The following is a 72,089-nucleotide window of genomic DNA, read 5'->3' on the forward strand; positions in this document are numbered from 1 at the left end:
TAATGTATAATAATTGTTCTCTGTGTATATCTGAGGTGACAGCGCTATATAATTTCATGTAAACAGAGATAACTCATCTATATATGTTATTTTCATATTATTATTTTTCATTTGTTCATACTGTATTTTTGTAAATTTTATTGCCAACTTTGTAAAAGCATTTTATTCTTTATCATTTTAGCGACCATGACAAAGGCCGAGGTTCGGCCGAAACGTCTTTACCAAGTCGCTTTCCACCTCAACTTTACCATCTTTTGTTGCAATAAAACTTAAATTTGTTTGCATCTGGATCTTTTGCGTACCTCTGTGTGTGCTGGGGTTATATATTTCCAATATTGTGGGATTCTCGTCCCTACCTTACTAGCACCACGCCAATTGATTGAGGAGTGCATCCCAATATCTATTTTTGAAATGCAGCTACAGCAGGGATGAGGTTCATGCAGGAATGAAATGGATTATATACCTGTATGAAGAGATACACTGCACTACGCATGTAGTGCAGTGTATTAGAATAGCGATCATGGCCTCCTGCCCTCAAGTCCCCTAGTGGGACAAAGTAATAAAGTTAAAAAAAAAGTTAAAAAAAGATGTGTAAAAATAAGAAAATAAAAGTTTTAAAAGTAAAAATCCCCCTTTTTACCTTATCAGTCATTTATTATTAATAAAAATATATAAACAAACAAATAAACTATACATAATTGGTATCGCCGCGTCCGTAACGGCCTGAACTACAAAATCATTTTGTTATTTATCCCGCACGGTGAACGCCGTAAAAGAAAATAATAAACCGTACCACAATCACAATTGTTTGGTCACTTCACCTCCCAAAAAATGGAATAAAAAGAGATCAAAAAGTCGCATGTACCTAAAAATGGTACTGATGGAAACTACAGTTCGTTACGCAAAAAATAAGTCCTCGCACGGCTTTATTGATTCAAAAATAAAAGCGTTCTGGCTCTTAGAATAAATTACAACAAAAAGTGAATGATTGTTTACAAAACGTATTTTATTGTGCAAACGCCATAAGACATAAAAAAAAACTATAAACATCTGGTATCGCCGTAATCGTATCGCCCCGCAGAATAAAGTGAATATGTCATTTATAGCGCACGGTGAACGCTGTAAGAAATATAGAATAAAAAAACAATAGTAGAATTGTTGTTTTTTAGTCACCACGCCACCTAAAAATAGAATAAAAACTGATCAAAAAGCCGCATGCACCCCAAGAAAACTACAATGGATTCCTCAAGGGGTCTAGTTTCCAAATTGGGGTCACTTTTTGGGGGTTTCCAATGTTTTGGCACAACAACACCTCTTCAAACCAGACATGGTGCCTAATAAAAAAGAGGCCTCAAAATCCACTAGTCGCTCCTTTGCTTCGGAGGCCGGTGCTTCAGTCCATTACCGCCCGAGGGCCACATGTGGGATATTTCTCTAAACTGCAGAATCTGGGCAATACGTATTACGTTGCGTTCTTTGATAAATACTTTTGTGTTGTAAAAAAAATGGTATAAAGAGGATTTTCTGACAAAAAAAAAATGTAAACTTCACCTCTACTTTGCTCGAAATTTCTGTGAAACACCTAAAGGGTTCATAAACTTTCTAAATGCTGTTGTGAATACTTTGAGGGGTCTAGTTTCTAATATATGGGCCCCTCAAAGCAACTTCAGAACTGAACTGTAACCTAAAAAAAGAAATAAATTAGGCAATACTTCGCTTCTTACATTATACTGATAAGGAGCCGTGCCCACCCCGAGATGACCCCAGTTTTGAACGTTTGTATAAACGGAGACCCCTATTAGACCGTTCCAGTGCCCGGTTTTCCCAAGCATACACCCCCGAGAAGTGTATTTCTATTGATGAGTCCCTAGTACATTTTAAAGGGAGGGTTCAATTCCGCGAGTACCTGCCGGGTAAGAGGGCAAGGTATGGCGTGAAGATGTCTAAGCTGTGCAAGAGTGCATCAGGGTATACCTACAGGTTTAGGATATATGAAGGAAAGGCCACCCCCAAACCAGACTGCACCCGGGAATACAATAGGTACATGGGAGGGATGGACGTGTCAGATCAAATCCTGAAGCCCTACAGCGCCATGCGGTGTGGTATAAGAAGCTGGCCGGGCACATCATACAGATGGCTTTGTACAATACGTACATGCTACGTCGATGTGCAGGCCAGACGGGAACTTTCCTGGAATTTCAAGAGGTGATTATCAAGAACCTAATCTTTAGGGACCAAGAAGGGGGGGCACCCAGTACTTCTGGAAGCGAGGCCACACGCATCGTACCAGGGCGGCAACACTTTCCAGGAGAAGTTCCCCAAACTGGCAAGAAGGGAAAAAGTCAAAAGAGGTGCAAAGTCTGCTATAAGGGATGACACAATATATCAATGTGACACGTGTCACGAATAACCAGAGCTCTGCATGAAAGAGTGTTTTAAAATTTCTCATACATCCCTTGGTTTATAATTTACCCCAATTTTACTTACCCTGATGCACTCCGCACAGCTTATCCCCCCTCGTCTTTCCCCTCTGAGCCCTGCTGCGTGCCCAGGCAGCTGATCACAGCCACATGTAGGGTATTGCCGTACCCAGGAGAACCCACATTACAGTTTATGGGGTGTAGGTCTCCGGTCAAAATGCTCACTACACCTCTAGATGAATGCCTTAAGGGTGTAGTTTTTAAAACGGGGTCACTTCTTGCGGGTTTCAACTGTACTGGTACCTCAGGTGCTTCTGCATACATGACTTCGCACAAGTAAATCCCCAGTAGGCCAAATGGTGGTCCTTTCCTTCTGAGCCCTCCCATGGGCCCAAACGGCAGTTTATCACCACAAATGGGGTATTGCCGCACTCAGAACAAATTGCGCAACAGAATGGGGTATTTTGTTTCTTGTGAAAATAAGAAATTTTCACCCAAAACTACATATTATTTGAAAAAAATTATTTTGTTTTCATTCCCAGCCCAATTCAAATAAGTTCTGTGAAGAAACTATGGGGTAAAAATGGTCACAACACCCATAAACGAATTCCTTGAGGGGTGTAGTTTCCAAAATGGGGTCATTTGTGGTTGGTTTCTATTGCTTTGATACCTCTGGGGCTCTGCAAATGTGACCTGGCACCCGAAAACCAATTCAGCAAAATCTGGACTCCAAAGAACAAATAGCGCTCCTTTGCTTTTGAGCCCTCCCACGGGCCCAAACAGCAGTTTATCACCACAAATTGGATATTGCCGCACTCAGGACAAATTGGGCAACAAAATGGAGTATTTTATTTCCTGTGAAAATAAGAATTTTTGAGCTAAAATTACATATTATTGGAAAAAATATATTTTTTTTTCATTCCCAGCCCAATTCAAATAAGTTCTGTGAAGAAACTATGGGGTCTAAATGGTCACATTACAGATAAATGAATTCCTTGAGGGGTGTAGTTTACAAAATGGGGTCACTTCTGGTGGGTTTCCATTGCTTTGATACCTCTGGGGCTCTGCAAATGTGACATGGCACCCGAAAACCAAACCAGCAAAATCTGCACTCCAAAGAACACACAGCGCTCCTTCCCTTCTGAGGCCTCCCATGAGCCCAAACGGCAGTTTATCACCACAAATGGGGTATTGCCACACTAAGGACAGATTGGGCAACAAAATGGGGTATTTTGTTCCCTGTGAAAATAAGAAATTTTGATCACAAATGACATTTTATTGGAAAAAATTACATTTTTTTCATTTCACAGCCCAATTCAAATACGTGCTGTGAAAAAACTGTGCGGTCAAAATGGTAACAACAACCATAAATGAATTCCTTGAGGGGTGTAGTTTCCAAAATGGGGTCACTATTGGGCTATTCCTACTGTTTTGGCACCTCAACACCTCTTCAAACCTGGCATGCTGCCTAAAATATATTCTAATAAAAAAAAAAAGAGGCCTCAAAATGCACTAGGTGCTTCCTTGCTTCTAGGGCATGTGTTTTATTCCACGAGCGCACTAGAGCCACATGTGGGACATTTCTAAAAACGGCAGAATCTGGACAATACATATTTAGTAGTTTTTATCTGGTAAAACCTTCTTTGTTACAGAAAAACAAAATGAATAAAATTGAAATTCAGCAAGAAAAATGAAATTTGCAAATTTCACCTCCACTTTGCTTTAATTCCTGTGAAATGCCTGAAGGGTTAAAAAACGTTCTAAATGCTTTTTTGAATACTTTGAGGGGTCTAGTTTTTAAAATGGGGTGTTTTATTGGGGTTTCTAATACATAGGCCCCTCAAAGCCACTTCAGAACTCAAGAGGTACCTTAAAAACAAGGCTTTTGAAATTTTCTTAAAAATATGAGAAATTGCTGTTTATGTTCTAAGCCTTGTAACGTCCAAGAAAAATAAAAGAATGTTCAAAAAACGATGCCAATCCAAAGTAGACATATGGGAAATGTGAACTAGTAACTATTTTGGGTGGTATAACCGTCTGTTTTACAAGCAGATGCATTAAAATTCTGAAAAATGCTATTTTTTCAAAAATTTCTCTAAATTTTGCAATTTTCACCAATAAACACAGAAGATATCGACTAAATTTTACCACGAACCTGAAGCCCAATGTGTCACGAGAAAACAGTCTCAGTATCGCTTGTAGGTTTAAGCATTCCGACGTTATTACCACATAAAGTGAAATATGTCAGATTTGAAAAATGGGCTCTGAGCCTGAAGGCCAAAACTAGGCTGCGTCCTTAAGGGGTTAAAAAATGGCTCAAAATCATGAGCTGTTTTCGGGGCTGTTTTCCCTTGAAAACAGCTCCGTATTTACAGCCGTTTTTTGTTAAGCATGTGAACATAGCCTAATTGTTGTGCTCAGTATTTACCAGGAGTTTCCATGTAAGATGTAGTAACCTTTACTTCAAAAATACCCTAAAGTCAGTCTATTCAGTCACCAGGCTATTTACGAGTGTCAGGACTGGTAGCTGGAATAAGGTCAGCATTATAGTTAATAGTTTGGGTATGTGCACACGAGAACGGTCTTTTACGTCTGAAAAGACAGACTGTTTTCAGGAGAAAACAGCTGCGTCGTTTCAGACGTAAAAGCTCCTCCTCGCATTTTGCGAGGCGTCTTTTACGCCCGTAATCTTGAGCTGCTCTTCATTGACTTCAATGAAGAACGGCTCAAATTATGTTGCAAAGAAGTGTCCTGCACTTCTTTGCCGAGGCAGTCAATTTACGCATCGTCGTTTGACAGCTGTCAAACAACGACGTGTAAATGACAGGTCGTCGGCACAGTACGTCGGCAAACCCATTCAAATGAATGGGCAGATGTTTGCCGATGTATTGTAGCCCTATTTTCAGACGTAAAACGAGGCATAATACGCCTCGTTTACGTCTGAAAATAGGTCGTGTGAACCCAGCCTTACATTTAAAGTGTATCAGAAATTGTTCCAGTGAGTCCTGGAACCCTGACCCATTAAATTGAGACACCAGGGGTCACTACTATTACCATTATAACATCACAAAAAATATCTAGTATGGCCTACAAGTCATGGAGGAATAGTCACTACCCCTATAAAATATGACTTTTAATGATTACTCTTTAATAAATAATAAGACAAAATTGTAAGTGTTATAACTGTTAAAAGGTGAATGAAAAACACTGCTTCTACTGTGTGATTATCAATACATTCGCAATTATTCAAGTAATAGTCTCTACGATGCAGCGTGTGCCCCCAATGCATTGGCATCCTCAGGGGAATCAGGACACCAGAACAATAAAGTCTTCTGGTATATACATTCAAGTGTTATGTGACGGCATACATATTTTTGGACAGTATTAAAAAGAGTAGTAGCTTTTCAGTAGAAAGGAATCCCACAAAGAAACACAGTAAACCGCATGATAAATGTTATTTTTTTTACAATGGGAGTCTATGAGCGACGTATACGATTGTATACCATACACTTGTATACATCTGGGCTATATACATTCAGCATATACATTGGTAGATTATCCTGGTGTATGAGTCAAACCTATAATAGCGTTAAATACAATATAACTGACTCTTTTGACTTGTCAATCTGATACCATAAAAGATAGATCAATGCGGTTCTGGGACCCTCACTGCCCTTGTTGGTTATACAGTTCTTTCCATTGAAAATGAATGTGGAAGTTATAGAAACCTACAATCGAGGGAAGGATAACCTTTAGAGCAAGTTCACACAGGACAGACACGCTGCGTAAAGGTACAAAGCACATCTGCCCTGTTGCCTGCAAGGCATACCGGCTGAAAAACGGCACCATTTGAGGTGCAGATGTTCATCTGGTATGTCCGGTGCGGAAATCCTGCAATGAAAAAAAAAAATGGCTACACAAACCATGGCGACGTGTCTCTCTGACATCCTGACATCCTTGCGGCCTGACGTTCTGCAGTCTGTGATTGGCCTGTGAATGACTGCAGCTGTCACATGGGATGAAACGTCATCTCAGGAGGCCGGCCTGGACGAAGAAGTTTTTCCGCATGAATCCGTTGCGGAAAATCTGTAGTACTTGTCAATGCTTCAATAATTAAATGCTTAAATGTAATGATGACTGTAGATTGTTTGCCATATGATGGTTCATTAAATAAATGGCTGTTACAAAGAATGCACACTCAGACCACAAGAAATACATTTCCCACATATAAATTAGCTTGGAGTAGGAATCTCCCTGGTATATTCATAGGGAGGAAAGCGTGTTCTCTGTGGCTTAATTAACATATTTTATTAAATTGCTCTTGCAAGAAAATGTTTTATGGAGCTGGAAGAAGTAATTACTTCTCATATCATTCCTTAAGGAAATATCCATACAACCCAGATTGCTGTCAGTAGTTTAGCATTGAAAGTATAAGTGGTTTAAGAGAACTCATTGGTCTTGTCTACACATAGCGGAATTGCTGCAGAAAATTTCTGTAGCAATTCTGCAGAAACTAGTAGTAATTCCGCTGCGGAAAAACTGCACCATTTCCAGCATTTTTTACTGCAGAAAATTGTGCAGATTTTGCTGCGTTTTTCTCAATGCTGGGAGATGGCGATATCTCCTCTGAAAAACACAGCAATTCAGTCCGCTTTCCGCAGCAGGAATTCACATGCTGCGATCCGAAAAATACGCACCGCAGGTGAATTTCTGCAAGGAATTTTTACGCAGCATGTGGACGACATTTGTTAACTCTCACCCACTTTGCTGCTACCATGTTCTGCTGCCTATTTTCCGTCAGCAATTCCGGACGGAAAATACGCATCAATTCCGCTACGTGTGGACCAACCCTTAATGTGACTTGTACACTATGTTAGTTGTATAAAATCAAATATATGTGCAAAACGAAATAATAAATTACAATAAAAATCAAGATCACACTGAACTTCATATCTGAGACAAGAATGTCATGAAAATTGATGTAACGTGCCGTATCAAACATTGGAGACATTCTGGGGATTGCTATTGACTTTGAACACATTTTTGAATCGTGTCTTTACAAAGTGTCGTAACATGAATGTGACTTGTCAATTCAAGCTGTGTAACATACTTATAAAGCCTCGAGTACTCAAGAATATTACAGATATTCATGCACAATTTGTACTAGGCTGTGGCACAGCTTCTCTCAGTCCCTACTATAGGGCATACTTTCGTACAGAGGGTTTTTTTCCTTTGGATTTTGTGTAAATCCAATAGAAAAAAAAACGTGGCATGCTCCAATGGATGGAGTATTATTGAGCAATGCTTCTAGGGGAGAAAACCTACATAACATTGCACCATACGAAGAACCATGCGGTGGTACGTAGAGCACCTACTGTTCTAGTCTTATAAACACGGAGCACACATAACTCTGTCATACTGAATTTGCAGTGTACATTTGGCATATCTGCAAAAAAATGCTCATACGTTGGACATATCCATAGAGCCCTATAGGCCTGATGGATGCCAAAAGAATGCCATCTGGTAAGCTGGTATACTTCAGTATACCGTGTTTTTTCGGCTTATAGGAAAGCAGAGCCTACTGCACCTTCCTATATGGCCAAGCACCACAAAATAGGTATACTGCACAATATATGTTTATTTTGTTTTATTTTTTTAAACTGTGGTCTATGGGCGACTTGCATCCATTGGATATATATACTGTATGTGTATTCCATGACGTATATGTCAAACGGATGCCCTAAGCGCAATGTGAATAGAGCATTAGATCTGGCCTACAGCATGTGTATGTTGGAGAGAAGTGTACAAGTGACATTACTGGTGAGTTGTGAGACATTTGAAGAATGTAATTGATTATTGATTTTTTTTTTTGTGTGTGTGTTTTGGCACTGGTATTGATTTGGTCAAAAGTCCATGACCGCAACTTAATTCTAAAATGTTTCAAGAGTCATGATATCATGACACGAGGCCCTATATGTCAAACTCAATTCAAAGTTCATATTTCGTATATGAACTTAGTACACATTTATTGTACCAAGGTACATAAAAGTCTCATAAAATAATTATATTTGTATGTTATGTCCATCTTAGTTCTGATGCAATTTTCCTCAAAATAAACATTTCTTTACTTCAAGGGTACATTCACATGCGGGAGTAATGCTGTGGCAGAGAGCTCTACCATTCCCATGCTGCAACGAATTTGAGCAGAACAAATTGAGAGTTTGTTTGGTCTTTTCACAAGGAGCTATGATCAGTAATGTATGGGGATGAACGATCGTTACTACAGTTGCTCGTCCCATACATTTCTATCATGCCGACAATGATAATATTTATTTATATTAATATAGAGAAAAAAGGAGCCAAACACTACTGTTGAAAAAGTAAAAAATATCAATTAGCAAAGCGCCCCGACGCGCGTTTCTCATATATCTTTTTATTGACCCCTTGAAAAAGCTAGAACTGCGAAACGCGCGCTGTGCTAACTTTCTTTAGCCATATGACAATATCCATAGGTAAGGCATGCTCCATACTGTGATATCAATATTTCTCCACCTCTTGTTTGTTCTGGGGATTTTTTTTCGACACATTGTGTCTACATGGCTATTTATGCCTGGCCATTATGCTAGGTTCCATCTCCCCAGTCTGTGACTTTACCCTCCATATACTATTTGGTTGAAATAGGCTTGAGAATGTATATTGCATACAGTAATTTATTTAGATAGTCACCTAGCAGGTATTCATAACATGCATTTATAACATCAGTATTTTGGACTGTTTAAATCACAGTATTTGCCTGTCTTACTAATGCAAATAACAGGGATTGTGTCTCCCTATATCATGAACATGTGGTGTTTACACTAGTCTATTCATGGCCGCTGTACAGATCTAATTTTGGTTCCTCTGTGGTTTTATACATGTCCTCTTTTTGAAATTGATTTAATAAAAATTGATATTTTTGACTTTTTCAATAGTAGTGTTTGGCTCCTTTTATCTCTATGTTAATATATGTAATTATGGAGTTTCTATTCTGGTAATAACTTCTTTTGAGATAGTTTGGAGGTGGTAATACATTATAATGGTACCATCTAGCCATTTACATGTCCTGTGAGATCTGTTGTATTAATAATAATATTTATTGCTGCATAAACTATACAATCAGCCGATGAACGAGCATTTACTCATTTATCGGCTGATCGTTGCCCTGTTTGCTCATATGAACGCTCGTTTGCCCGATCATTGGCCCGTGTAAAAGGGCCTTTAGATTCCAATACCTTAATGCATCTGCTGTTTACATCATCAATGGTGACTATCTAATCTTCACTATACCCTTAACCCCTTAACGACCGCCCACCGTCTTTTGACGTCAGGCGGTGCAGGTACTCAGTCTACAGCGACGCCTTTTGGCGTCGCTGTAGTAGAGTGGGTTTAACGGCAGCCTGGTCAAGTCTGCACTAAAAACCGGCTGTATGTAACAGGTCCGGTTCTTAGTGCAGCCATCAGGACCTGCCGATTTCGTCGTAAGAGCACGTGACCACTGTGACAGCCAATCACAGCGGTCACATGCTGTTACTGCGTACAGAGCCGGCCGGAGTGTCTAAATGACAGCTCCTGCTCTAAGAACGAGCTGTTGCTAGCAGCTCTGTTCTTAGAGCAGTGATCAGGAGCCAATAGTATTGGTTCCTGATCTTTTGTGATCACTATGAGATCCAATTATAGTGATCACTACTGTAAAATAAAAGTAAAAACATGTATCTGTTTCTCCTCACTGTTCTAGCTGTGGAGAGAAACAGATACAAGTGTGTCAGTGTCCCCACACAAAATCACTTGTCCCTTACACAGTTTATTAAAAAAAAACACATTTTTTTCAGTATTTTATAGTATATAGTATATACATATATATATAAATATATTTACTGTATATACTAAGAATCGTACTATAAACTACTTTCTTTTTAGGGTACGCTGTTAGGCGGCGTGTACGCTGTTAGGCCTCATGCACACGACCGTAGCCGTGTGCACGGCTGTGATTTTCGGGTCGGCCGGCTGCGGACTGTCAGCCGCAGGCCGCCCGCAAATCGCGGGACATGCACATGGCCGCCACCATTGTTTTCAATGAGCCCGGACCGCAGAACAGGGCCGTAATAAGACATGCCCGTTCCCGCTCCCGGGCCGTGCAAGGACCGCAAAAACTACAGTCGTGTGCATGGCCCCATAGCAAAGAATGGGGCCGCAATTCCCCCGTGGATTTTCGGGGGAATTGCGGCCGCAAAAACACGTTCGTGTGCATGGGGCCTTAGACGGCGTAGGCTGCTGTTCTCGGCTTGGGTTTACGGTTTGTGTTAGGCGTAGGGTTTAGGTTTAGGTTTGAAAAAAAAAAAAACGTAAAAAAAAAACAATAAAAAAAAAAAAAAGTTTAATTCTTTTAGTGTTCTTAGTTGATTAGGCTTCATGCACACGACCGTGCTCGTAATTACGACTCGTAATTACGAGCACGGCCGGCCGCGGGCAGCCGGCCGCTTTTGCGAGCCGTGCTGTCATTATAAAGTATAGCAGCACGGCCCGTAAAATAGAAAAATAGAACATGTTCTATTTTTTTAACGGCACGGGCACCTTCCCGTGAGAAAACGGGAAGGTACCCGTGGGTAACAGAAGTCTATGAGCCCGTTATTGCGGGTCGTAATTACGACCCGCAATAACGGGTGTTTTTACGATCGTGTGCATGAGACCTTAGTTGATAAAAAAAAAATTGAAACCGCTAGTTCCATTTATTATTTGCGGTTTAGACTGTATTATCATTATGGCTGCCAGAAGATACAGCGTTGAGGAAGCCTATCAGATGCTATGCTCATATACGGATTCTGCATCTGAAGTTGAGCTTTTAGGGTATGTGCACACGTAGTGACCAAAAACGTCTGAAAATACGGAGCTGTTTTCAAGGGAAAACAGACCCTGATTTTCAGACGTTTTTTGAGCAACTCACGGTTATCGCTGCGTTTTCGCTGCATTTTTTACGTCCGTTTTTGGAGCTGTTTTCAATGGAGTCTATGAGAAAACGGCTCCAAAAACGTCCAAAGAAATGTCCTGCACTTCTTTTGACGAGGCTGTATTTTTCAGATTGTATCAAATGAATGGGCAGATGTTTGCCGACGTATTTTAGCCCTATTTTCAGACGTAAGACGAGGCATAATACGCCTCGTTTACGTCTGAAAATAGGTCGTGTGAACCCAGCCTTACTTGAAAGCGACAGCGAAAGTGTCGCTTCAAGGGATTCTATGGATATGAGACCCAGCACCAGTGATATGGGAGACGGCGCAGTTGCCACAACGTCCGTTCAAAGTGCAGCCCCTGAAATTGCACAACCCCACCAAACCGATTTAGTGTGGGAACCCACGAGTTTATTTTCTCCCACCATAAATGACTTTATTGCTACTCCTGGCATAAGTCCCAATGTCAGTAATTTTTCACCACTAAATTATTTTAATATTTTTATTACGGACCAAGTTTTGGAACATTTTGTGCAGGAAACAAATTTGTATGCCAGGCAGTACATTGCCAATAAGCCTTCGTCACCTAATGCCAGGTTGTGGAATCCCACAAATTTCAAAGGGCGTCTCTCATTCCGTCAATTCATACCCTCAAAAAGTGCAAAATACGGGGTAAAGATCTACAAGTTATGTGAAAGCACTACTGGCTACACATGTGCATTTAAGATCTACAAGGGTAAAGACAGTGAATTTAATCCACCAGGGTGCCCTCCAAATATTGGTACCACTGGTAAGATTGTGTGGGATTTAATTGGCCCTTTCCTACACAAGGGGTATCATGTATACACGGACAGTTTTTATACCAGTGTGCCATTGTTTAGCGCCCTTCATTGTGCCAAAACCGGAGCCTGTGGCACAATACGCAGGAATCGCAAAGGTTTCCCACGTCAACTTGTGGATAAAAAACTACGAAAGGGGGAGTCATGCACTTTTCAAATTGAGAAGATGCTGGCTTTAAAATATTGTGACCGCAAGGACGTCTACATGATCAGCACTGTCCATTCAAGTGCAACAGCAACTATTAGAGAAAGTGGGGCCTCTGCAGATAGACAAAAGCCTGTGTGTGTCATCGGCTATAACAAATTCAGGTTGCGATGCAGAACGCATTTGTCCTGTACAAAAAATCAGCGGGCAGGGCGACATTCTTTGAATTTCAGGAGAAAGTGATTGAAGATCTCCTATTTCAATCTGCAGACCAGAGAGTAGTCCATGAGTCAAAGGATGTACACCGACTTGTTGAAAAACATTTTTTACACCCCATCCCTTCAACATCTAACCAAAAATACCCCAAAAACGGTGTCGGGTCTGCAGCAAACGAGGACAGCGAAGTGAGTCACGATATTATTGTTCCGCTTGTCCTTCCAACCCCGGTCTATGCATAAGTCCCTGTTTTGTCCTTATCAATACACTATGGGCTTTGTTACAGTTTTGTTCGGGTTTTTGGTGGACCTCTTACACCGACAATACTTCTAGAAATAGCGACATTAATTTGGGGAGTAGTGGTCCTTTACTGTATCTATACATACGGTGTGGGACACTGCCCCTTTATATATTCTACAGGTGATTGGTTGTTTTGTGCACATGGCGGTTCCTACCTTGCCGGGAAGGGGCTTGTTATGGTGTACCGCGTCACTTGGCACATTCGTCCCTTATATAGGGATTGATGGAGCTAAAGAGACGTTGAATGACCAGTCACTTTGAATAATAAAGTCATTACAGCCCTACAAATTTTCTTTCATCCTGTGAACATGCTCTAGTTTTCCACATAGCTGGATACATTCTTCCTCCTTTTTTTTGGATATATTGCCTTTTTCCGCCAACAGTGTAATACATTTTCCCACTCTAACTTACTATATATCAGAGCGGGTTGATATACATAATGTCTATGGACTGACATGATTGCAGGACAGCTGCTTTGTTAGCACGACATAGTCATAGGGTGTAGAAACTGTTAGGGACATCTATTTCTCAATCTAGAAAAGTAGAATCCTCCCATTTTCAAAGCAAAATGTGTGTCCTGAAAGCCTCCGGGTGCTCCCTTCCTTTTGGGTCCTGCCGTGTGTCCAGGAAACACATTAGGGCCACAATGGGGATATTTTTGAACACAGGAGAAACAGGGTGATACTTTTTCTGGTGCATTTCCTTATTCTCATGTCCTCTGTACAAGAAATCTGACCTTAAAATGACACATTTGTGAAAAAAAGTGAAATAAAATTTTCTTTCCACCTGCTTTGCATTAATTCCTGCGAAAACTGTGGGGTCAAAATACTTAGTACACACCTAGATGAATACCTTAAGCGGTCTAGTTTTCAAAATGGGGTCATTTATGGGGAGTTTCTATCTTTTTGGCAGCTCAGTGCCTCTATAAATGTGTAATGGGACCTGAAACATTTTCAAGCAAAATGTGTCCTGAAAGTCTTCGGGTGCTACCTCCCTTTCAGGCCCTGCCGTGTGTCCAGGCAATGCATTAGGGTCACAATGGGGGCATTTTTGAAAACAGGAGAAACAGGGTGATAGATTTTGAGGGGTGTTTCTTCATTCTCATGGTCGCTTTACAAAGAAATTGGTCTTCAAAGTGATACTTTTATATAAAAAGTGTTTTTTTTTTTTATTTCACCTGCTATGCATTCAATTTAGCAAAAAACTGTGGGGTCAAAATACTCACTACAGCCCTAGATAAATACCTTAAGGTGTCTAGTTTTCTAAATGGGGTCGTTTATGGGGAGTTTCGATCGTTCTGGTAGTTCAAAACCTCTCCAAATGTACAGTGGGGCCTAAAACATTTTCAAGCAAAAATGAGACCTTAATGCCTCCGGTTGCTCCCTTCCTTTCGGGCCCTGCCGTGTGTCCAGGCAACGCATTAGGGTCACAATGTGGGCATTTTTGAAAACAGGAGAAACAGGGTGATAAATTTTGGGGTGCATTTCTTCATTCTCATTGTCGCTTTACAAAGAAATCGATCTTCAAAGTGATACTTTTATGAAAAAAGTGAAATTATATTTTTTTACGCCTGCTTTGCATGAATTCTTACAAAAAAACTGTGGGGTCAAAATACTTACAACACCCCTTAATAAATACCTTAAGGGGTGTAGTTTTCAAAATGGTGTCACTTGTGGGGGTTTCCACCATTCTGACACCTATGCGCCTCTGAAAACCTGGCTTGGTGCAGGAAAACAAAATGTACTTCAAAAGTTATAAAATCATTACTAAACTTGTAAGTCTTCTAAATTGCTCAAAAAAAATTTTTTTTTTCAAAAGTGCTGCCAAAATAGAGTAAAGCGATGGAAATATATATTTAATAAAAAAAATTGTACAGTATGTATGTACATATGTGACATATTGCAGTTAAAAATAGGGAAAAATGATAATTTTTACAAAATTTCTTCAATTTTTCTATTTTTTCATTAATTTCCGCAAATCATATCAGTCTACTTTTACCACTAAAATAAAGTACAACATGTGACGAAAAAACAATGTCAGAATTACTTGGATATTCAAAACTTTCGCACAGTTATTCTCTGATAAAGTCAGACATACCAGATTTAACAAATCTGGCTTGGTCATTAAGGTCTTTTCAGGCCCGGTCATTAAGGGGTTAAAGATTAGATTGTCGTCAGTCACCATATCGGTCCATTTTCAAAATTTGTATTGTATATGGCCGGCTTTAGCGATCAGAAATTTTTTTCATGTCATGTAATCACATTGAATTTTTACATTCAATTTTGTTTTAAACTGACACAGTAAATGCTATAAATTGTATAAAATATAATTAGAGACATTTGACAAAATAGTATATGTATGTCTATCTTATTAGTCATCTGGGTTTCCCAGTTACCTGTTATCAGATATGCCTCAATCTAGACAATTACTCAGTTGTGGATTCTGCCTTCAGGCTACATTCAGACAACCGTAGATAACCTCGGGCTAACCTCGGACGTGAAAAACTGCAGTTTTTCACGTCCGAAGTGCACCCGTGCAGGGAGCGTTGTCATGGATCCCCCATAGACTAGAATAGAGGGATGCGTGACACGCAGTAAAATAGGACATGTCCTATTTTTTCTCACGGCCCCTTCACACGATCCGTTGAAACAACGGTCGTGTGAACGGCTCCATTAAAGTACATGAATCTGTGTTTTAATGGCCGTCACACTGACTACATATAGGCTCGTCTGAATGAGCGCTTAATTTGTCAATGATGGCCGTTAGTACAAGACTTTCAGAAATATGTAAAAAAATGTCCTGATGAGCCCCTGCAATGTTTACGCATATAATGATCAATTAATGACTGCAGACAGATGATTTGTCCTAAGTCAACTGTTTAGGTCAACATTTATCTCATGCCTATGGCCAGTTTTAGTGGTCTCTTCTTGACCCTTGTGATCCCATCAGCTTTACTGGGAGTGGCACTGTTTTGCTTTGATGTATCTTTACTCAAGTTTAAGAAATGAATACTACATACCCGGCACTTCAGTATTCAATTACATTCCCTCCATCTGCTCACAGTATAGGTAATTGCGTTTCCTTTGAGATATTGATATGGGCCATAAGATTTATCATTTAAGTTTCTCAGAATTAGGATATATAAAGTTTATAAAATTATTGTTTCACCTATGTTTTGGAGGAAAAATATGCAAGAACATTTCATATAATAATAGTCATATTACATTGAGTAAGATTTAACGTTTAAACTGGCCATACACGCAAAGATAATGATACGATAATGACAACAACTATTCTTGGAAGATGTTTGGGGGTACAGATAATCGTCAACAATTGTCATGAGACCGCATAATGTGCTGCGGATAAATGTTGTGATGATGACCACAGACACATTCAGACTACTATCAGAGAGAAGAACTTTCTACTATTTTGAGATACATACGCTTTAAAAAATCAGAAATTTTTGATGTGTCCGTACACATACCAACTTTTCTTTTCCTTTCACGACAATGACAAACATTTACCACCGTGAGTGGATCAATTTGGTAATACGTTTCTGTGTTATTATCTTTGTGTATATGGCCAGTTACAGTGTAAGACCTTATTCAGACGAACGTGTATTACGTCCGTGCTACGCGCGTGGAAATCATGCGCGTCGCACGGACTTATGTAAGTCAATGGGGCCGTTCTGACAGGTCGTGATTTTCATGCAGCATATGTCCGCTGAGTAAAACTCACGACATGTCCTATACTTGCCCGTGTTTCGCGCAGCACGCACCCATTGAAGTCAATGGGTGCGTGCAAATCGAGCACGGCACACGGAAGCACTTCCGGGTGACGAGCGTGATGCACACTACAGTTGGTAAAGAAGTGAAGGGAAACTTAAAAGTCCCTCCTTCTTTACTGTGTCGTAACATCAACACAGAGTGTCATATTGATGCCGGGTGCGCGAAAATCACGCAGACACGCACCATATACAGATGCCACACTGAACTTTTGCGTGCGCAAAACGCAGCGTTTTTTGCGCGCGCAAAAACGGACACGTCCATGTGAATAAGGCCTTAAGCAAGGATAAATCTAAAGCAATGCTTCTCTAAAGGCCTTTTTACATGGGCCAAAGATCGGGGGATCCGAATGCTCGTTCCCGATCATCAGCCCCTGTACAAGGGTCCAGCGTTCAGCAGACAAAAGAGCAAATCTCATCTTTTATGCAGCCGTAAAATTTATTGCTGTCAGCAGCACATATCCCCGTGTAAACAGGTGATGCGCTGCCGATAATGATGCAAACAGTATGGGGACGAACTATCTTGTTCGTCCCAATACAATGCAATGATCGCCCCATGTAAATAGAGCTAAACGAGTGCCGATCGACGTGCTATATCGTTGCTTGTCTACAAACATATGCCTGCTGGTGTAAAAGGATCCTTAGTGCTGGTCTACACGTGGCGCAAATTCTGCGGATATTCCGCAACGTATTTTGTTGCGGAAAACCTGCGGCATAATACAGTAGCAGAGGAGTGGATGAGATTTCAAGAAAACTCATCCACACACTGCATACATGATATGCGGAGATTCCGCACACACATTGACCTGCGGTGCGGTTTTTTAAGCCACAACATTTCAATTGTGGTTGCGGAATCGCTGGTAGTTTGCTGCGGGTTTTCCCCATTGTAAACACTTGACTGTTTATTAGATTGAAGCATATCAGGTGGTGTGTATTTAATTAATGAGGGAGGGTGTGGCCTAAGGAGATCAAGACCCTATATCAAGATGTGTAGAATTATTAGGCAGCTTGTTTTCTTCTGGCAAAATGGGCCAAAAGGGAGATTTGACTGAATCTGAAAAGTAAAAAATTGTTAAGTCTTTGTGAGGGATGCAGCACTCTTGAAATTGCTAAGATATTGGGGCGTGATTACAGAACCATCAAACATTTTGTTGCAAATAGTCAACAGGGTCGCAAGAAACGTGTTGAGAAAAAAAACACACGTTACCGTAAGAAACAAACATGAAGCGACCAGGAACTCATTATCCTCCAGTCATATCCTGTCATCATCATCCTGTCATATTCCAGAACTGCAACCTCCCTGGAGTGCCCAGAAGTTCAAGGTGTTCAGTGCTCAGAGACATGGCCAAGGTAAGGAAGCCTGAAACCCGACCACCACTGAACAAGACACATAAGTTGAAAAGTCAAGACTGGGCCGAGAACTATCTGAAGACAGATTTTTCAAAGGTTTTATGGACTGATGAGATGAGCGTTGACTCTTGACGGACCAGATCACAGAGCTCCACTTCCACTCAGATGCCAGCAAGATGGAGGTAGGGTACTGCTATGGGCTGGTATTATGAAAGATGAGCTAGTTGGACCTTTTCGTGTTGAAGATGGACTAAAAATCAACTCCCAAACCTACTGCCAGTTTTTAGAAGACACTTTCATCAAGCAGTGGTACAGGAAAAAGTCTGCATCTTTTAATAAAACAATGGTTTTTATGCAGGACAATGCTCCATCGCATGCATTGAACTACTGCACTGCATGACTAGCCAGTAAAGGCCTTAAAGATGAAAGAATGACGTGGCCCCCTTCCTCTCCGGACATAACCCTATTGAGAACTTGTGGGCCCTTCTTACACGGCAGATTTACAATGAAGGAAAACAGTACACCTCTCTGAACAGTGTCTGGGAGCTGTGGTTGCTGCTGCACAAAAAGTTGATCGTCAACAGATTAAGAAACTGACAGACTCCATGGATGGAAGGCTTATGACTGTTATTGAAAAGAATGGGGGCTATATTGGTCACGGATTTTAATTTTGGAAATTTCAGAAATGTTTATTTGTACATTTTGAGTTATTTGTTTATTATTCTCACTTTAACAGATGAAAATAAAGTGAGATGGGAAAATTTTCATTTTTCATTTACTTACATAATAATTCTGCACACTTAGGCTCTGTTCACATCTGCGTTGGGGTCCCATTCTGACGTTCCGTCAAAGGTTTCCATCAGAACGGGACCCTGAGCATACATAAAGTGATTTCCATCACTATTGATTTCAATGGTGACGGAGCCGGTGCCCGTAGCTTCCGTTTGTCTCTTTTGTGCACCGGATCCGTTGTTTTGCCATAAGGAATAGCGTAGTCAACTACGCTATTGCTTACGGCAAAACTACGGGTCTGGTGCACAAAAGGGGCAAACGGAAACCACAAACACTGGCGCCGTCACCATTGACATCAATAGTGTCGGAGACGGAAACCTCTGGTTTTCGTCGGTGTCAGTTTGTGTCTGCTCAGGGTCCTGTTCTGACGGAAACCTCCGACGGAACGTCAGAATGGGACCCCAACGCAGATGTGAACAGAGCCTAATAGTTGCCCAATAATTCTGCAGACATAGATATTCTCCTAAGGAAACCAAAACCTCACTTTTACTTTCTTAAATATTTAGGTTTGAGGTTTATTAACATTTTGGATTGACCGATAGCACTGTAGTTGCTCAATAATAAAATGAATCCTCAAACATACAACTTGCCTAATAATTGTGCACACAGTGTATATGTAATTGACTGTTTTTTCCACCCAGTTCCGTTTTATGTAGTGTGCAAAAATAATATAATATGTCTAAAAGCTTTAAAAAATAATAGTTTGTTTAATCAGTTGCATAAATTGATTTTAGAAGACTTTACTTCAAAATGTGACTTCAGATTTTCTGACACTAAAAAACTTTAGCCACAGGGTGAATCTGGAACTGCACTTTAATGACTGGTTTCTGATGCATGGCTTTGCCAAGAACTGCTGTTTCCTTGGACTTGTTTTCGCAATTTGTGCTTTAAATAGTCTTCACAACATTTGCATTAATGTTTAAAAGGGGAATAAAATCACTAGAATAGCATTAAAGGAAAAAATGTAGCAAAGAGAACCCCACACATCAAAAAAACTAAAAAATATAATTCAATAAAACACATTGGAGGACATTTATTATAATTCAGCCCTGACAAATTAAAGCAAGGTGCAACGGATTTATCATTTTAGAGCTTCACAGCTTTTCTGCTTCCTGACCAAAAGATACGATGGGTCAGGTCACCAGCCTGTAAAAATCATATGATAAATATGAAAATAAATTTAAATAAAATAAACTGAAATAAACTGAAATAAAGCTTGTGGATCAGGAGGGGCCCCTGCTAGATATACTAGTCCTTCTGAATGAATTAGAATGTCATCAAAAAGTTAATTTATTTCAGTAATTCAATTCAGAAAGTGAAACTCATATAATATATAGAAAACTTTTCAATTTTAACATGAAAAACTTAAACCAGCAGGGGTGTAACTAGGAAAGACAGGGCCCCATAGCAAACTCTTGACCGGGGCCCCCCCGGGTGCCACAAGCAGCTCCCCTTATAAATAGTGCCCCCTGTAGAATGTGTCATACAGCCCCCCTGTTGACAGTGCTATATAGCCCCGCCTATAGACAGCGTAACACCCCATTTGTAGATAGCGCCCCCACCTCCCCCTTGTAGATAGTGCCATACAGCCCCCTGTAGATATCACCATAAAGTCTCCACTGTATATAGCGCTGTACAGCTCCCACTGTATATAGTGCCACACAGCCCCACTCCCTTGTATACAGTGCTCACAGCCCCCCCCTTAGTAGAAAGTGCAGCACACAGACCCCTGTAGATTGCGCAACAATCAGCCCCCTGTAGATAGAGCCACAGCCCTCCCCCTTGTAAATAGTGGCATACAGTTCCCACATGTGTATAGTGCCACACAGCTCCCCCTCGTGTATAGTGCCACGCAACTCCCCCTTGTGTATAGTGCAACACAGCCCCCCTTTGTGTATAGTGCCACACAGCCCCCTCCCCCCCTTGTATATAGTGCCTCAGTACATAAATAAAGCGCTAGAACCAAGCCCATACATATATACAGCACCAGAACCAACCTCAGTACATAAATACAGCACTAGAACCAACCTCTGTACATATATACAGCACCAGAACAAAGCTCAGTACATATATACATCACTAGAACAGAGCCCATACATATATACAGCACCAGAACCAACCTCAGTACATAAATACAGCACTACAACCAAGCTCAGTACATATATACAGCACCAGAACAAAACTCATTACATATATACACAGCACCAAAACCAATCTCATACGTATATACAGCATCAGAACCAAGATCAGTACATATATACAACACCAGAACAAATACAGCTCAATTTAGTGCAACCCCTGCCGTATAGGTTTGTACGGCGTAAACAGCATGGCCTGAACAATGGTAAGGATATGCTGGGAGTTGCTGTTTCACAAAAAAATATCATATCATAATCATCTCGCTGCAGATAACACAGTGACTACAATACTGATTAGAGGCAGAATAAACATTTACATTAAGTGACTCACCGGTGACGTCTCAGATTCTAGTTCTTTTCTTCTCCCTCCGGTCCAGACATCTATGATGGATTTCAACCGGCCATGACCCATTTCTGTAGTTTTCCGCTCAGATGTCTTCAGCTTCTCACTTTTAAAACATTTCTGCACCTATAAACAAAGTTACAATTCTCAACACCTCTAAATATAATAAAGCACCATACACTGCAACTCTAACTATAATAGCGCCATACACTGTGTCCCTGATTATAATAGTGCCATACACTGTGTCACACACACACACCGTGCCCCCTGTAGATAGTGCCCCCATAGCCCCCTGTAGATAGTGACCCCCATAGAGCCTCTGTAGATAGTGACCTACATAGAAGCCCCTGTAAATAGTGCCCACATATGGATTCCAGAGCTGCAAGGCAATAGTGCTAACCACTGAGCCACCGTGCTGCCCTACATATAGCTTCCCCTATAGATAGTGCTCCATGTATAGCCCACCTCTGTAGATAGTGTCTCACATATAGCTCCCCCTGTATATAGTGTCCCACATATAGCCCACCCCTGTAGACTGTGCACTACATATAGCCACCCTGTTGCTAGTGTCCCACCGGTAACCCACTCCTGTATATAGTGTCCTACATATAGCCCACCCCTATAGAAAGTACCCTAAAAAATAGCTCCCCTATAGATAGTGCTCTACATATAGCCCACCCCTGTATAGTGTCTCACATATAGTGCCCCACATATAGATCCTCCAGTAGATAGTGCCCCACATCCCCACATATAGACCCCCCTGTATATAGTGGCCCACATATAGAGCCCCCTGTATATAGTGGCCCACATCCCCACATATAGACCGCCCCTGTAGATTGTGCCCTACATCCCCCATACAGACCTCCCCTGTAGCTAGTGCCCCACATATAGACCCCCCTGTATATAGTGGCCCACATATAGACCCCCCTGTATATAATGGCCCACAAAGACGACCCCCCTGTAGATAGACCCCCCACTATAGATAATGCCACTCACATTTTTATGAGAAAAAAAGATATAAACTTGACATACTCACATGATCCCGTTCCCACGCTATTTATTGGTGATGCAGACATGCTCTCTTCTGAGCATGTCTGCTGGAGCTGAACGAGCGTCGTCCAATGACGCTGATTGGCGGGGCAGAATGACTTGCCCCGTCAATCAGCACCATCCAAGCATGGAAGCGGCGCGATGATGTCGCTAGCCAATCAGCGTCATTGTAAGGCACTGGATGGTCGGAACATGCCCGGCCATTCATTGCTAATGCATGTATTTGGCTGCCGCTAGCACCGGTGCCCCCTCCGGTGCTAGCGACACCTATAGGCATGAGAGGGCCTGTGTCGCCCAGCCCATACTTTGAGGCTCGGCGGCGCGGGCCCCATAGTAGCGGTGCTACCGCTGTAGCAGCCATAACGGCTGCTAGCGGTGCCACCGGGCATATGGGGGGCGTGTCGGCTGGCGGCACAGGCCCCCTCAATGCCACGGGCCCCGTAGCAGCCACTACTTCTGCTACCGCTGTAGTTACGCCACTGCTAACCAGGTAGGTGAAAGCTAGATAAGGGTATCAATAGTGAGCAATATTCACATAAAGTTTAAGTATTGTAGCAAAGCCACATAATCCTAGCTCAAAATATATAAACTATCCCTACCTGGACTAGTAGCAATGTGTGCATTCACACTGAATTATGATCTGATACCTATCATAGTGTGCATTCACACTCAATAGTGACAAAGCAACACCTAAGACAGTGTGCATTCGCACAGAATTGAGAACCAGCACATAGTAGTGTGCATTCGCACTCATATATAACAGCACAGCACCTATAGCAATTGTTAAGGATCTTCCAGGCACAGCTTCTGTATCCACGCCCATAGGTAATCAGTCTGCACCTGCTTCTATGTCTGTGAGACTGACTCCATCTTCCACCACTCAGGATGGCAGGCTTAGGAGTGGGAGAGCCTATCACAGCCTGGCCAGACGGAGCTAGCTCCCGCCCTCCGTCTATTTATACCTGCCTTTCCTGTTCCTCCTTGCTTGTGATTCTTCTCTGTTGGTTTCCTGGCCCTGCTGCAGCTTCTTGAACTACTTGTCCCTGCTTCGTATTGACCCTGGCTTACTGACTACTCTTCTGCTCTGCGTTTGGTACCTCGTACACTCCTGGTTTGACTCGGCTCGTTCACTACTCTTGTTGCTCACGGTGTTGCCGTGGGCAACTGCCCCATTTCCCTTTGTTCTGTGTTTCCTTATCTGTTGTCTGTCGTGCACTTACTGAGTGTAGGGACCGTCGCCCAGTTGTACCCCGTCGCCTAGGGCGGGTCGTTGCAAGTAGGCAGGGACTGAGTGGCGGGTAGATTAGGGCTCACTTGTCTGTTTCCCTATCCCTGTCATTACAGCAATAGTGTGCTTTCACACTTGACAGAGATTTAGCACCTAAAACAAGAGTGTGCATTCACACTAGGACTAGATTAAACACCTAACGCGTTTCTGCATCCTTTGTTTCTATAGGACGTTTCTTCATAGGTGTATAGTGAAACAGGGCAGATTAGCACATCATTTCTCATGCACAGTTTTCAAGCCGCCCTGTGCCTGATAGAACTTTACTCTAACAGCACAGCCCTGGTATCTGATCACATAACGTGCGACGGGACACCGGCAATTTAAGAACTAAGCCCTGCCCATCCAGAATGTGGTCGATTAAATCATGCCCCCAAAAGTGCCACGTCATCAGACACCCCGCCCTCTCAGGAGCTCATCCAGATCTATCCTCCCTGGGCATATTCAATGACACCTAGCGTCACGTTACCATGGGATCTTTCTATTTTCAGTAACTTGAACGCAAAATCTCTAACCTTATGTCTTCATTAATCATATAACATATAGATTTATTACACACAGACTGATCTATTTCCAGCATTTTTTTCTTCTAATGTTGATGATTATGGCTAACAGTTAATGAAGACACAAAATTTGGTGTCTCAAAAAATTTGAATATTATATAAGCCCAAGTTCAAAAATGATTTTTAATACCTAAATGTAGGCCTACTGAAAAGTATGTACAGTATATGCTCTCAGTACTTGGTCGGGCTCCTTTTGCATGAATTACTGCATCAATGCGGCGTGGCATGGAGGCGATCAGCCTGTGGCACTGCTGAGGTGTTATGGAAGCCCAGGTTGCTTTGATAGCGGCCTTCAGCTCGTCTGCATTGTTGGGTCTGGTGTCTCCCATCTTCCTCTTGACAATACCCCATAGATTCTCTATGGGGTTTAGGTGAGGTGAGTTTGCTGGCCAATCAAGCGCAGTGAAACTGTGGTTATTAAACCAGGTATTGATACTTCTGGCAGTGTGGGCAGGTGCCAAGTCCTACTGGAAAATGAAATCAGCATCTCCATAAAGCTTGTCAGCAGAGGGAAGCATGAAGTGCTGTAAAATTACCTGGCAGACGGCTGCGTTGACTCTGGACTTGAATGCCGGAAATAGATCACTCTGTGTGTAATGGATATAATGGATCTATATAATATATGAGTTTACATCTTTGAATTGAATTACTGAAATAAATTAACTTTTTGATGATATTCTAATTCATTGAGAAGGACTTTGTATATCCACTGCCATTTATCTCCAGGTGAAACAAAAGATCAGATATGTTGAAATCAAGCATGTCCAAATCTTCTGTAACCCAACAGCACATATCAGGGCACTATCAGGCTGTCCCATATACATTAGATTTCCACCACAATCAACACATTCAACTGACTTATAAATGTTTACGGCCAGTCTAAAGCTAGCTATATATAATATAAAATTAGTTGGAAACTACCAAGGATCGACTGACTATTTAATATGTATGGGGTGCCCCAACTGTCCCTCAAAGGCAGATGTCAGGGAAAAGAGTGATTGCACACATTGAATTTCAACATGCCTGATCTGTTGTTCCCTTGGGAAATAAGTAAATGCTAGATGTGTCTGGCAGCAACTTATTGCACTCTCCCCATTGGAATAAACATGCAGACTCTCCGGGGCTTAACATGCATGTTTATGGTAAAGTTGGCAGAAATAGCTCTTGGCTTTACAAGCGTCCGGCTGACAGCTATTTGCATGTGTATGGCCGGTTTATGTTTTTCTTTTATATTTTTCCTCTTAGTAGTATACACTCCTGGCTGTGGCTGTCACCTGAAAATTATCACTTAATTAACGTCTGATTTACTGTTATATGGCCATTAACGTTTGTGTGAAAATCTTCATTATTATCTTTCTCTCAAACAACCCGAAGTGCGTCTTTGAAACTTTTACTTCCCTTCTTGGTCACTGATTCCAACTAAAATGACATTGCATCCTATTTTAAGGATAAGAATAATAACTTTCTTCAAGTTATTTGCCAACAGTGATATTTCACAGCCCCGTATATTCCTTTTTCGCCTTCTCCATGTTTGACCCAGAATATCAAAAACATAACCAAAATTGAACAGTACTCCAAAATTGTTGTATGCAAGTAAGGGCTAGTTCACACGGTGGATCTCAATGGGAGGTTTGGGCAGAATCTGCCCGAAGAACGAGCAGGATGCTTCTTTTTCCCGCTAGCTGAAATAATCAGCTAGCGGGAAAAAGAAGCGTTCGACACCTATTAAAATAAATGGGAGGTGGAATTTTGCGGCAGATTCCGCTGCAAAATTCCTCCTTGTGAACATACCCTTAAGCTTCACTCTTTATTTAGGCTTCACAAAAATCGAAAGCTTTTGGCTTAACTGTAGCATAGAAAGATTTTGGACCGTATAAAGTCTGTCATCAAGAGGACTTCACTCTAATGTGATTCAGAAGTCCCCAAGCTTGATAAAGTTTGACGCCACAGCGGCTGATGAATGAGTATTCTGTTACCCCGATTATAAGGATCTTAAGTGTAAAATTTGGGTATGTTAAAAGGTAAATTACATGCAGTTTAGCTTTGATATTCTGTCCTGAGTACTTTCCGAGAGCATTCATAGCTTCCAACCAAACTTGTTCAATGAAGCAGGACAGTCCCTTCTGTTCACAGCCAGCTGCCACCTATTATGCTACCAGGTATTCACACTTCTGTCAAAAGGACTCTCCTCTCTCAGAATTACGTTAGCTTTATCCACTCACTGATAGTGTGGCATCAACAATTTTCAAGGAACAAGGCAGCACATTCAGAAATAGGAATTTTATTTACCCACAAATGTGACGTTTCAGTCCAGCAGGACCTTTCTCAAGCATATGAACATTCTCTATAAATGTGGCAGTCACACCAGGCCGGCGTCAGCATCCAGTGAACCCAGGCAAGTGTCAGGTCCTACTGCCCTTGGGGGAGCCCACTTGGCTGCCGGGTGCTGTCATTGCTCCTCCAGGAGCAGAACCCCAGCCAGACCATTGCTGACGCTCTGGACAGGGGTTCTGCTCCTGGAGAAGTCCCTGATATCACTATCCATATATGGACAGTTACGTCAAGGGCTCCTCAAGCAGCAGAATCCCAGGTCAGAGTGTTGCCGACGCTCTTGCCAGGGATTCCGCTTCTGGAGGGAGACCCTGACATCCCTGTCCATATATGGACAGTGACGTTAGGGGCTCCTCCAAGACCGGAATTCCCTGGCCAGAGCGTTGCCGACGCTCTTGCCGAGGGTTTCACTCCTAGAGGAAGCCCCTGATGTTCCTGCCCATATATGGACAGTGACGTCACCGTTTCTCCAATGCCCTGGCTGGGTATTCCGCTCCTGGAGAAGCCCCTGATGTCACTATCCATATATGGACATTGACGTCAGGGGCTCCTCCCCAGGAGAGGAATCCCCGACCAGAGCGTCGGCAACGCTCTGGCTGGGGATTCCACTCCTAGAGGGAGCCCCAATGGAGCTAGCTACAGGGAGGGGGTATGTGTATGGCACTATTTACAGGGGGGGTGTGGCACTATCTACAGGGGGTGTGTGGCACTATCAACAGGGGTAGGTGTGACATTATATACAGGGGTGTGTGTGTGGCATTATCTACAGGGGTGTGTTTGTGGTGCTATCGACAAAGGTGTGTGTGTGTGTGTGTGTGTGTGGTGCTATCTACAGGGATGTGTGTGGCGCTATCTACAGGGGGGTGTGTGTAGCACTATCTACAATGTGGTGTGTGTCACTATCTACAGGGGTTGTGTGTGGCACTATCTACAGGGGGTGTGGCATTATCTACAGGTGGCTGTGTGACACTATCTACAGGGGCTGTGTGGTCCTATCTACAGGGGTTGTGTGTGGCACTTTCTATAGGAGGGGTGTGTGGCAATATCTACAGGGGGTGTGTGGCACTATCTACAGAGGGCACTGTGGCATTATCTACATAGGGCACTGTATATATGGGGGCAGAAACTGAGGGCCTAACTTCTATCTGGAACATAAAGGGGGCCTAACTTTTATGTGTGCACAAACTGGGGCCTAACTTCTATATTGGGCATAAACAGAACCTAACTTCTATATGGTGGCACAAACTGAGGGCCTAACTTCTATATGGGGGTATAAGCAGGGCCTAATCTCTATATGGGACAAAAACGGCTATTTTCTGCCGATTTACTGCCGCCATGAGTAACCCGCGTCAAGGGTCCTCATCATATTGCAAGTCCCTACACTATTATTACAAATCACCGAAAATAGAACTATAGCTAAAGGCCATATTTACTCATACAAGGGCATGTACAAACACCAGTTCCCAACAGGATGCAGTCAAGTCACACTGCTACATACAGTGAGATCGCACAGGTGCATACTTATGAACATCCACTCTTACGCCTACTATTCATGAGGGGGCAGGCTGCTTAGTATTGTCATTGCACACACAGATACATACTTCCCAACCGTCCCGGGTTCAGCGGGACAGTCCCGAATTCTGGGCGGTGTCCCGCTGTCCCGGACGGCCGGGGGTGTGTCCCGCTGTCAACTGTATCTGCGTCCTCAGGACATAAATACAGTTGAACTCAATTCTGAAGCAGGGAACCATCAGCTCCCTGCTACAGAATTTGTTCAGAGCTGTATGGGGCAGCTATGGAGGCATTATGCTGTATGGGGCAGCTTTGGGGACATTAAGCTGTATGGGGGAGCTATGGGGCATTATACAGTATGGGGAAGCTATTATGGCATTATACTGTATGGGGGCATCTGTGTGGGCATTATACTGTATGGGGCATTATACTGTATGGGGCAGCTATGGGGGCATCATACTGTATGGGGGCATCTGTGTAGGCATTATACTGTATGGGGCAACTATGGGGGCATTATCCTGCATGGGGCAGCTATGGGGCATTATGCTGTATGGGGGAATTAGTTTGTGCATAATCTGTATGGGCATTATACTGCATGCGAGAATCTGTGTGGGCATTATACTGTTTCCCCATACAGTATAATGCCCACACAGATTACACCTACTACTGCATCTGTGTGGGCATTACACTATATGGGGGCATCTGTGTTGGCTTTAGACTGTATGGGAGCATCTTTGGGGCAGTATACTCTATGGTGGCAGCTATGAGGGCATTATACTGTATGGTGGCAGCTATGGGGGCATTATAATGTATAGTGGTAGCTATGGGGGATTATACTGCGTGGGGGCAGCTATTTGGTATTATACTGTGTGGGAGGCACTATTGGAGCATGATACTGTGTGGGCTGAACCGGGTGTTTATGGGCGGGGATTGGGTGGGGTTATAGGCATGGCTTAGTATAAAAAAGAACACTGTGCACGCTGCGCGCGCCACATCGGTTGTCCCTCTTTGTGTTACTTGAAAGTTGGGAGGTTTGCAGATATAGCTTCTATAAGTTTGTCAATCACACGTTTACATGTAGTGCACCATGCTGGCTTACAGCCTATTAGTTACGCCCATACTATTATATCAGGCTGGCTGCCCTGCCCTAAGTGCAACACACTAAGTGGTGCACCACACACTATTCTCCCCCAACATTACAAGACCTGGCTGCATCCTGAAAAGATATCCATGATAATTGATAAATATCCATTATAAACATGAGGTGACCGTTCTCGATATTGGTACTGCTGTATGTGTGTGTACCTTGCATTACTGGGTTGGGAGATTAATGCACATGTAATGTTCGTGGCTGCGGGCCATCAGCTCCAACCTCCTCCTGACAGCCGCAGCCATGAGTCGGCAAACGCTGGCCCCAGCCTCCTCCTCAGGAGACGCCAGCACTCGCGTCCACTCACCTCAGCCGGATCCCGTAGGGATCTTAAAGGGGCAGCGCACGCCCCGGACTTCTAAAGACTTGTACCCGTAAGTACCCTGGACTATAAGAGGGGTCCAGCCCCCTGCTTCTATGCCTGAGCGTTGTTGATATTTCCTAAGTTTGTCTATGTGATGGCCTCCTAGTGTGTTCCTGTTTCCTGTTCCTGTTCCTTGCTTTCCATACCATCCTGGTCGAGCATTGTGCTGTGCCAAAGTCGTGTCGTGCTGTATCCCACATCTGACCTGCTTCACCTCGCCTGATGTCTACCTGCTGCCTAGTCCCAGCCGAGCCTGCCTTACTGCTGTCCGAGCTGCCACAGGTACCTATACGAACTATAGACATTGTCCTGCACCCAGTGGGTCCACAGACCCATCGTGACAGCACATAGTTGGGAGATCAGCGCACACAGCTTTTAACAATGTAAAGCATCATTTCACAGACTCACACACATATACACTAATAATAATAATAATAATAATAATAATAATAACAACAATCTATATAGCGCCAACATATTCGAGGCACTTTACAATTCAGAGGGAACATGTACAGACATTATCAGACATTACATATTGACATAACTAACTAACAATTCTAACAAGAGGAGTGGGGACCTTGCTCGCAAGAGCTTAAAATCTATGCGGACATAGGGGGTGACACAAAATCTAAGGGTATGTTCACACGCTTAACAAAATACGGCTGAAAATATGGAACTGTTTTCAAGGGAAAACAGCTCCTGATTTTCAGCCGTTTTTTTTAAGCAACTAGTGTTTTTTGTGGCGGTTTTTACAGCTGTTTTTGTAGCTGTTTTTGTATTGAGTCAATGAAAAATGGCTCCAAAAATGGCTCAAGACTGACATGAACTTCTTTTTACGTGGTGCTTTTTACGCGGCCGTTTTTAAAAATGGATGCTTAAAATACGTCCATGGGAACGGAACGCCGCTTTTCCCATTGAAATGGGCAGATGTTTGTAGACGCTCACCCCCGCATAGTTAGCCATTTTTCGGGACGTTTTTTGGCCAGAAAAATGGCTAAAAATAGGCCATGTGAACATACCCTAAACACACACACACACACACACACACACACACACACACACACACACACACACACTATATACAGTATGTAGGCCCTTTTACTATAGCATGCCAGCACTTTCATTACTGATTTAGGCCCATGCACACGACCGTAAAATCACCCGTTATTGCGGGTCGTAATTACGACCCGCAATAACGGGCTCATAGACTTGTGTTAGCCACGGGTACCTTCTCGTTTTCTCACGTTAAAAAAATAGAACATCTTCTATTTTTCTATTTTACGGGCCGTGCTGCTATACTTTATAATGACAGCATGGCTCGCAAAAGCGGCCGGCTGCCCGCGGCCGGCCGTGCCCGCCCGTGCTCGTAATTACGAGTCGTAATTACGAGCACGGTCGTGTGCATGAAGCCTTAGGCCCCATGCACACAACAGTATTTTTCATCAGTAATTACTTCAGTAATTACGGACCCATTCATTTCTATTGGCCACGGACACCTTTCAGTATTTTTACTGATGGGTATCCGTGCTGAAAAAAATTATAGAACTTGTCCTATTCTTGGCAGTAATTACGGCAAGGACTCTCCCATAGAAGTCTATGGGAGCTTCCGTAAATACGGACGGTATACGGATGTGCATCCGTATACTGTCCGTATTTAGGGAAGCATTGCTATGCAACATGCTGATGACAGAATTTGCATCCTCCCTCTCTTTTCACAGACCCGTATATACGGATGCAATACGGACCGCATTTCGGACACCCTTCCATATATACTGATGAAATACGGATGCTTACTGATCCGTATTTACTGACAGTATTTCGGGATAGATGAAAATACTGTCGTGTGCATGAGGCCTAATGGACAAACATACAGTAAGGCCCCATGCACACGACCGTGCCCACAATCACGGCCCGCGATTGCGGGCACGGCCGGCCGCTGACTGACAGCCGCATTTTCGGGCCGTGCTCCCATACAAAGTATGGGAGCACGGCCCGCAAAATGCGAAAGAACGGACATGTTCCATAATTCCCGGAACATTTCCACGGCACTGACACCCTTCCGTAGTGCTACGGAAAGGTGTCAGTGTTCAATGAAAGTGAATGGCTCCGTTTTTGCGGACCGCAATTGCGGTCCGCAAAAACGGAGGTTTTTTGCTGTCGTGTGCATGGGGCCTAATATATAGGACTGGCCAACTACAATTATTGCCAACTTACAAGACATTTGTCTTTATGCAAAAATACGAAGAAAAATGTATAAACTTGTTATATGCATAATTCATGCACAAACTGTACAAATAGAGACGTTTATATTAATAATAAAAAAAAAGCAACAGATGTGATAGAATAAAAGGAAGGGTGCGTTACGTGCCCATGAAGCAGGTGTTATATTAACTGTAGCATAGGGTGCATGGCAGTGTTTCAAGTGCATTGGTGGAATAACCACGAGTAAAAGCCTCATTCCCTTCCGCTGAATATCCAGCTGTGTGAATGTGTAAGCCGTTGGAACAGCTGAAGCTGGAGAGACACTGACACCTTGTCACCAGTTCTAATGCTTGTGGCAAGACTCTTTCTGAGGCAAGAACTGTCTTTCCTCTCAGTCATACAGCTGTTGTCAATGTCTATCAAAAGCTGCAGGTCCAGGAGCAGCTACTAAATACATTCCCTTGTAGATGTTACTCAACAACTTTCAAAAGTGGGTGAATATTTGTGATCTTGGTTCTTCATGCGTAAATCGGTAAATCATGTCATCTTTTTACTAAACACTGCAAGAGCTTGAATTGAAATGGCTTGTTACAACTATCAAACTCAACAGGAATATCTAAAAGTATACAAAGAAGAAAAATAATAAAGAATAATTTATAAATGGCTGACATTGCACTGTGGGCATGTACTGTAACTATTGCAGCAGCCACAATAGTATTATCTGCACAAAAGGTCACTCTTAAAGGGGTCTTCCCACAATTAACATTTATCACCCATCCACAGGATAGGTGATAATTGTATGATAGCTGTGGGCCCCACCACTGGGACCCCCCACTGATCTCTAGAACCCAACCCTCATTTTTCCTCACTACACAATAGCAGTGAGGAGGATTTTGAATGATGCGGCGGTCACGCATATGTGCTGCTGTTCCATTCAAAGTTTATGGGATTGACAAAAACAGCTGAGCACTGTACTCGGCTGTTTAAGTTGACCCCATAGACATTGAATGGAGCTGCAGTGCACATGCGTGACCGCCGCATCATTCAAATTCCTTCTCGCTGCGATCCTTCAATGAGGAGGAACGCGTCGTTGGGGTCTCAGTGGTGGGATTCCCAGCAATCATACATTCATCACCTATCCTGTGGATAAGTGATACATCATAATTGTGGAAAAACTTTTTTTAAATCTTATTTAGATGGCTGTATTCAGGCACTGTACAAGCTCAGAGTTGTACAGAGCCATATTATAGCACCATTAGGCTACAATCACACGAACGTGGCCAACGTCGGACGTGGAAAAATACAGTTTATCACGTCCGAGGTGCACCTGTGCTGCACCCGTGCGGGACGCGGTATCACACATCCTCCATAGACTAGAGTCTATGGAGGGATGCGTGAAGTGCAAAAAAATAGGACATGTCCTATTTTTATCACAGACCCTTCACACGTTCCGTTGAAACAACGGTCATGTGAATGGCCCCATTGAAATACATGGGTCCATGTGACGGTCGTTATTTTAATGGCCATCACACAGACGTGATACACGCTCTTCTGAATGAGCCCTTAGAAGTCTATGGAGCCATAGTGTACTTCTGTATTTCTCCTCAGAGGTTGTACAGAGCCTGAATAGAGTCATCTGGATGAAGCCTAAATTCTTAAGAGGTAAATTTGAAAGGCAAGTTTTATTTTTGCCCATTTATACCTGGCAAATGCTAATGCAGGTTAAACACATAGCTCTTCCTATTGTCCTCATAATTTATATCTATAAAGCAAGCTTTGGACTGTACCAGTGGAGGAATACGTCTCTGGAATTACGTTTCTGAAGTATTTGCAGGACTCATGAATGCATTTTTTTAAACCAGATTTAAACAGTTTGGTGGAATTGTTGACTTCTCCTGAACTACAAAGTCATGTGCTAAAACAGTGCCTAATGGCACGTAATACATACACTTTTGGCCTTGTTAATGAAACCCCTATGGTGAGCCTCGGACGTCATGGATTTAATACCAGAAGCCCATCGGCTCTACACCCTCTCCTGGACCTACTGAGCTTCATCCAATAGTGACTCATTGAATTCCATATGTAACATACTCTTTTCTGCACAGAAGTCCCTATTTTTACTGTTACCATGTACAAAACGTGTGTGTTTTTGTTAATGGGATATAAAAATGAGTTAAAAAAACTGAAGCGTTTGAATTTCCTTGGCTATCCATAATATAAGCAACATCAGGGTCATTAACTTGAACAGATTCTTAATAGACAACATATGAAGAATTTGTCAAAAATGTATTTCATTAGCAAGACGGCAAGACCGAGTGTGCTAGAATATTTCAATAATACCACATAATACTAATTGTATGGATGCAATAAACAAAAAAATATGGAATAATGAGTTTGGTTAAAATGTTAATCTAGTCATGAATATTAGATCGCTATCAGCAAACAATTATCCTTCTGTTTGACTACTTCTGAAAGAAATTTCACTATGTATTCATTTTTTTCTGCATCCAACTTATTTTACCAGGTAAACGAACCGATATTATGTAAAGATAATCTTACTTAGGATATACAGACAATTATGATATGTTTACAGTTACTTGCAGCCCTAATGAAAATAATTTTGTGCAAAATTGCCAATAAACCACTAAAACAATTACACAATTGCTTTCAGTGTAATAAAGCTTGCACCAGACATACAGTATAAAGACTAATATGTAATTGGTTTCTATAAATTCAATTATCTTCGAAAATAAATAGCCAGATACTATAATTCTCTTTCAATGTCACAATAGAACTACACAACTTCAGACTATATTTGCTGCACTGAAAGCCCATGCTAAGCTAACTTAGCTACAGGAACATTATTCTTTGGAATGATTATTCCATGAACATAAATATTGAATGACTCATTTTTTATAACTTTATTGATTTTAATCAGGCCTTCTTTCCTTTCTAGGGCACCCATGGGTTGGTACCTATTGCAGTGAGGGTAGGAAGATAGTCCCTGCTTTTCTGAAAAATATTTTTTTTACGTCTTTCTAGATTTCAAATGTCATGGGCGGAATGGTTGGAGGGTGTAGGGATGAAGATTTTCTGTACGGAGAAGCGGCAGAAGCATTTTGTATCAACCTGTATTCTCTGATAATTTCCAAAATGTTGTAGGTGTTAAAATAAATGTCAGGGTCTTGATAAATATAACATTCAACCTGAATGCCATTCGTTTTGCAGAACAGAAAACTGGTGTAATATGCCCTTGAATCAGGGTTTTCCATCCAGGGTTCATTGGAACCTGGTCAAGTGTTCCTTAGAAGACAGCAGCAGCAAGAGATGTTTCTTTTACGGAATGGATGGTAATCTGATTTCAGCCTGAACATACATAGTTGGTATGGGGCAGGCAAAACAAACAACAAATCTTGACCAGAATATTGAATAATCTAAAGCTTTACCCATACCTACCCATGTTTCTTTCAAATAGGAATCGGAGCAGGGGTACCTCTAGGCTGGTAGCATTTTAAAGGATTTCCCTATTGTAATAAGGTCGGGAATAACTGCCCTAGATGTTTTATGACATTCATACACATTATGGCAGCATGTAGTCTTCTGCCCTGCTCTTGGCCATATCAGGAGCGTTACCGATTACAAATATGAAATAGGGATTTAGAGTGTCTGTAATTCCTTAATAGACAAGTGTAGATTCGCCATACAGGAGTATTTTCCGTAAAAGTCTTTTGGAAGTATATCATTGTTGTGAAGACTGTTTACTAGATAAAAAGTGATGCTGTATAATGCCGGTTTAGAACTTTATACAATGTGTAATGGGGGGCTTCTGCAAAAAGTGAACTTGGACATTGATATGCACGTTTTACACCCTAGTGCACTTGAACTGTTTAACTGTTGCTGTGCACATATACTGTGGATGTTTCAGTAGAGTTAACAGGAATTATATTACAGTATGCCATGCTCCAACATTTTTTTTCACAGGTATTGTGCCTCAAGATATGTTATGTTTACAGGTGGGCTGGCGAGGTAATGTGTGCATTAGCGTGGTGTGTGCGGCACCACACAAAGGTGTAGCCAGACTATAAAGGTGTTTTGGCAAGCCCTGTGGTCAATTTGTCTAAAGTGATACGTAAGGTCAGGTGGGAGTAACGTAACGCATGAAACTGACGGGGGGGGGCAGAGAACTAGCTGAGGTCTGTGAGGAATATTGGGTCGTGCCAGTGTTCATCGCTGAAAAGGCAAGCCATGTCAGTCCCGCTGAGGGGTTTTGGACCACTTGCAGCGTCTCATCCATAATTGGACTGCTGTACAACTTGGGTCTGCCGGGAGAAGTGCTCTGTGACCGGAAGAGGCCCTTTTTTTGTATTCTGCAAGTGGTTTCAGACTACATCCTGCCTGCAAGTGTGCCCAAGGACCAGAAACGGTGACCACCAAACTAAGTGTCCTTCAGACTCTGTAACTGCCAAGCTAAGTGCCCTACAGAGACTGTAACTGTCAAGTTAAGTGTCCTTCAGGGACAGCTACGCTAAGTACTACTGTTGTAACCATTATGCTTTGTGCCTCATCCAGAGTAGAAGTCTTGTTTCAGTAAACTGTACTGTGTCTGCCTCCATCACTGACTCATCCTCGCGTGAGATCCTATGCCAGGGTCAAGGGCCAGTCACGCAGAAAACTGACACTCTTACAAGTGTTCAAATAACTTTGTCATTGCCTAAAAAACACCACTATATACTACTCAAATAAGAGTGCCAAAACTGTGCCCCAAAATTCCGCTGCAAAGCGCCCAAATCTGCACCACATTAACCAATAGCAGCACACTCCAAACTAATCTGACACAGAAGGAATGAACTAAAAGTCACTGGTTGTAAAAATTTGCAGTAAAATCCACTAAAGATCTGCATGTATTAACAATTACACATTACAATGGAGTAGGTGAATCCATGCCAAAATCTGAAACAAATCCATGGCAGCAGGGCTGGCTCCAGCTTTATGTGGGTCCTTAGGCGACACAGACTTAGTGGGCCCATTTGCGGGGAAACTGACGGCGGCAATGAAACGACAGAAAACAGCATTTTGTGCCCCCATATAGAAGTTAGTCCCTGTTTATGCACGCATATAGAAGTTAGGCCCCCAGTTTGTGCCCCCATGTAGAAGTTAGGCCCTGTTTATGGACCATATAGAAGTTAGGCCCCATTTATGTCCCCATATAGAAGTTAGGCCCTCAGTTTGTGCCCCCATATAAACAATACCCTCAGTAGATAATGCCACAGTGCCCTCTGTAGATAGCGCCACATTGCCCTCTATAGATAGTGCCACGCACACCCCTGTAGATAGTGTCACACACACCCCCCTGTAGATAGTGTCACACACACCCCCTTGTAGATAGTGTCACACACACCCCCTTGTAGATAGTGGCACACACATCCCACTATAGATAGTGCTACACCCACCCTCCCTGTATATAGTGCCATTGGGGCTTCCTCTAGGAGTGGAATCCCCAGCCAGAGCGGTGCCAATGCATATATGGACAGGGATGTCAGGGGCTCCATCTAGGAGCAGGATCTCGGCCAGAACGTCAGCAACACTCTGGCCGGGGATTCCGCTCCTTGAGGTGCCATGATGGCAGAGTAAAGCACCCGGCGGCCGAGTGGGATTCTCCAAGGGTAGTGGCCCCCGGCACTTGCCTGGATTCGCCGGGGGCTGATGCCGACCCTGCATAGCAGAAGAGAGCAGTCCATGGATTGTAAGAGCCACACAATGCCCTCTGTATGTTAAAAGATTTTTAAAACCCATTCACATGCTGTACATTGTACTGTATTTTAATGTGCATTTTAATGTGCATTTTCAGAATCTGCAGCAAAATTCTGCAACAGATATGCTGTATTTTAACATAGCCTAAGAGTCATGGGGAGATCCAATCCTTTCAGATTCCCCTCCTTACTCCCCATAATGTATCGGTCACAGCTGAATGGAAAATATGTGCACTTCGAATGCATGAAATGCATGTATGAAAACCTTAAGGGCCTATACATAGTTACATAGTTACATAGTTACATAGTTAGGCCTCATGCACACGACCGTATTTTTTCCCACCCGTAAATACTGGCGTAAATACGGGTCCGGTGTCACACGTATTCCACCCGTTTTGCACCAGTATTTACGAACCCGTGCTCGTAAATATGGGTCCGGTGTCACACGTATTCCACCCGTATTTACGAGCAAGTTTTTGGCGGCAAAATAGCACTGCACTAATCGGCAGCCCCTTCTCTCTATCAGTGCAGGATAGAGAGAAGGGACAGCCTTTTCTGTAATAAAAGTTAAAGAAATTCATACTTACCCGGCCGTTGTCTTGGTGACGCGTCCCTCTCTTCACATCCAGCCCGACATCCCTGGATGACGCGGCAGTCCATGTGACCGCTGCAGCCTGTGATTGACCTGTGATTGGCTGCAGCGGTCACATGGCCTGAAACGTCATCCAGGACGTCGGGCCGGATGTCGAGAGAGACGCGTCACCAAGGCAACGGGCGGGAGACCGGACTGGAGGAAGCAGGAAGTTGTCGGTAAGTATGAACGTCTTTTATTTTTATTTTTTACAGGTTTATACTGATCGGTAGTCACTGTCCAGGGTGCTGAAAGAGTTACTGCCGATCAGTTAACTCTTTCAGCTCCCTGGACAGTGACTATTTACTGACGTCGCTTAGCAACGCTGCCGTAATGACGGGTGCACACATGTAGCCACCCGTTATTACGAGAGCTCCATAGACTTCTATGGACTGTCCGTGCCGTTATTACGGCCAGAAATAGGACATGTTCTATCTTTTTTAACGGAACGGGCACCTTCCCGTGAGAAAACGGGAAGGCACCCGTCGCCAATAGAAGTCTATGAGCCCGTTATTACGGGTCGTGATTACGACCCGTAATAACGGGAGTTTTTACGGTCGTGTGCATGAGGCCTTAGTACGGCTGAAAAAAGACACATGTCCATCAAGTTCAACCAAGGGAAGGGAAAAGGGAAGGAAAAATTTCTACACATAGGAGCTAATATTTTTTTTGTTCTAGGAAATTATCTAACCCTTTTTTAAAGCCATCTACTGTCCCTGCTGTGACCAGCTCCTGCGGTAGGCTATTCCATAAATTCACAGTTCTCACTGTAAAGAAGCCTTGTCGCCTCTGCAGCTTGAACCTTTTTTTCTCCAGACGGAGGGAGTGCCCCCTTGTTTTTTGAGGGGGTTTTACAAGGAACAGGATTTCACCATATTTTTTGTATGTGCCATTAATATATTTATATAAGTTAATCATGTCCCCCCTTAGTCTTCTTTTTTCAAGGCTAAATAGGTTTAATTCTTTCAATCTTTCCTCATAACTTAAATTCTCCATGCCCCTTATTAGCTTCGTTGCTCTTCTTTGTATTTTTTCCAACTCCAGGGCATCCTTTCTATGAACTGGAGCCCAGAACTGAACTGCATATTCTAGATGAGGCCTCACTAATGCTTTGTAAAGTGGCATTATTACATCCCTGTCCCGCGAGTCCATGCCTCTTTTAATACACGACAATATCCTGCTGGCCTTTGAAGCAGCTGATTGACACTGCATGCTGTTATTGAGTTTATGATTTACAAGTACACCCAGATCCTTCTCAACAAGTGAATCCGCCAGTGTAGCGCCCCCTAGGACATATGATGCATGCAGGTTGTTGGTACCAAGATGCATAACTTTACATTTATCTACATTAAACTTCATTTGCCAAGTGGACGCCCAAACACTTAGTTTGTTTAAATCTGCCTGTAATTCATGAACATCTTCCATAGTCTGAACTATATTACATAGCTTGGTGTCATCTGCAAAAATAGAAATAGTGCTATTAATCCCTTCCTCTATATCATTAATAAATAAGTTGAATAATAGTGGTCCCAGCACTGAACCCTGGGGTACACCACTTATAACCGGGGACCATTCAGAGAAGGAATCATTGACCACAACCCTCTGGATACGGTCCTTGAGCCAATTCTCAATCCAATTACAAACTATATTTTCTAAACCTATAGTCCTTAATTTACCCATTAGGCGTCTATGGGGGACAGTGTCAAATGCCTTTGCAAAGTCCAAAAACACTAAATCCACAGCGGCCCCTCTGTCTAGACTTCTGCTCACCTCTTCATAAAAACAGATTAGGTTAGTTTGACAACTTCTGTCCTTAGTAAAACCGTGCTGGCTGTCACTTATAATGCTATTTATTGTCACATAATCCTGTATATAGTCCCTCAATAGCCCCTCAAACATTTTCCCCACGATGGATGTTAAGCTTACTGGTCTATAATTACCCGGGGAAGACCTAGAGCCCTTTTTGAAAATAGGCACCACATTTGCCCTGCGCCAGTCCCTTGGCACTATACCAGTCACTAGAGATTCTCTGAATATTATGAAAAGGGGGACAGAAATAACTGAACTAAGCTCTTTAACAATTCTAGGGTGTAACCCATCTGGTCCCGGAGCCTTGTGCACATTTATTTTATTTAATTTAGCTTGGACCATCTCTACATTCATCCAATTCAGTATATCAACTGATATATTAACAGCACTGGCACCGGCTACATCAGCTGCTCTTTCTTCTGTTGTATATACAGAGCTAAAGAACCCATTTAGTAACTCTGCCTTCTCTTGATCCCCTGTGATCAACTCCCCATTACCATTATCTAGGGGTCCTACATGTTCAGACCTTGGCTTTTTTGCATTTATATGCTTGAAGAATTTTTTAGGATTTGTTTTACTATCCTTGGCCACCTGCCTTTAATTTTGTATTTTTGCTAATTTTATTACATTTTTACAGATTTTATTAAGCTCTTTATATTTTACAAAGGCTACAGCTGTACCCTCAGATTTGTATTTTTTAAATGCCCTTTTTTTGTCATGTATTGCCCCTTTCACAGAAGGTGTAGGCCATGTGGGGTTTAATTTGAGTCGTTTATACTTATTACCTGTAGGAATAAATTTTGCACTATAATAACTCAAAGTAGATTTGAAAATCTCCCATTTATCATTTGTTCCATTATTTGACATTAGTTCTTCCCAGTCTATATCCTGAATTGCAGCCCTCATCCTGGGGAAATTGGCTTTCTTAAAATTAAATGTTTTTGCCCTCCCAGCCTGCGTTTGTTTTTTACAGTATAGGTAAAATGTAACTATATTATGATCACTGTTACCGAGGTTTTCACGAACATTGACATTCCCAACAAGATCTGCATTATTAGAAATGACCAGATCCAACAGAGCTTCACCTCTAGTCGGGTCTTCCACAAACTGGCCCATAAAATTTTCCTGCAACAGCTTGAGGAAATGTCTCCCCTTTGCAGTTGAAGCCGAACCATGACACCAATTAATATCCCGGAAATTAAAATCTCCCATTATCACTACAGTACCCGCCTGTGCAGCCCGCTCCATCTGTTTATATATCTGACCTTCCATCTCCTCAGTTATATTGGGGGGTCTATAGATTACACCAAAAGTAATTTTTTCAGTGTTTACCTCCCTTTCTAGTTCCACCCACAAGGTTTCAACCTCCTCACAGTCTTCACCCACTATTGTCTCTTTCACACTCGCCTTCATATCACTTCTCAAATACAGACATACACCACCACCTTTCCTATTTGTCCTGTCTTTACGAAAAAGTGTAAAACCCTGTAGATTTACAGCCCAGTCATGTGAAGAGTCCAGCCATGTTTCAGCAACACCAACTATATCTATATTTTCTTCCAGTATCAAGGCCTCCAGCTCCCCCATTTTGCTTGCTAGACTTCTGGCATTTGTGAACATACACTTTAACTTGCCTGTCAGTTTTTCACTTTTATTATCAGAAATGTGATTTGACATTAATCGGTCCTTTTTATTTACACTGATGTTTTGTAACGAAAGGATCTCCTTATCTTGTTGTCTAGTCCTCTCCCCACATTCTGTTTCTCCCCCCACCAATATAGTCTGACCCCTCTCTAACCTGGCTACCCCTTTTTTTTCTACATTGACCTCCCTCCTCAGCACTAGTTTAAATACTCCGCCACCCCAGCTAGAATTCTCTCCCCCAGCACAGCGGACCCCCTTCCATTTAGGTGCAAATCATCTGCAGAATACAGTTTGTACCCCAATGAAAAGTCAGCCCAGTGCTCTAGGAACCCAAATCCTTCTCCTCTACACCAAGACTTCAGCCATGCATTTAACTCCCTAAGCTCCCGCTGTCTTTCCTGTGATGTGCATGGCACAGGCAGTATTCCTGAGAATACAACCTTGGAGGTCCTTCCCTTCAGCTTGTAGCCTAGTTCTTTAAAATTATTCTTAAGGCTCCTCCACCTACCATTTATTCTGTCGTTGGTACCGACATGGACCACGACAGCTGGATCATCACCAGCCCCTCCCAGCAATTTGTCCACCCGTTCCACCACATGCCGAACCCTGGCACCAGGGAGACAGCAAACCATTCGGTTGAGGCGGTCTTGGCGACAAATTATTCTATCCGTCTTCCTGATTATAGAATCCCCTACAACTATCAATTGTCTTGGCTTACCTGCATTACCATCCCGCCGACTACTAGCTGGGCTGTTCTCCCGGCTGTTAGGGAGATCAGTATCCACTAGGGCTGCCTTTTCTGAGACTGACACCCTCGCATCATCACCCAACCTGGCAATTTTGCTTGGAATGCCAGAAACCGGATCGGCCTTCCTTGTCTTTGACCCCTTTCTACTGCCCCTAACTACATTAACCCAGCTACTTACCTGATCCTGCTCACCCATGTCTTCACCCTCCAGTTCTAACCCACTAACTGCATGCTCTGTGAGCAGCAAGCTCCGCTCAAAATTGTCTATCCTCCTCAGTGTTGCATTTTGCGCCTCCAGATCTCTAATGCGAGCTTCCAGGTGAACAACATGCTCACATCTGCCACAGAGATATTCACCCTGGAACTCCGGCTCCAGTCGTGTATACATATGACAAACTGTGCACTGAAGAAAACCTCCAATCTTGCTATCCATTATCCAAGTTACACCAAAACAGCGAACAATTGTCAAAGAAAAAGAAGAGTACTTACTGGGGCTTCAACTCCTCTTTTCAACTCCGGTTTTAGAACTCCACTTAGTTCACAAGCCACTTAAACCACCAAGTTCAGAAAGAGCAAGCTCAAAATGAGGTCTGCTGACTAATTTATACCACCTGTGTCCAGTTAACCCCTTCCCCCTCGTCAGCTGCTCAGCTGGAACGAATCTGCAAGGGAAATAAAAAATAAAAAAATTTACAAATTTTTTTTTTTAAATTGTGTGAGTTTTTGCTATCTTCTATTTGCTAGCAATCAAAACAGATTCACAAACACAGAAATACAGCAACACAATACAGAAGTACAGCAACACAATCCGGTTTTAGAACTCCACTTAGTTCACAAGCCACTTAAACCACCAAGCTCAGAAAGAGCAAAAGCAAGCAATTACGAACCCTTTGCTTCTATTGGCTGCGGACACCTTTCCGTATCGCTATGGATTGGTGTCCGGGCTGTAGAAGTGTACTGCAAAAGATAGGCATTGTCCTATCTTTTGCTTTTTACGGGCCGTGCTCCCATACTTTGTATGGAAGAATGGCCCGAAAATGCGGTCTGCGGCCCGCAACCATGGGCCGTGATTGCGGGCACAGCCGTGTGCATGAGTCCTAACGCAAGCTGTATGTAGGGTGCAGAGTTGCCAAATATCTATGAATTCCTGGACAGTCGGTAAAAAAGGGGACTTTTTCCAGGGTCCATAAAAAAATTGCCGCATCTGTGATGTTTTTTTGAAGCTTTAGGAGCTTGTGCAGATTATTATGATTGGAATTATCATTATATTACAGTGCATAGTGCCAATGCTACATATTGGTATGTAAGCTATATCAACTATTACTTACTTATTATGGTTTTCCAATTTGTCCGTAAAAATTGTTGGCTGTCTGTGATTTTTGGATAAGTTGTCCAGTAAAATGAAAATATCAGGTTGACAAACCTGGTATGGCGGAGGTGAGGAGGAACTAACCCAACAAACCTTCCAGGAATAATTATATGCAGGCTCAGTCATGGTATTTAGCATTTTGTCTGCCTTTTAGTATTTCTGACTGTGCATTTATTTTTTTCACTATTCATTAAGCTGCTATCAAACAAGCGCAAATTAGTAGCTTCACATTCCGAACAGTTGGTTGAAAATCTGTCTGAAAGCCAATGTTTCTAGCAGTCATATATTTGTTCATAATAAACTCTAGTTTGGGGACAACTGATGAGCTTCACAGATGGAGCCGTATCAGACTGCCAAGCAGACAAATTTCTCAGCTTCCAAAAGGGTCAACAATTCTAACATTCAAAATACCATAGTAGGAAATTAACAATAACTTATTATATTCATATAAAAGGATTACAAACATTAGTAGTCACATGGGTATCTCACTATATATTGGGATTTTTTTTACAGGTTTGTGCATTGTTTATCCCCTTAGTGAACAGCCTATTTTAGGCCCTAATGACCGAGCTATTTTTTTTTTTTTTCGTTTTTCTATAGTCGCATTCAAAGAGCTATAACTTTTTTATTTTTCCGTCCACATAGCTGTATGAAGACTTGTTTTTTTGCGAGATTAGTTGTACTTTCTAATGGCACCATTTTGGGGTACATATCATTTTTTGATTAACGTTCATTAACTTTTTTTGGGGGGGAATAGAAAAAAAATTCCACCAATGGCCGCTGATGGATGAGAGAGGAAGCTCCCTCCGTCTGTAAACAAGTTAAATGCCGCAGTCGCTATTGATCGTGGCATTTAACGGGGTAAATGGCCGCGATCTAAGTAAACTTCGATCGCGGATGTTGGAGCAGGTGTCCGGCTGTCATGACACCCGAGCCCCGGCTCGAGCCTGCACCGGACACCCGTGCAGGGCTTAGACTGTGCCGCCATGAAAAGGCGGCGGCCTAGCCTGAGGCCCCTTAGTGACCGCCGTGAAAAGGCGTATTGGTGGTCACTAAGGGGTTAAGGCCCCCTGCACACGTCCGTAGCCGTAATCGCGATCCGTGATTACAGCTACGGCCGCGGACAGTCAACCGCGAGCCGTGCTCCCATTATAAAGTATGGGAGAACGGTAAGTAAAATAAAAAAATAGGACATGTCCTATTTTTTTGCGGAGCCTTTCTACGGCCCGGACACATAACCGTAAATATACGGGAAGGTGTCCTTGGGCAATAGAAATGAATGGGTCCGTACTTTGAACCGCAATTACAGTCCGTAATTGCGGATCAAAATTACGGCAGTGTGCATGGGGCCTAAAACCGTAATAAGTAAAAATCTACATTTTATTTAAACACATTTACATAATATGAAATGAGGTTTGATGTGTAAACAAGTGTTACACATATTAGAACGATCAGGAAGTTGATATAATCTTAGGGTATGTTCACACGATAACGGCAAATACGTCTGAAATTACGGAGCGGTTTTCAGTAGAAAACAGCTCCTGAATTTCAGACGTAATTGCTCGTACTCGCGTTTTTACGTAATTGGAGCTGTTTTTCAATGGAGTCAATGAAAAACGGCTCCAATTACGTCTCAAGAAGTGTCCTGCACTTCTTTTGACGAGTCGTCCTTTTTACGCGTCGTCTTTTGACAGCGACGCGTAAAATGACAGGTTGTCGGCACAGTACATCGTAAACCCATTGAAAGTAATGGGCAGATGTTTGCCGACGTATTGGAGCCATCTTTTCAGGCGTAATTCGAGGTGTAAAACGCCTCCATTACGTCTGAAAATAGGTTGTGTGAACCCAGCCTTTAGGCCACCACTAATTTCCAGAATGATAGGACTCAAACCCATTTAGTCCTGCTCAGAGATTTCTTAGAAACTGAGACACTCTAAGCAAAGGGAAATTCAGATCAATAGCTGCTTAGAAATTTGTGCGAGATTTAAAATTTTTGCGCACATTGACGAATTTTAAGCCAAGCTACCTTTAGATAGATCACGCAAAAAGTGTCTAAAACAGTTAATTAATGTGGCACATGGCATGTGCTGCAGAATTCTGCCTCAATTTGAGACAGAATTCTGGCACATTTTAAACAGTAAATCCATGCCTCCCAACCGCCCCGGACCCAGCGGGACAGTAACGAATTCCAGGCGGTGCCGCACTGTCCTGTGTGGCAGGTGGCATGTCCATGTTTCAACTGAATCTGCATCCTCAGGACGCAGAAACACTTGAAACCAGTGGTGGAGCAGGAAGTCGTCAGCTCCCTGGTTCACCATTCACTATGCAATGCCAGCCATGAGCTGCTTGGTGCAAATAGACGGAATGCAATGACGTCATTGTGCCTGTCTGTGCTGAGCCACACATAGCACAGACTGAAGGAGACTTGCTGAGAGATCTTTTCCACTTGTCATGGGAACAGAGCTATGTGAGTATTTATTTTATCAATTTTATTAGGCACTATTGGGGCATTATACTGTGGGCAGGCACTATGGGGGCATAATACTCTGTAGAGGCTATTGGGTCATTATACTGTAGGGGGGTCGCTATGAGGGTATTATACAATGGGAGGCACTGTGCGGCATATACTGTGTGTGGGGGCACAATGGGGGGCATTATACTGTCTGAGGGGAGGTACTATGGGGGAATTATACAATGTGGGGTATAATGGGGGCATTAAACTATGTGGGGGCACTGTGAAGGCATTATACTGTGTGGGGGGAACTATGAGGGCATTATACTGTGGGGAGGCCCTACGGGGACATGATATTGTGTGCTGGGCCACTATAGGGGCATTATACTGTGTGTGGGGGCAATATGGGACATTGTGTGGGAAGCACTATGGTTGCATGATACTGGGGAGGGCATTATGGGGGCATTATAACTGTGGGGAGGCACTTTGGGGGTATTATACTGTGTGGGCTGGACTGGGTGTGTATGGTGGAGATTGGGCGGGGATAGAGGCGTAGCTTAACGTAAAAAAAAATGTTGCCACAGGAGTTGTCCCTCTTTGCAATACTTTGAAAGTTTGGAAGCATGATAGATCTGCCCCAATATTATATGACCAAAAAAAACTTACATAACGCTGATTCTATTTATTGCTACTAAAGGTGAAACAATCATTTACTAAAAGAGTTGTTTAGTCTTAAAAAGTTCTGCAGCTTTCTAGTATACCTTATGTATGATTTCCTCTAAATTTGTAAGATTTCTGATAACTGTTACCCGGGGCGGTTTTATAGAAAATGGGGCCCTGGGCAACAAGAAAAGCAGAGCTCCCTGTTCCCAATTTTTAGACAGTTTTTCTTGCAATTTAAAAACCTGTCTAAAAATACTACTACCTTACAGTGCCGAAACAATACCTCCATACAATATCCAAGCAATTCTACCCTATAAGGCCATCTTAACACTGTTTGCATTGCTTACACAATACTGCTATTCAATGCCCCAAAAAACTTCCATACAGCGTCCGCATAATACTGCATTTATGGTTCATATAATACTGCCATATAGATTGGCACAGAGAAAGAGACAAAATGGAATGTGCGAATGTGATTATCACTCGAAGACACCGGCTGTCTTAAAACAAACTATATGTTGTTATAGGAAGCCACAGTGTTTATTTCAGGTTATTGACAGAATTCTGCTAAAGAGTTTCCAATAATAGCACCTATTAGGTTTTTACTATTAATACAATATTAATACAATTATGTAATCTTGAAGGCAGATGATAGCTAGGTCTACATCTTAAGAGCTCTTTGAATTTGTAGGTTCTCCATAGGAATAGTGATAACTAATAACAAGCTGTATCACGGCGAGACATTGATAGATGTTTGAACCTTTAAATCAGAATATTGTTCAAATTGTATTATCCAATTTAGTAATAAAAGACTGTTATTGTTATTGCTACTAAATGTCTTACCGCCCAAGAGCTATAAGATTGCCTTTTTCTGCAACTATGGAAAAACTCACCATTGATTTGCTCACCCCAGCCCTAGTGACAGCTGTCAGGGAAAGCTCATCAGTGGTTTAGAGACCACATAATGGGCCTACTCCTTACATTTACAGTGAATCAATGTGTACATACTTCCAGCATTACTCAGTCAATACTTCATTACAGGAAAACGAGCAATGACTGTGGAGAAATGGCAGTGACAGATTAATGACAACAGAAGTAGCGAGATGAACACACTTATGCTTGGCTGTGTTCTTCAATGAAAATCTTGAAACACAGTCACATTTGTCAGAGCCAAATACCAGAAAATGCTAATGTCTATCTTTCTGTCAAAATAAAATAAGCTATATAAAATATTGAATTAATATATTATTTATACTATTTAAGATTAAAAAAATTCAAAGAAAATACAGTTGAATTATAATATGAAAGTATAAGTGAATCATCCATATATATATATATATATATATATATATATATATATATATATATATATACACTACCGTTCAAAAGTTTGGGGTCACCCAGACAATTTTGTGTTTTCCATGAAAACTCACACTTATATTTATCAAATGAGTTGCAAAATGACTAGAAAATACAGTCAAGACATTGACAAGGTTAGAAATAATGATTTTTATTTGAAATAATAATTTTCTCCTTCAAACTTTGCTTTCGTCAAAGAATGCTCCATTTGCAGCAATTACAGCATTGCAGACCTTTGGCATTCTAGCTGTTAATTTGCAGAGGTAATTGGGAGAAATGTCACCCCATGCTTCCAGAAGCCCCTCCCACAAGTTGGATTGGCTTGATGGGCACTTCTTGCGTACCATACGGTCAAACTGCTCCCACAACAGCTCTATGGGGTTGAGATCTGGTGACTGCGCTGGCCACTCCATTACAGATAGAATACCAGCTGCCTGCTTCTTCCCTAAATAGTTCTTGCATAATTTGGAGGTGTGCTTTGGGTCATTGTCCTGTTGTAGGATGAAATTGGCTCCACTCAAGCGCTATCCACAGGGTATGGCATGGCGTTGCAAAATGGAGTGATAGCCTTCCTTATTCAAAATACCTTTTACCTTGTACAAATCTCCCACTTTACCAGCACCAAAGCAACCCCAGATCATCACATTACCTCCACCATGCTTAACAGATGGCATCAGGCACTCTTCCAGCATCTTTTCAGTTGTTCTGCGTCTCACAAATGTTCTTCTGTGTGATCCAAACACCTCAAACTTCGAATCGTCTGTCCATAACACTTTTTTCCAATCTTCCTCTGTCCAATGTCTGCGTGCTTTTGCCCACATTATTCTTTTCCTTTTATTAGCCAGTCTCAGATATGGCTTTTTCTTTGCCACTCTGCCCTGAAGGCCAGCATCCCGGAGTCGCCTCTTCACTGTAGACGTTGACACTGGCGTTTTGCGGGTACTATTTAATGAAGCTGCCAGTTGAGGACCTGTCTGGCGTCTATTTCTCAAACTAGAGACACTAATGTACTTGTCTTGTTGCTCAGTTGTGCAGCGGGGCCTCCCACTTCTCTATCTACTCTGGTTAGAGCCTGTGTGTGCTGTCCTCTGAAGGGAGTAGTACACACCTTTGTAGGAAATCTTCAGTTTCTTGGCAATTTCTCGCATGGAATAGCCTTCATTTCTAAGAACAAGAATAGACTGTCGAGTTTCACATGAAAGCTCTCTTTTTCTAGCCATTTTGAGAGTTTAATCGAACCCACAAATGTAATGCTCCAGATTCTCAACTAGCTCAAAGGAAGGTCAGTTTTATAGCTCCTCTAAACAGCAAAACTGTTTACAGCGGTGCTAACATAATTGCACGGAGGTTTTCAAGTGTTTTCTAATCATCCATTAGCCTTCTAACACAGTCAGCAAACATAATGTACCATTAGAACACTGGAGTGATGGTTGCTGGAAATGGGCCTCTATACACCTATATTGCATTAAAAACCGGACGTTTGCAGCTAGAATAGTCATTTAGCACATTAACAATGTATAGAGTGTATTTCTGATTAATTTAATGTTATCTTCTAAGTGACCCTAAACTTTTGAACGGTAGTGTGTATATATATATATATATATATATATATATATATATTAGTGTATATACCTCACGTATAGGTTAGTATTGTTAGTATTTCTGATTAATTTCATGTTATCTTCATTGAAAAAAAATGTGCTTTTCTTTCAAAAATAAGGACATTTCTAAGTGACTCTAAACTTTTGAACGGTAGTGTATATATATATATTTATATATATATATATATGTATATATATATATATATATATATATATATATATATATATATATACAGTGAAGGAAATAAGTATTTGATCCCTTGCTGATTTTGTAAGTTTGGCCACTGTCAAAGACATGAACAGTCTAGAATTTTTAGGCTAGGTTAATTTTACCAGTGAGAGATAGATTATATAAATATATATATATATATATATATATATATATATATATATATATATATATATATAAAAAAAGAAAACCACATTGTCAAAATTATATATATTTATTTGCATTGTGCACAGAGAAATAAGTATTTGATCCCTTTGGCAAACAAGACTTAATACTTGGTGGCAAAACCCTTGTTGGCAAGCACAGTAGTCAGACGTTTTTTGTAGTTTATGATGAGGTTTGCACACATGTTAGATGGAATTTTGGCCCACTCCTCTTTGCAGATCATCTGTAAATCATTAAGATTTCGAGGCTGTCGCTTGGCAACTCGGATCTTCAGCTCCCTCCATAAGTTTTCGATCGGATTAAGGTCTGGAGACTGGCTAGGCCACTCCATGACCTTAATGTGCTTATTTTTGAACCACTCCTTTGTTGCCTTGGCTGTATGTTTCGGGTCATTGTCGAGCTGGAAGACCCAGCCACGAGCCATTTTTAATGTCCTGGTGGAGGGAAGGAGGTTGTCACTCAGGATTTGACGGTACATGGCTCCATCCATTCTCCCATTGATGCGGTGAAGTAGTCCTGTGCCCTTAGCAGAGAAACACCCCCAAAACATAATGTTTCCACCTCCATGCTTGACAGTGGGGATGGTGTTCTTTGGGTCATAGGCAGCATTTCTCTTCCTCCAAACACGGCGAGTTGAGTTAATGCCAAAGAGCTCCATTTTAGTCTCATCTGACCACAGCACCTTCTCCCAATCACTCTCAGAATCATCCAGATGTTCATTTGAATACTTCAGACGGGCATGTACATGTGCCTTCTTGAGCAGGGGGACCTTGCGGGCACTGCAGGATTTTAATCCATTACGGCGTAATGTGTTACCAATGGTTTTCTTGGTGACTGTGGTCCCAGCTGCCTTGAGATCATTAACAAGTTCCCCCCTGTGTAGTTTTCGGTTGAGCTCTCACCTTCCTCAGGATCAAGGATACCCCATGAGGTGAGATTTTGCATGGAGCCCCAGATCGATGTCGATTGACAGTCATTTTGTATGTCTTCCATTTTCTTACTATGTCAACAACAGTTGTCTCGTTCTCACCCAGTGACTTACTTATGGTTTTGTAGCCCATTCCAGCCTTGTGCAGGTCTATGATCTTGTCCCTGACATCCTTAGAAAGCTCTTTGGTCTTGCCCATGTTGTAGAGGTTAGAGTCAGACTGATTAATTGAGTCTGTGGACAGGAGTCTTTTATACAGGTGACCATTTAAGACAGCTGTCTTTAATGCAGGCACCAAGTTGATTTGGAGCGTGTAACTGGTCTGGAGGAGGCTGAACTCTTAATGGTTGGTAGGGGATCAAATACTTATTTCTCTGTGCACAATGCAAATAAATATATATCATTTTGACTATGTGATTTTCTGTTTTTCTTTTTTAATATAATCTATCTCTCACTGGTAAAATTAACCTAGCCTAAAAATTCTAGACTGTTCTTGACTTTGACAGTGGGCAAACTTACAAAATCAGCAAGGGATCAAATACTTATTTCCTTCACTGTATATATATATATATATAATCTATCTATCCATCTATCTATCTACCTACCTACTTACCTTTCTATTAAGTGATGAATCACGCTTCTCTGTCTGGAAGTTTGATGGACTGGTTTGGGTTTTGCAAATGCCAGGAGAACGTTACCTACCTGACTGCATTGTGCGTACTGTCAAGCTTGGTAGAGGAGGGATAATGCTATGGAGTTGTTTTTCAGGGGTTAGCCTAGATCAGAAGCATAGCTAGGAGTTCAGCACAGGGGAGGCAAAACACACCTGAGTGTTCCCCAACCCAGTGGGCTCCCCAACGCATGTTTACAATGGCAGAGGCGCATCCAGCGGGGTCAGACTGCTGTGCTACTCTATTTCTGTAAGCTTCCATAGAAGTCAATGGGTGTTACGGAAACAGTATAGCGAGCTACATTGTTTATGTAACTGCTATGCTGTTTAGGTAACTTCTGATCACAGTATAATGTCCCTATAGTGCCTCCCCACACAGTATAATGCCTCTATAGTGCCTCCCCACACAGTATAATGCTCCCATAGCTGCCCCCCACACAGTATAATGTTCCCATAGCTGCCCCCACACCGTATAATGCCCCTATAGTCCCTCTACACACACAGTATAATGTCTCTATAATGCCTCCCCACACAGTATAATGCTCCCATAGTGGCCCCCACACAGTATAATGCCCCTATAGTCCCTCCACACACCGTATAATTCGTCTATAGTGCCTCCCCACACAGTACAATGCTCCCATAGCTGCCCCACACAGTATTAATGCCCCTTAGTGGCCCCACACAGAATAATGCCCCACACAGTATAATGCCCCTATAGTGGCCCCAAAACAGTATAATACCCCTATAGTGGCCCCCACACAGTATAATGACCTTTTAGTGGCCCCACAAAATATAATGCCCCTAAAGCTGCCTCCACACAGAATAATGCCCCCATAGCTGCCCACACACAGAATAATGTCCTTGTAGCTGCCCCAAATAAATTAAGGTCCCTTTAGCTACACCACACAGTAAAATGCCCTATAGCTGCCCCACACAGTATAATGCCCTAATAGTTCCCCCACACAGTATAATGCCTCCATAGCTGCACCCACACAGTATAATGCCCTCATAGCTGCCCCTCATATCCAGTGTAATGCCCCACAGTCACTATAATACCCCCTCAGCCAGCATAATGCCCCAGAGCAAGCGTAATGCCCCCCCACAGCTGCCTCCCATAGCCAGTATAATTCCACCACAGCCAGTATGTTGCCCCCACACCTGCTCCCATACCGTATAATACCCCATAAAGTATAATGCCACCATAGCTGCCCCATACAGTATAATTCCCTTATAGCTGACCAGCCACACATTATAACACCTTCATAGTGTGCCCCACACACAGTATAATGGTCCCACAGCTGCTACCCATATCCAGTGTAATGCCCCCATACTGCCTAACAAATAAAAATACAAAAATACTAACCGAACCCTGTTTCCACAAAGAGTGGAGGAGAGCCTTCTGCTCCTCCGGTCTGTGCTCTGTGTGGCTTGGCGCAGACAGGTGCGATGACATCACTACATTGCGGCTGTCTGCACCGAGCCGCTCACAAGTGGCTTTACACAGTGAATGCTCCAGCATTGGATTCAACTGTATCTGCGTCCTCAGGACACAAATACAGATTAGACAGGGAAATGCCACTGCTGGGGGACCAGCCCAGCCTGTTCCTGAGCCCACCCTCTAGCTACGCCCCTGCATAGGAACCTTAGTTCTAGTGAAGGGTAAATCTTAATGTTTCAGCAGACCAATACATTTTGGACAATTGTATGATTCCAAATTTGTGAGAACAGTTTGGGGAAGGCCCCTTTCTGTTCCAGCATGACTGTGCCCAGTACACAAAGCAAGGTTCATTAACCCCTTCCCAACATTTGCCGTATGGGTATTCCATGGAAAGCCATGACTTCCCGCAAATTGCCATATCCATACGGCAAATGTTTGGCACCGGCTCAGAAGCTGAGCCGGGGCCATCATCGCCGGATCACAGTGTTATCTTACAGCTGACATCCGGCTGTAATGGCGGGGACCGAAATTAGCTTTGATCCCCGCCATTAACCCCTTAAGTGCAGCGCTCAAACGTGATAGATGCACTTAAGGTGTTTGCAGCTCATCGGAACCCCTGCAATGGCAGCCGGAGGCCTAATACTGGCCTCCCGGTCTACTTATCATGGAAGCCGGTCAGGACCCGCCCGGCGGCGGAGCCTGATAGGCTTCCGTAGCCGCCTGCAAGATCGCGCCGGCTCAGGAGCTGATCCGGCGTCATCAGCGGTGGAAGTCAGCTGTATGTTACAGCTGACATCCCCCTGTAATGGCAGGAACCGGAGCAAGCTCCAATCCCTGCCATTAACCCCTTCGATGCAGCAATCGAAAGCGATCGCAGCATCTTAGCGGTTGCGAGCAGATCGCCAGCCCTGACAGGCAATCAGGACTGGCGACTGCTATGGCAACAGGAGACACAATGGCCTCCTGCTCTGCCATTACGGAAGCCGATTAGGCCCCGCCGGAAGGCGAAGCCTAATCGGCTTGCTGTCAGTGAATAACTGAAATATCTAATACATTGCTACGTAGTGCAATGTATTAGAAAAAAAAAATCAGTAAGTTGGACCTTCAAGTCCCCTAGTGGGACTTGGAAAAAAAGTGTAAAAAAAAAAAGGATAAAAAAGTGTAAAAAAAGTGAAAAAAATCAAAGTTTGAAAACAATAAAAGTTTCAAGTAATAAAATAAAACACAATCACCCTTTTTCTCTTATCAAGTCCTTTATTATTGAAAAAAATAAATAAACCATATGTATTTGGTATCGCTGCGACTGTAACAACCTGAGGTATCAAAATATTATATTATTTATTGCACGCGGTGAACAGCGTAAAAAAACCCATAAAAAAACTATACCAGAGTCTCTGTTTTTTGGTCACTTTGCCCTACAAATATTGGAATAAAAAGTGATCAAAAAGTCGCACGTATCCAAAAATGGTACCAATAAAAACTATAGCTAGTCTCGCAAAAAACAAGCCCTCAAACAGCTCAGTCGACAAAAAAGTTAAAAAGTTATGGTTCTCACAGCTTGGCGACAGAAATTTTTTTTTTTTTTTATAAAAGTAATTTTATTGTGCAAAAAGTTGTAAAACATAAAAAAGTGCTATAGAATAGGTATCGCCGGAATCGTACTCACCCGCAGAATAAAGTTGACATGTAATTTATAACGCATGGTTAACGCTGTATAAAAAAAACTATGCCAGAATTGCGTTTTTTTGTTTACCTGGCCTCCCAAAAAATAGGATAAAAGGTGATCAAAAAGTCGCATGTACCCCAAAATGGTACCAATAATAACTACAGCTCGTCCCGCAAAAAAACAGCCCTCATACCACTACATCTATGAAAAAATAAAATGAGTTATGGCTCCAATAAGTCAGGAAATAAAAAATATGCGGTTGTGCAGGCCCGAGGGGAACATTTCTTCTGTTTCAAGAGGCGATTTATCAAGGACCTAAAATGAGGCAACCGGGAAGGTGAGGGCCCAAACATATCCGCTGGAAGCGACAGTACCCGTATTATACGAGGACAACACTTTCCCAGCAAAATTTCCCAAACTGCAAAGGTGCGGAGTGTTGACCAAAAGGGCATAAGAAAGGACGCCATATATCAGTGCGACACCGGCCTGTGCAGAAAGGATTCTTTACAGCGTAACACGCATCTATGAATTATTTTATTGTTTTTTTACCCCATTATTATACCACCTGACTATGCTTCTGATGTACTCTGCCCAGCTTACATATACTCCCACATTATAAATGGAAACACCAGCAATACTCAAACAAATCTACTAACAAGCAAAATCCGCCCTCCAAAAGCCAAATGGCGCTCCCTCCACTCTGAACCCTACAGTGTGCCCAAACAGCAGTTTCCTTCCACATATATGGCATTGTCATACCTGGGAGAACCCTTTTAACAATTTTTTGGGTGTGTGTCTCCAGTGGCATAAGCTGGGCATATTTGGCATATCTAGGGAAAAAAATATAAATTTTTAATTTGCACCATCCGCAGCGCATTCATTTATGGAAAAGATATGTGGGGTGAAAATGCTCACTACACCCCTTAATAAATGCCTTGAGGGGTGTAGTTTCCAAATGGGGTCACTTCTTAGGGGTTTCTTTTATTATTTCACATCAGAGCTTTTGTGAACCAATTGTGAACCAATACTTTGTAAATCGCCAAATTAGGCCTCAATTTTACATGGTATGCTTTCACTCCTGAGCCTGGCCGAATGTCCAGGCAACAGATCAGGGCCACTTGTAGGGTGTTTCTAAAACCGGGAAAAACTGCATAATAATTAGAGAGCTGTATTGTTATGGTGGCACAAGCTGGGCACCACATACTGGCATATCTATGGAAAAAAATCCCATTTTCACTCTGCAACATCGAGTGCACACTTATTTCTACAAAACACCTGCAGGGTTAACATGCTCACTACACCCCTAGATGAGTGCATTGAGGGGTGTAGTTTCTAAATGGGGTTACTTCTGGGGGGTTTCCACTGTTTTGGTCCCACAAGCGCCCAGAAGCCAATCCAGCAACATCTGCACTCCAAATGGCGCTCCTTTCCTTCTGAGCCCTGCCATGTGCCCAAACAGCAGTCTATGACCACATGTGGGGTATTGTCGTACTTGGGAGAAATTTCTTTACAAATGATGGGTTCTTTTTTTCCTTTATCTGTTGAGAAAATGAAAAATTTTGCGCTAAAGCTACGTGTTATTGAAGAAAAAGGATAGTTTTTATTTTCACTGCCCAATTCTAATAAATTCTATAAAACATCTATGGGGTCAAAATGCTTACTACACCCCTAGATGAATTCCTCAAGGGCTGTAGTTTCCTAAATGGAGTCACTTTTTGGGCGTTTTCATTGTTTTGTCTCCTCAGGAGCTTTGCAAATGCGATATGGCCTCTGCAAACCATTCCTACTAAATGTGATCTCCAAAAGCCAAATAGCGCTCTTTCCCTACTAAGCCCTGCCGTGTGTCCAAACAGCCGTTTATTACCACATGTGGGATATTGTTTTACTCGGGAGAAACTGCTTTACAAATTTTGTGGTGCTTTTTCTCCTTCAATCCTTGTGGAAATTAGAAAAAATTAGCTAAACCTACATTTTCTTTGAAAAAATGTAGATTTTTATTTTCAGGGCCTACTTAAAATAATTTCTGCAAAAAACCTGTGGGGTCATAACTCTCACTATACCCCTAGATAATTTCCTCAATGTGTGTAGTTTCCAAAATGGGGGGTGTCCACTGTTTTGTCCCCTCAGGGGCTTTGTAAATGTGACATGGCCTCCGCAAACCATTCCTGCTAAATTTGAGCTCCAAAAGCCAAATAGCACTCTTTCCCTTCTAAGCCCTGGCGTGTGTCCTAACAGCCATTTATTACCATATGTGGGGTATTGTTTTACTCGGGAGATATTGCTTTACAAATTTCGTGGTGCTTTTTCTCCTTTAGTCCTTGTGGAAATGAGAAATAAAATCGCTAAACCTACATTTTCTTTGAAAAAATGTAGATTTTAATTTTCACGTCCTACTTACAATAATTTCTGTAAAAAACCTGTGCGGTCAAAATGCTCACTATACCCCTAGATAATTTCCTTGAGGTGTGTAGTTTCCCAAATGGAGTCATTTTTGGGGGATTTCCACTGTTTTGGCACCGCAAGAGCCCTTCAAACCTGACATGGTGCCTAAAATATATTGTAATAAAAATAAGGCCCCAAAATCCACTAGGTGCTCCTTTGCTTCTGAGGCTGGTGCTTCAGTCCAGTAGCACACTACAGCCACATGTGGGATATTTCCTAAAATTGCAGAGCCTGGGAAATAAGTATTGTGTTGCTTTTCTCTGGTAAAACGTTCTGTGTTATAAAGAAAATTGGATTAAAAATTAATTTCTGCAAAAAAATATGAAATTTGTACATTTCACCTCTACTTGCTTTAATTCCTGTGAAAAGTCTAAAGGGTTAAGACATTTTCTAAATGCTGTTTTGAATACTTTGAGGGGTTAAGTATTTAAAATGGGGTGACTTTTTGGGGGTTTCTAATATATAAGGGCCTCAAAGCCACTTTACATCTGAACTGTCCCCTGTAAAAATAGCCTTTTTAAATTTTCTTGAAAATGTGAGAAATTGCTGCTAAAGTTCAAAGCCTTGTAACGTCCTAGAAAAATAAAAGGATGTTCAAAAAATGATGCCAATCTAAAGTAGACATATGGGGGATGTTAGTTAGCAACAATTTTGTGTGTTACAACTGCCTGTTTTACAAGCAGATACATTTAAAGAGGCTCTGTCACCAGATTTTGCAACCCCTATCTGCTATTGCAGCAGATCGGCGCTGCAATGTAGATTACAGTAACGTTTTTATTTTTTAAAAACGAGCATTTTTGGCCAAGTTATGGCCATTTTTGTATTTATGCAAATGAGGCTTGCAAAAGTACAACTGGGCGTGTTGAAAAGTAAAAGTACAACTGGGCGTGTATTATGTGCGTACATCGGGGCGTGTTTACTTCTTTTACTAGCTGGGCGTTGTGTATAGAAGTATCATCCACTTCTCTTCAGAACGCCCAGCTTCTGGCAGTGCAGACACAGCCGTGTTCTCCAGAGATCACGCTGTGTCGTCACTCACAGGTCCTGCATCGTGTCAGACGAGCGAGGACACATCGACACCAGAGGCTACAGATGATTCTGCAGCAGCATCGGCGTTTGCAGGTAAGTCGATGTAGCTACTTACCTGCAAATGCTGATGTTGCTGCAGAATCAACTGTAGCCTCTGGTGCCGACACGATGCAGGACCTGTGAGTGACGTCACAGATCTGCACTGCCAGAAGCTGGGCGTTCTGAAGAGAAGTGGATGATACTTCTCATCAGAAAGCCCAGCTAGTAAAAGTAGTAAACACGCCCCGATGTACGCACATAATACACGCCCAGTTGTACTTTTACTTTTCAACACGCCCAGTTGTACTTTTGCAAGAATCATTTGCATAAATACGAAAATGGTCATAACTTGGCCAAAAATGCTCGTTTTTTTTAAATAAAAACGTTACTGTAATCTACATTGCAGCGCCGATCTGCTGCAATAGCAGATAGGGGTTGCAAAATCTGGTGACAGAGCCTCTTTAAGTTGAGAAAAATGCTAATTTTTGCAATTTTTCGCTAAATTCTGTTGTTTTTCACAATTAAATACTGAACGTATCGAGCAAATTTAGCCAGTAGCATAAAGTCCAATGTGTCACGAGAAAACATTCTCAGAATCGCTTGGATAGGTGAAAGCATTCCGACGTTATTACCACATAAAGTGAAACATGTCAGATTTGAAAAATGAGGCTCTGTCAGGAAGGTCAAAAGTGGCTAAAGAGGGAAGGGGTTAAGGCACGGTTGGGTGAGTTTAGTTTGGAAGAACTTGAATGGCCCACAAAGAGCCATGACCTCAACGTCATCAAACACCTTTGGGAAGAACTAGAACAGAGATTGCAAGCCAAGCCCTCTCCTCCAACATCAGTGTCTGACCTCACAAATGCTTTTCTGGATAAAGGGGCACAAATTCCCATATACACACTCCAAAATATTGTCAAAAGCCTTTCCAGAACAGTGGCAGCTGTTTTAGCTGCAAATGGTGAACCAACTCCATATTACTGCCGATAGATTTAGAATAGGATGTCATAAAAGCTCCTGCATATGTAATGTGTAGGTGTCCCAAAAATTGTGTCCATATACTGTATATCTATTATCAATGTCCATCTGTAAAGCAGCTTAAGTGGATAAAAATAACAGCACATGTAGTACTAGTATATATTTTTTCCACACGCACAAATCCTTAAAGAGGTTGTCTGCTCATCAAAAAATAAATATAAATGTTTCTATGAGTAGGATAGCATAAACTCACCCAGAGGAGTCAGTATAACATTTTAACCCATAGAAGTTACGGAAACAGCATCGTAACTGCTACGCTGTTTCTGTAACTCATAAATGTCTGAGATGGGAACGCCTCTTTAAGTGACTACCTGAATTTAGAAGGACCTGTGGAGAAAATGTGTGATAAAGCACTACACTGTGCTGAAGGACCTGTCAGCGATGTGGTCACATAAGGCCGTCTCCTTAACTAGGAAGTGTCGGGGTGTTCGTTGAAGCGTAAGAAGAGGATTCGGACAAAGTCACTTGGTATTTTTTAAAGAAAGAATGCCTGACTATCTATTTTGGGGTCATCTCACCGCTTTTTTACTATTTAAACATGTTTTTGCGGTGAGATCTCTTTAAAGTATTCATGTTGATGTGCCTGCATTCTACTCACCAGCAGCCGCAGGACACACTCATCTTGCCGCGTCTCCTTCCCTGGAGATGCCAGCACACGTGGCTGCAGCTCCCCACTGAATTCTGTAGGGTGCGCGCGCCCACTCACGTTTACGACCTTAAAGGGCCAGTGCGCGCTCCAGTGTAATTTTCCCTAACCAATCCCTATGCACCCGGGATTTTAAAAAGGACTCTACCCTCTTCCTCCGGGCCTGGGCATTGTTGTGTCTGCCCATGTTCGTTATTGCAAATGGTCCCTTAGTTCCCGTATCCCGTATCCTGTATCCAGTAATTGTGTTTATTCCAGTGCAAAGTCTAGTGTCGGAGTCGAGTTAATCATCTGTGCCAAGTATCATCCTTGCCAAGTGTCATCTGTGCCAAGTGTCATCTGTGTCAAGTGTCTGCTATACCAAGTATCTGCTACGCCAAGTGTCTGCCACGCCAACTGTCAGCCAAATCTTCTGTCCCGGTACACTTGTCCTAAAGACTATCATTGACGTTTGTTTTCCAGCTGCTCCTCCGCTATTGTAGACCCTAGTGGGTCCATGTCACGAAGCGGATTAGTGGATCCACTAGGCCGTACCGCCGTAGCGGGAAGGCAGCTGGCCAAACAACAGGACACCCCAGAAATACAATGTCCCGCACAAGAGTACCTGTATAGTCCAGACGGTGGACGCAGCTCTGGCGCAGATGGAGGTGGTTGCAGCAGACAGCGCCAAACCTGGTGGATGACACAGGAGCCGCAAGTTGCGCCAGACGTGGCGGATTCCTCCGGACGTGGCAGATGACACAGGACGTGGCAGATTCCTCTGGACGTGGCAGATGACACAGGACGTGGCAGATTCCTCTGGACGTGGCAGATGACACAGGACGTGGCAGATTCCTCTGGATGTGGCAGATGACACAGGACGTGGCAGATTCCTCTGGACGTGGCAGATGACACAGGACATGGCACGACTTGATACTAAGGCAAAGCACGGGAAATAGGAACGGGGAACAAGGCACGGGTAACAACAGGAGCGGGAAACACTAAGGGACCATTTGCAAGACAGACTGGGAAAACTAACAACGCTCAGGCAAGGATTAGAAGGCCAGGGGCCTTCTTATAGACCAGGAAATCGTGGCAGTTGATGATGATGACGATTTCCTATTTGCGCGCGCGCTGGCCCTTCAAGGCCGGGCGCGAGCGTGCGCGCACACCCTATGGGACACAGCCGAATGGAGCGGAAGTGAGCTCTGGCGTCTCCTAGGAGGGAGACGGGGACCAGTGCTCACGGATCCATGGCTGCGGGCGTCGGGAGGTGAGTGAACCCGACGGCCCGCGGCCATGGACGCTACAGTCCATATACCTCAGAACCGTGACACATGTCTTAAGGGTAGGTAGAGTACTGCTTTTTTATAAAACACAGACAATAAATTCAGTAATAAGTGAAGGGAGAAGACTGTGTATGTAATCTAAAGGTCGAGTGTGTGAGGTTGTTTAAATTAGAATGTGTCCTGTAGAGTATGTCTAAGACCCAGGGAATTCCGATGACCCATTGGTGTTAAGAGGCATATGCTGACTCGCTGAGTGGCTATTAGAATACCATCAGTCCTATAATATACATTTAAATTACATACTTTTTGTAATGTCCAAGGCCGCAGACCGTCATTTCTACTCACCCCCCAATGGCCGCGACCAGGGCCGCCATCAGGGGGGTATTAGGGGTACTACTGTAGGGGGCCCGGCCAAACTTAATTGAAAGGGGGGCCCGGCAACTGCCGCGACTTGCCTTTGTTAGAAAAAAACAGGCCCCTGCAATGGGGCCTGTTCTTTTCACCAAAGCAATGTCGTGAGCTGCGGACCCCCCTCTCATCAAACACCGCTGTGAGCTGCGGGCCCCCCTCTCATCTAACACTGCCGCGAAACACCGCGCGCGACCGCGCGCGCGAACGACCGCAAGCGCGCGCCGGCGCACTCGTTACCGCAAACGCGCGCTCGCGCGCGAACGACCTGGGGAAGGCTGGAAAGCAACCCGCTCGTGTCCGCCGCCGAGAGGGATGCGGTGCGCACGCACCAAAAGTACAGCGACCAATCAACTGGGAAGAACAGCGGCGCACAGTCTAATTACCTGCTGGCCCGCCTCCGACTCCTCGTCCTCCTCCTCCGCCTCCTCGTCCTCCTCCTCGGCCTCCTCGTCCGACTCCGCCTCCGCCTCCTCCTTCTTTTCCTCCTCCAGAGCGTAGCTGCGTAAGGAGAGGGGGAGGAGTCCAGTTCTTGCGCGACGGCAGGAGTTCTTCGATCCCCGCAATTTTCTGGAGCCTGGAGGTGAAGGACGACATCTGGACCGAAGACATCGCCTGACGAGGACTGGAGAGGGAGCAGCTCTTCTGACACAGTGAGTAAAGTGTCTGAAAGTGCTGTTTATGTATGGCCCTGTTCACACAGAGTATTTTTGCAGGCCAAAAAAATCTGCCTCAAAATTCCTTAAAGAATTTTGAGGCAGATTTTGACCTGCCCACACTATCTTGCCGCGTTTTTTGCTGCGTTTTTTGCCCGCGGCGATTGAGGACAGCAGACAAAAAAGGCAGCGAAAAATGCATTTTCTGCCTCCCATTGATTTCGATGGGAGGTCAGAGGCAGAACCGCGGCAAGAAAGGACGTGCTGCTTTTTCTTTTTTCCGCGACTGGCTCCCATTGATTTCAGATTAAATCAATGGGAGGCGGTTTTGGAAGTTGTTTGGTGCTGATTCTGACGCAGTGTCCGAGTCAATATCAAGGTCCAAAAACTCTGTGAACTGGGCCTTATTGTTAGGGCTTATTCAGACGAACGTGTAATACGTCCGTGCAACGTGTGTGATTTTCACGCGCCTCGCACGGACCTATGTTAGTCTATGGGGCCGTGCAGACTGTCAGTGATTTTCACGCAGCGTGTGTCCGTGTGTCCGCTGCGTAAAACTCACGACATGTCCAATATTTGTGCATTGTTCGCGCATCACGCACCCATTGAAGTCAATGGGTGCGTGAAAGTCACGCCCAGCACATGGAAGCACTCCCGCAGCCGTATAAACTATGAATGAAAACAGAAAAGCACCACGTGCTACAAACATCCAAACAGAGTGTCATAATGATGGCGGCTGCGCGAAAATAACGCAGCCACGCATCATACGCTGCTGACACACGGAGCTGTTATGGACCTTTTGCATGCGCAAAACGCCACGTTTTTTGCGCACGCAAAAATCACACGCTCGTGTAAATCCGGCCTTAGGGTAGGAACACACTAGGCATGAACACTGCGGATTTTATGCAACACATTTTATTGTGGAAAATCCACAGTGTATCACAGTCACAGCCGAGTGGATGAGATTTGAACAAATCTCATCCACACGCTGCAAAAAAAATTGACCTGCAGTGTGGCTTTTTAGGCCGCAGCATGTCAATTTATGCTGCAGAATCGCCACTCGTCTGGTGCGGAAATGCTGCGGTTCTGCCGCAAAAATCACAAAAGAGAAAAAAAAAAGGCACTTTTTTAAATTGATAAAAAAGTTTATACTTACCCCGGCCGTAGTCCTGGTGACGCGATCTTCTATTCTTAGCGCAGCTCCTGGAGCTGCTGCCGGTCTCTAAATAGGCAGTTGGTCCAGTAAAATTTGGAATTTTTTTTTTTTGTGAACCAGCTTAAAAAAATACAAAACTTTTGTGTTAGGGCCTGTTCACATCACCGTTCGCTTCCGCTCCGGGGTTCCATCTGAGGTTTCTGTCGGGTGAACACCGCAACGGAAAGTGAAAGTGACAGCACAGCTTCCGTTTCAGTCACCATTGATCTCAATGGTGACGGAAACATCGCTAATGGTTTCCGTTCGTCACCATTCCGGCTGGTTTTCGGACGGAATCAATAGTGCAGTCGACTGCGCTAATTGTGACGGAAGCTGTGCTGTCACTTTCACTTTCCGTTGCGGGGTTCACCCGACGGAAACCTCAGATGGAACCCCGGAGCGGAAGCGAACGGTGATGTGAACAGGCCCTAACACAAAAGTTTTGTATTTTTTTAAGCTGGTTCACAAAAAAAAATAATTCCAAATTCTACTGGACCAACTGCCTATTTAGAGACCGGCAGCAGCTCCAGGAGCGACATCATAAGGGACACACTAGGCGGATATGCTGAGTAAAACTACACAGCTTATCCGCCCCGGTAGCCGCAGGGAATTCTGCAAGCAAAACCGCACCAAGTAGTGGTGCAGGTTTCGTGAGGCGTGTCCGCTGCGGGAATCCTGCAGGGAAAAAAAAGTTTAGACTTGCCCCGGCCGTAGTCCTGGTGACGCATCTCTCTCTTCTGAACGTAGCCCCGCCTCCTGGGATGACGCTGTAGACCATGTGACCGCTGCAGCGGTCACATGGGATGAAAAGTCATGACAGGAGGCCGAGCTGCGCTAAGACTAGAGGATCGCGTCACCAGGACTACGGCCGGGGCAAGTCTAAACTTTTTTATAAATTTAAAAAAGTGCCTTTTTATTTTTTCTCATGTGTGATTTTTGCGGCAGAACCGCAGCATTTCCACAACAGAGGAGCAGCGATCCCACAGAATACATTGACATGCTGCGGCTTAAAAAGCCAAAAGCCACACTGCAGGTCAATTTTTTTTGCAGAGTGTGGATGAGATTTGTTCATATCTCATCCACTCTGCTGCGACTGTGATACGCTGCGGATTTTCCACAATAAAATGTGTTGCATAAAATCCGCAGTGTTCATGCCTAGTGTGTTCCTACCCTAAGGCCGGATTCACACGAGCGCGTGCTATTTGCGCGCGCAAAAACATGGCGTTTTGCGCATGCAAAAGGTCCATAACAGCTCCGTGTGGCAGCAGCGTATGATGCGCGGCTGCGTGATTTTCGCGCCATCATTATGACACTCTGTTTGTATGTTTGTAGCACGTGGTGCTTTTCTGTTTTCATTCATAGTTTATACGGTTGCGGAAGTGCTGGGCGTGACTTTCACGCACCCATTGACTTCAATGGGTGCGTGATGCGCGAACAATGCACAAATATAGGACATGTCGTGAGTTTTACGCAGCGGACACACGCTGCGTGAAAATCACGGACAGTCTGCATGGCCCCATAGAGTAACATAGGTCCGTGTGAAAATCACGCGCGTTGCACGGACGTATTACACGTTCGTCTGAATAAGCCCTAACAATAAGGCCCAGTTCACAGACTTTTTGGGCCTTGATATTGACTCGGACACTGCGTCAGAATCAGCACCAAAAAACTTCCAAAACCGCCTCCCATTGATTTAATCTGAAATCAATGGGAGCCAGTCGCGGAAAAAAGAAAAAGCAGCACGTCCTTTCTTGCCGCGGTTCTGCCTCTGACCTCCCATCGAAATCAATGGGAGGCAGAAAATGCATTTTTCCCTGCGTTTTTTGTCTGCTGTCCTCAATCGCAGCGGGCAAAAAACGCGGCAAGATAGTGTGGGCAGGTCAATATCTGCCTCAAAATTCGGTGCGCGGTTCCAGGCGGTCGCGGGTGCCCATGCGCAGGAGTTTGCGGGTGCGCGCGATCGGTCGCACGGGCGGCGGTGTTTGACGGCCCCATGACGACCCCCATGCTACCCAGGGCCGCCATCAGGGGGGGTATTATGGGTACTGATGTGAGAGGCCCGGCCAAACCTAATTGAAAGGGGGGCCCGCAGCTCACAACATTCTTTTGGTGAAAAAAACGGGCCCCATTGCAGGGGCCTGTTTTTTTTCTACCAAAGGCAAGTCGCGGCAGTTTGCCGGGCCCCCCTTTCAATTAGGTTTGGCCGGGCCTCTCACATCAGTACCCCTAATACCCCCCCTGATGGCCGCCCTGGGTACCATGATATAGTGCTGGACGGAGTACCGTTAACAGGCGGTGCCACGGTAGGGGGGCCCAAAAAATTTAGCTGTAGGGGGCCCTGAAATTCCTGATGGCGGCCCTGGCCGCGACCATGGACTTGTGAGTGCTGACCGGCATCTCCTTCCTAGGAGATGCCAGTACTCACTTCCGCTTCGCTCTGCAGAGTCTCGCAGGGTGTGCGCGCACACGCTCGTGAACGGCCTTAAAGGGCCAGCATGCACACATGTAAAATATTATTAATTAGCCATAAATCACTATGGACTATAAAAAGGGCACTGCCCTTTCACTCCTTGCCTGAGCGCTGTTGTGTATTCCCATGTTAGTATTAGCAAATCGTCCCTTAGTGTTATTCTGTTCCCGTTGTTTCCGTGCCCGGCTACCTGTATCCTACATCCCGTGCTGTGTTTGTTCCTGAGCCTTAGGGTGGATTTACACGAGCGTGTGCGTTTTTGCGCACGCAAAAAACGCGGCGTTTTGCATGCGCAAAAGGCACTTAACAGCTCCGTGTGTCATCACATAGGATGTGTGGCTGCGTGTGGCTGCATCATTATGACACTCCGTTTGGATGTTTGTAAACAGAAAAGCACGTGGTGCTTTTCTGTTTCCAAACATACTTTTGACTGCTGTTGCGCGAATAACGCGCGTCCCACGGAAGTCTTCAATGGGTGCGTGATGCGCGAAAAACGCAGAAATATAAGACCTGTCGTGAGTTTTACGCAGCGGACTCACGCTGCGCAAAAATCACGGACAGTCTGCACTGCGCCATAGACTTGCATAGGTCCGTGCGACGGGCGTGAAAAACACGCGGGTGGCACGGACGTATATCGCGTTCGTGTAAATCCGCCCTTAGAGTGTTGGAGTCGTTTACAGTTGAATCAACTCTAGTTGAAGGTAGTTCACATTTTGCAATATCGGATCTTTCAGCTAAGTGTTAAGCCATGTTATTATTCTTCCTACAGGTTTCCGCTTTTGTCTTAAAGTCAGAATAGTGTAGCATTCTGCATTATTCTATCCAGGGACTGGAAAAAGGAAATCTGCAGGATCTATTATAGGTCAAAAGGCGGATTTTTCAAACGAATTATAACAGATCCGCAAGATATGTCATGAAGCCTGAAAAAAACATAAGCCGTGACACTAGATATCAATGTGAATAGAGCCTTGCTGTGCTTACTTCTTATCTAGTAAGCGCTGCTTCCATAAGGAATGTTTAGAAATTTGCTGTGTCATTAAACGAATGTTAATAATTTTCTAATATACTTTGATCATCAATTCCTCATGATTTATATATATATTTTTATTAATTATTTTCTTGCTTGAGAACAATATGAAATCTAATATAGTTAGTTATCTCTAATGCACAGCAAACACATTTGTGTGGTTAAAAAAGCTTTTATCCAAAGTGTAAGGTGTCCATGTAAAATTTTAATGAGTTCAATACATGACATGAGGACAGACTTGATGCATTTAAGTAATGAACATTTAATTTGAACATAATTACATTGTTGCACTTGAAAGGCGCTAAAAGATGGTTTCCTCAGAGGGGATGATCGAATTGGAAGAAAGGAAGAATGAAACTCATTGACAACAGCAATTCTGAAAAGAAAGACAGAGGCAAATATAAGACGCAGGGGTTTGAAAAAGAGAAATGGTGTGAGAATCAAAAGTACAGCAACACAGTAGTAGAAGCAAATATTGTTTCATTTATAATTAATTCCTTTCAGTATATAAGATATGTGTATCATATGTGTATCATACGTATTTCTTCATATAAAGCAGGGGTGGGGAACCTTTTTCTTGCCAAGGGCCATTTGGATATTTATGAAATCATTCGTGGGCTATACAGAATTAGGCTGGGTTCACACAAACTATTTTCAGACGTAAACGAGGCGTTTTATGCCTCGTTTTACGTCTGAAAATAGGGCTACAATACGTTGGCAAACATCTGCCCATTCATTTGAATGGGTTTGCCGATGTACTGTGCAGACAACCTGTCATTTACGCGTCGTCGTTTGACAGCTGTCAAACGACGACGCGTAAAAATACAGCCTCGTCAAAAGAAGTGCAGGACACTTCTTTCAGACGTAATTTGAGCCGTTCTTCATTGAACTCAATGAAGAGCAGCTCAAAATTTACGGCTGTCAGAGAAGCCTCGCAAAATGCGAGGAGGAGCATTTACGTCTGAAACGAGGCAGCTGTTTTCTCCTGAAAACAGTCTGTCTTTTCAGACGTAAAAGCCTGCTACCGTGTGCACATACCCTTAGGGTATGTTCACACGCAAACTAAAAAACTTCTGAAAATACGGAGCTGTTTTCAAGGGAAACAGCTCCTGATTTTCGCTGCATTTTTTACGGCCGTTTTTGGAGCTGTCTTCTATAGAGTCAAAGAAAAACAGCTTCAAAAACGTCCCAAGAAGTGTCCTGCACTTCTTTTTTGCGGCCGTTTTTTAAAAAAAAAACGTCCACGTAAAAAAACGGCCCATCGGAACGGAACGCAGTTTTTCCCATTGAAATCAATTGGCAGATGTTTGGAGGTGTTCTGCTTCCGATTTTTCGGCTGCTTTCGGGTGTTTACGGCCCGAAAAACGTCCGAAAATAGGCCGTGTGAACATACCCTTATCATCTTAATAATTACCCTGCTATATTTGGTCAAACATGTAATTAACTCACCCCTAATGTGATATCTGGAACTGCTTCTCTTTGGTGAGGCGTGTGATGTTAGCCGGTATTGATGATGTTGCTACTGTGTTGGTCAGCCTGGGGTGCAGTCGACTCTTTGCAATGGTAAGTTTTGAAAAGAAGTGCTCGCAGCAGTAAGTTGTTCTGACTTACTTACTTCAGGGGGTATTCTCATCAGGGACATTTATGACATATCCACAGGATATGTCATAAATGTCAGAAAGATGTCTGTCCCACCTCTGGGACCCGAGAGAGGTGGAACCCGCATCTATCGGACATTTATGACATATCCTGTGGATATATCATAAAAGTCCTTGATGAAAAAAAAAACTTTCGTCATCTGACCTCACTTCATGCTTTTAGGACAGGTCCTATGCTATGTCTACACTATAGCTAATTTTCTACATTTAGGCCTCAGCTAAGTTTCTAAATTTTAGGTCAGGAGCAGGAGGAGGGCAGAGGGCCAAGTACTGAGTATGCGGTGGTCTGAGTGAGGAGGTCAGTGCCTGCCGGCTCGGGAGTGGACCAGTTCAGTCATCTGACCTCACGTCAGGTGACTGTACTGGTCCACACCTGGGCCGGCACGCACCGGCCTCACTCAGACCGCAGCCATACTTGGCTCAGACCGCCGCCCTCCTCCTGCTCCTAAATGTGAGCGAGTAGGGCTGACGGAGCTATGGAGGGAATGACACAGAGGTAGCGGCGGTCAGACTGAGGTCGGGGCGTGCTATGACGGGAGTGGACCAGTCCAGTCACCTGACCTCAGGTCACTGACGTGAGGTAAGGTGACTGGACTGTGCCGGCCCGGGAGTGGACCAGTCCGGTCACCTGACCTCACGTCACTGACTCAGGTCAGGTAACCGGACCTGTCCACTCTTGGGCCGGGACCCATCTACCTCACTCAGACCGCTGCCGCCGCCATACTTGGCTCCGTCCACACTTATCCTGCTCCTAAATGTGAGTGAGTAGGGTGAACGGAGCAAAGGAGGGAATGACACGGCAGCAGTGGTGGTCAGAGGGAGGTCAGGGGCATGCTGTGACGGGAGTGGACTAGTCCATTCACCTGACCTCACGTCACTGACGTGAAGTCAGGTGACTGGACTGTGTCAGCCCAGGAGTGGATCAGTCCTGTCACCTGACCTGAGTCACCTGACCTCACGTCACTGACTCAGGTCAGGTGACCGGACTGGTCCACTCCCGGGCTGGAAAGCACCGACCTCACTCAGACCGCCGCCGCCATACTTGCGCCAATTAGCGAATGGCACATCGGCAGCGCAGTCTGAGTGAGGTCAGACCAAATTATCTCGTGGGCCTTATACTGCCCCCACCCCTGATATAAAGGTACATCTTTTTTTTTGCTTAAACAATTTACTTTTGTTAAAAAATTTAGTGATTCTTTATTCTAATAGGTCAAAGAACAACATGGTTCAACATGTGTTTATTGTTAAAGAGGTTATGCGGGTTGTGAATTTTTTTTGAAAACGCTGGAAATTAAATAAATAAGCAAAAAAGTACTTGCCTATCCTTGCCTCTGGCAATCCAAAGCTGATGCTTCAGAGGCAGTCCCGGTGGTTCTTTATATGCAACACATGACCACTGAGCCCTCTGATTGGCTGCATTGGTCACATGCTACATGCATCTAAGCTACCACGGAAGGGGGGACGTCAGTGCTGGATCGGCGGGGCCAAGGATAGATACGTACTGCTTATTTTGCTTATTTATTTAATTTCCAGCTTTTACTAAAAAAATTTCACAACCCAGATAACCCCATTAACAGCTTTGTATTTTATATGCTAAAAATTATGCTATTTCAATCACATATGGCTGAACCACTCACATATGGCTGAACCCTTATACAGTAGTACCATTACATTTATTTGAGATAGTTAAATGTTTAAAATTTTCTATTAGTGCTTGAAATTACAGATTTATTATGTTTTATTAACTCTGTTCCATGTGTCAAGGAACTGAAGATTTCAGACAAAGGAGACCATTACTCTTTTCACAGAGGAAGGTAAACCACATTTGGATATGTACATCAGAGTCTGCAGTTGGAGAAACAGATGTCTTACAGGTCCTGAGCTGCTAGCTTCCTTATAGAAGTTGTCTGGTTCAGAAATTCAATTTTTAAATACCATATTAGTGGTCTGTGTTTAAAGAAGGGGATCACTCATTCAGTAAACTCAGACTGAAGGGGAGCTACAATGAGCATCTCTCACTTGGAGGATTCAGCACATCCATGTTTTACAACGACAGTCCATTGAATTCAATCACACTGTTCAATACCTCATTTTGCCAGTTGTGGCACTGTAGGAGAGTTAAACATATACTGCCAGATTCCATCAGAGATTACACTTGATTGCTGAGGGTCTAAGCAGTGGGACACCCTGTGATCGGCTTATCGTCTAAAGACCATTGTAACAAAAATTGTAATAGTACACCTCACATACCAGCGTCATCTGCAGCATTATAGAGACAATTTAGTAATGCTGGCCTTATAGACAAAGTTGCAAAGAAACTGGGAAAAAAAAGGTTTAAAATGAGGAAAATAAATTATATTATCTATTTGAAGTGGATGAATGTAAAAGAGTATTATGAATAGATTAATTTGAGCTGTAAAACTAGAACATGTAAGACATAGAGCAAATAAAAGGATTCTATATGAGAGCTTGATGCCTTCTGTATAGAATGGCAGAGAAAATGTAATAGTATGTGACTGGTTTGGAATAAAGCCAATAATAAGAATAAAATATTATTTAAGCATTCAAACATGCTATATACAAGTCACTACCTTGGCTGAAGACCCGGGATTGGTATCTAAACACGTAGCATATGTCCATTTCAAGCATTTCTAATGATCTGTTCATCTTCACTCAAGTAACTCAATAGCAGTGCCCTGTAGCAAATTAGACAAATGTAACTATTTTTACTAAACAATATCAAAAACACTATAGGACCCCATCAGGCAATGCAGCAGCTTTGTTTTACCTGGGGATTCATGCTGAAAAGTCTACTTTTCGTTGTGCCTACCTGGCACAACCAGTTCCCTGGATTTAGCTCATCTTAACATACTACTTTAGGAGATGCCTTCTTGTCCTTTTGTTTTTACATATTGTTAATATATTAGTTGACATAGGAAAGATTCTAATTGATAATGCAGTATTAACAACAACCAATTTGATAGAGATCTAGGATAAAAAAGTAAAAAAAGAAAGCCAGTAACTATATAAATTACCATTTTAAAGAATGTATTTTTAAAAATTAAAAATTAAATATTTTAGTGATTTAAGTTGAAGTATAAAATCAAACATAAAACCAATTAAAAATATATATTTACAGAGAAAATTATTTAGGCAGTAGGTATTATAATTATTGTAGTTAATTACAATTTACTTCACATAAATGAAAAGCTGAAAGCAAACATTTGGAGAATGTACATCTTGGTCAGGTCAAGTATTGTAGAGTATCAGCATATCTTGACTGAATTCCAGATGTACAAACCAAGACAATAACTAAAGAATGTGCC

This window comes from Rhinoderma darwinii, chromosome 4, assembly GCF_050947455.1.
Source record: "Rhinoderma darwinii isolate aRhiDar2 chromosome 4, aRhiDar2.hap1, whole genome shotgun sequence".
Lineage (NCBI taxonomy): Eukaryota > Metazoa > Chordata > Amphibia > Anura > Rhinodermatidae > Rhinoderma > Rhinoderma darwinii.